The sequence below is a fragment of the Pinus tabuliformis genome, chromosome 2_2 (assembly GCF_031772625.1).
Source record: "Pinus tabuliformis cultivar Carrire ecotype Pingquan chromosome 2_2, CPIR1, whole genome shotgun sequence".
Lineage (NCBI taxonomy): Eukaryota > Viridiplantae > Streptophyta > Pinopsida > Pinales > Pinaceae > Pinus > Pinus tabuliformis.
In genome coordinates this window covers 229,092,874-229,164,962 of record NC_142300.1, presented here as the reverse complement: position 1 = coordinate 229,164,962, position 72,089 = coordinate 229,092,874, and the positions used below count along the sequence as shown (strand labels likewise).

Genomic DNA, 72,089 nt, shown 5'->3' with positions numbered 1-72,089 from the left:
CTTGAGAACCTATTCCAAGATTGATAAGAGTCAAGTGAGTGCCCATATAAGCATTTGCAAGAGCTTGAGATAAAATTTGAAGGAAAGGATCTCTTTGTCATAAAAGTCTTTTTTTGAGAGCAACTTGGCATCTACATTTGTATGGGTCTTGACCTAGTTTTCCATTTATAATGTAGATGCAGGAGATGGAGGATGGTAATTATTTTGCATGGTATTGGTCACACAAAATTAGTATTGCAAGGCCCCAAAGAAAAATAAAATCTTGTATTCCCAATTGAACCATGATGCAACTAGACATGTTGGTATCTAGTGAATTCACTTCTTTGGTATTTTGGGGGTAAGGGTTTCCATTCCAAAACTAAGTTGGGGCTGCATCCAAAGTGCTAGATTGAAGAATAATTGGTTTGAGTTCATGTAGATATGTTAGAATAACTGATCCAATGGGTATTAATTGAGTGCCATCAAGAAGTATCTTGTACTCCTTTGAGAGAACACACATATGTAGAAGTGTATGATTTTGGTGAAGCCCAATACAACATTGTTCAAGGAGGGTTGGGTGATTTGACAAAAAGGGTACAAATACCTGATATTCTATAATGTCAAGCCTACTATCCACGCAAAAATATGCATATGCCTTGAAAACTATGTGAGATACAAGAAGTGTGATTTTCACCTTACATCCAATCCATTGTACAAATGGAGGGTAATAGTGGCCTCTAGATGTTAACATTGGTGATGTAACCAATGTTTCGGTTTGCCCTCTTTAACACACATAGGAAACCATTCTAGGATGGATTAGATTCCTTAGTCTCCATTTTTTTATGTTTTGACCTATTGATCATAGGGGGAATAGTGCCATCAAAATTTTGTATACTCAGGCTGTCAATGCTTGCAGAGGTTTTTGAGAGGAAGAAGGCATTATTCCCTACAGAAAATGAGTGCTTACCTTTCCTTTTTTTTACATCTCAAGTACATCCTCTGAAGTGAGCATTGGCCTTACATACATGTACATTGTACTCATGTGAAACTAATGCCAACAAGAGCATGTAGTCCAACTCCCCAAAGAACTTTGATGTCATATGAAACTGCATTGAAAAAGGCTAAAGCTGCAATTCCAAATCTCTTATTATGGGTTTTTCCATATCTAGCATTTTATGATAGATCTCTCCTAGAAGAAGATCCAACTCTTTTTTCCTTGAAGTACGATAAAAGTATGCTTCCTAAAGTTCCTTTTCACCTGCACAAGAAAACTATGTGTCTCTAAGATTTTTCAATTCAGTATCGTCGAGTTTTAGTCCACAAATGCATAATTGATAACCAATTTGAGGTATATACATAATGGACCCATGTCCGGTATTATTAGATTGGCATGGGAGGCATTTTAGCTCAAGTGCTGAAATCTCCTCAAGCAAGCCCTCATATATTTTCTTCAATTCATCCAACTCTAGAAAAATGCCAGATGCAATCATAATTACATATTTCTTTCGATTGCTTTTATTAAAGTGAAAGACTCCATTTATAAGTTCAAACTTCATAGATATGGACAAGATCAATTGTAATCCATGTAAAAGTCTATCTTATAATGTTCAAATTGAACATTGCTGCTTGCTCATGTTGTGTTTCTGAAACCTCAATTTAAATTTTTTTCCTTCTATGTAAAATGGAACTCATACTCTTTCACAATGTTGCACAATCATCCAATGTTGACAGATAACGTGGACACTGAAATCTGGAGTAGATGTGGAATATATTTCGTAGATTCCAAATTGTTGTGCAAGACTGACATCATTTCGTCACAATGATGGAGCAGTGGTATAGTGTTGAAATGACCATTCAAAATGTTGAGATCTAATATAGGCCTTAAGAATCAATTCCTTAAAAGACATTAACCCATGACAATGAAACACTAATTAAACATGACAAATATAAAAAATCCTTCCTCAGCTTTGCCAACGCCTATGCTTCTTGGATGCTTATCATCATGAAAAATTTGTAAGGCATCATAACCTATAACATCAGCTTTCAGAATTTTTTTTAATGAGATCTTTGAAACCCTGTCGTGCAGTGTCATATTCCTTCATTTAAATAGTGTTGACAAGCATCTCTTGTTGTAGCATATCAAGAAGGTCCCCAAAAACACATACTTGCACATCAGTTTCAGTGTTCATCGCTATTCATGAGCACATGTACAAACTACAAAATGCTCTTGTTCATTTAAAAATTCCAAACACTTGTTCAAAAGCTTAGCATGATTCAACCTGTTGTTTGGGACCTTTGAAAGTAACAACTTGTGAGCTAGCCAATTCTCAAGGCTTCGAACAATTCTTTAAAAGGTAGCTATTAGATCACCATGATTAGGAATATTAGACTTATCACTTCCAAAAATGTTGTAGTACATACAAAGTTCACATGAAATAACTAAAAGGATTTCATTGTTTATGTGATCATCTAGATAAAACTTGAGAACCTGTTGCAAGATTGATAATTCTAAAGTGACTCCCCATATAGAGATTTGCAAGAGCTCTAGTCAAAATTTGCAGGAGAACATCTCTTTGTCATAAAAGTCTTGTTTTTAGAGAAACCTGGAGTCTACATTTGTATGGATTTCTTGAGCTGGTTTTCCATTTATAATGTTGATCCGGATTTAAACAAGAACACAAAAAATTACAAATATAACCATAAATATAGAGATTCAGTAGAAATAACACTTCATTTCATTAATATAAAATACTGAAATATGCTTACAGACAGAAATGGAAATAAACTAGCCATGATGATGGTAGCTTATCTCTGAGGAGAGATGTGGTGGCTACATACATCTGAACTATGTTACAATTAGGCTAAAAGGCCTATTTATTGTTGAGAAACAATTGAAAACCCTAAACATTGAAAAACCTAACCCTAGGAGATGAAGCGCCAAACTCTGGGCCTCATTTGGGTAAATTGGTACATCAACTTCTTTGCGACGTAACTCTAGCATATCATCTTCGTTTGATGCACACAATACCTTATTAGAAATATCTATCTGAATACTACAACTTTTGAATGAGAAACATTAGTTTATGGCCCATGTTGCTCCCAATTTTTCCAAAAAATGTTGTTTTGTGCCTCAAAACGGTTCTGGAAGTTAACGACCCAAAAAACTACCAAAAATATAAAATTGTGCTACAATTAAGGAAACTAAAAGACTGAAAGAGATAGTTGTGGGGCTCCAAGTGGGATAGGTGGGTGGCCACCAACATTCACCTAGATCATTCCTCCCCCCTTATGAAGTAATGGTCCACATTGCGTTGAGTGCCTCCATGAGATGGGGAAAATTCTACTAAACTTGGTCCTTGGTGAGCTGTTCTACAGTCTCTGATGTGTCTAGTAATGGTGGGAAGAATGGTCGAGGGAGGTCGAAATTGAACACTTTGTGCAAGCCAAGGAATGGGGAAATGCTATGCTCCAAAGCATTGTTTCCATTAACATTGGTAATGGTGTAAGGACCATATCGGAGTGGTGTGAGATTCCGATGGGTTGTGGTAAGGCGTTATTTCTAGAGATGCAACCAAACTTTGTCGCCCACTTGAAATTGGTGTGGAACCCGATTTTGATCATGTCGCTGCTTGTTGTTGGAATTTTCCAAAATGGAGCAGCGATATATCAGCCCATTGGGTAGAGGTGCTCTAGGAGTCAGATCGAACGAATGTCTAACCTGACAGTGCAACGTAACCACTGTGGGTAAGGAGAAGATGTTCCTATATTCTTTCATGATTGTATCCACATGCTTCTTCTACATGCAACAACCATTCCTTGGGACCATGGATGTGGCTACGATCTTCCCCTTACATTGAAAGTAAACCAGAAAGAATATGAATTTCTTAGTTTGCAAGACGATCTTACTGCATTTCTTAGCAGAGATCAAAGAGGTAGAAGTAGGTGGAACTACCTCCGATATCTTATATAATGAATTACCAAAATAAATAATAACAACGTGAGTCATTGACTCATACATAGCATAATGCTTCCACAAGAATCGTTGGCCTAATAATACATCGCAAACATTAATAGGTGCAACATCACATAATACCTCATTTGTAAAAGGTTTGAAGATGTAGGGAAGGCGACACTGTTGGCAGACTCAAAGATCTAGTCCTTGGTGAAGCCACCCGATATTGTACCATTGTAGGTGTGGTATGGTCAGTAAGCCCAACTTCTTCATGACCTATATTGAAATGAGGTTCTTTTGGCTACCACTATCGACAATTAATTATACCAGTGAACCCTTCACCGACAATTGCGAGTGGAAAATACACTCTCCCTCCTCTCAATCTCCGAGTTCATTCTTCTGGATATTGGTAGTGGCAATAGTGGCATTGGGCTATACATTAATGATTTGCTTCTCTTTTCCATTCCTCTTATCGAAATCTGACTTAGGGTCGGAACATTCATCTGATTCTGAAGCCTTCAACTTGGCCACGAGCGACTGCTTGGCCCGACACTCACTTGTGTTATGAGTGAGGCTCTTATGGAACTCACACCACTTTCCTGTGTCCTTTTACTTCATGGTTTTTTTCTTTTCTTTTGGCTTCAATGGGTTGTATTGGGTCACACCATCTTCACTTTTTCCTCGGTCCTGCGGTTTGGGTAAGCCTTTCCCTTGCTTCGAATTTGTGGATCCAAAGTCTCACTTCTTTTATTTAATCTTTTGTGATCTTGATAATGTATTGGTATGTTCTTCCAATCAAGGAGATGTCCAGGGACTCTATTTCATCCTTGATGTACCTATGTAGGTAGCTACGGTACTTGAGTACCAAATGTTTCTCAGAATCCTTGATACCCAACATTGTGCAAACTGTATGAAAAATATTAGTAAACTCAGACACATCTTGGTCCCTTCCCTACCGCAACATGGTCTATTTTTCTCCTAATAGCTTCTGATAGGGTAGTACTACTGCTTGATGGCATCCTGGAATGAATTCTATGTGGGTGAAATTGAAAATAGTGAGGCCGTACTTTCATCCTTCTACTCACAGTAGGTTTCCCACTAGTCCTTGATGCGAAGGGCAGCTTTGAGAAGCGTTAAAGTAATCATTTCTCGATCGGAAAAATCATGAACAGAAAAATACCCTTCTAGTACATTTAAAAATTTACCTATGGAATATCGATCTATTTGACCCTGGAATTTGGGGATTTCAAAGTTAACTTGTACCTTAAAGTGTGTGGCATTTCCAAAGTAGTTGTTGGAAGTAGTTGTGTCACCCGTAGGTAGCCGCTGAAGGGTGTGGGAAAGGTTGTCCATCATTGCATTCCTTTGTCGCTCAACAACTTCTTCGAGCAAGATTTTGATAGTATCTCCTACCCCCTCGTCTTTCTTTTCTTTCCCCATGGGAAGACGTCGGGATTTGTGAGGATGGTCTTGCAAGGTTTCGACTAGTTCAATCCCTAACTCCTTATATCCTGACATCATTGGGGACATGCAAAGAAAAGCATAGAAAGAGCAGACCACTCTAAAACCACATATACAGATTTAAATAGGAACACAACAAATTATAGATATAACCATAAATATAGAGATGCAGTAGAAATACCACTTCATTTCATTAATGTAAAATACTGAAATATGCTTACAAATAGAAATTGAAATAAACTAGCTCGGGCGATGGTAGCTTATCTCTGAGGAGAGATGTGGTGGCTACATGCCTTTGAATAGCGTTACAATGAGGCTCAAAGGCCCATTTATCATTGAGAAATAATGGAAAACCCTAAACATCGAAAAACCTAACTTGAGGAGATGAAGCTCCAAACTATTGGCCACATTTCGGTAAATTGGTACATCAACTTCCCGAGGTCGTAAATTTGGCATACGATCTTCGTTTGACGGGAACAATACCTCGTTAGAAATATCTATTTGAGGACTAGAAATTTTGGATGAGAAAGTTTAGACGGTGACCCATTTTGCTCCCGGTTTTACAAAAAAACATCGTTTAGGGCCTAAGAACAGCTCCAAAAGTTAACAACCCGAAAAACTGCAAAATTACTAAATTGTTCTACAATTAAGGAAATTGAAGAACTAAAAGAGATAGTTGTGGAGGTCCAAGTGGGATAGGTGGGTGGACACCAACATCCTACTGGATCAAATGTAAATGTAGGAGATGGATGATGGTAATGATTTTGCATGGTATCGCTCACACAAAATTAGTATTGCAAGGCCCAAAAGAAAACTAAAATCTTGTATTCCCAATTGAACCATGATCCAACCAGACATGCTAGTATCTAGCGAATTCATTTATTTTTTATTTTGGGTGTAAGAGATTCCATTCCCAAATATCATTGGGGCTGCATCCAAAACACTTGATTGAATAATAATTAGTCTGACTTCATGTAGATATGGTAGCACAACTAATCCAATGGCTATTGATTGAGTGTTGTTCAAAAATACCTTGTATTCCCTTGGGAACACACAAATATGTAGAAGTGTATGATTTTGGACAAGCCCAATCCAACATTTTTCATGGAAGGCTCGGTCATTTGAAAAAAATGGTACAAATACCTGATATTCTGTAATGTCAAACTTGCTCTTCGTGCAACATTATGCATATACCTTGACACTGCGTGAGCTGCAAGAAGTCTTATTTTCACCTTACATCCAATATGATTTAAAAATGAAGTGTAATAGAGTCCTCCAGATGTTAACAGTGGTGATGCAACAAAAGTTTGGGTCTGCCCTCTTTATCACACAGAGGAAACCAACTGCCCATTCGCATCATATACCTCTTGACCATTCACTAGGTCTACACAGTTAAACTTGTAAGATGCCATTGGTATTAGAAAATATTCATGATAGACAAACACTTTATTTGACTTTGAAACAATAGAATTATACCAATTAGCAATAGAAAGCCCCATGAGTTTCTTTTCATTTTATGCCTATAATATGTCAGAATAGGGTTGCAATGTACACTTTTTGTACTTGTTGCCAGGTTCCAAGGCTTTAGTGTACCATTAATTGAAGCTGGGGCAAGGTTGGTTGAATCAAGAGACTTGATATTATCCACAGTTTTCCTGTGATCTGCCAAAATGCACCATGGTGTTTTTATCTTTCGAATATTGTCACAATATATTTTATGATCTGTAGATCTAGATGGAAGTAGCCAATGCAGAGCCTGGTGGAAACTAAAGGACACTTTATTCCTGATTAATATTCCAAAGTTTCACTTAGCCATCACTCATTTGCATAATGCTCATTTCCAATAAACCGTTGCAATTTGTTAGACTGTCAAACCTTTTTGATTGCTCAGGAATGGGTTCTAGTATGTTGGTTTTTAAATTTATTTGATTATTTTGATATCATATACTACCATATCATTTTACTTCTTGCATTTTTTGAGAAACCATGAGCCACTTAGCTTACATGATTGGAAAAATTTGTAGTGTCTGTGTATAATGATCCAGCTCTTGTGGATTATGGCACTTTAGCTTCTTTTCCTCCAAAACATTTATAGAATGTCCCACCTTTGTAGTTGAGAAATCCTCAGAGAGATGATAACCTCACATTTTAAGCATATATATTCCCTTGCCTCGATCATAAACTATAATTGTGTTGTCAAATAATTGAGTAGAGGGATTTTGGTCAACAAATAATGAAACTAATTCACGTGTCCTATACTTTTCTTCAACAAGCAAAATTCCTCCAAATTTGTCCTTGATATCTCGATCTTGGACTTCACCTTCAAATGTAGGTGTTTGTTATAGACATTTTTGTGCCTTACAGCATTGAGCATGAAATATCCATAATCTAAGGGATCCAAAGTCCCTAAACATGTTGTTCCTACCCCTAGAGGAACAAGGCTAACAAACCACAGCAATTCACATAAGTTCTCCACCAAAAACTGCTCAAAAACAAGTCAATTCAGGATCATGTCAATGGCTCCACTGGCTGTCTGCGCTGAATGTCAATGGCTCCACTAGCTACTTGCGCTGATTGTCAAAGCCAACATTGGATACCTGCGCTGTGCGAGAGTGGACATGTGGCAAGCTCATTTCTCAAGGTGTCAAAACCTAGGAAGCTTCCAAAATGACACTTGCCTCAGGGAATTCGACTGGTGATGAGTAAGAGGTTCCAAATCTCCAAGTGGAAGCAAGAACCTCTAAGTGGAATCAAGAACTGACAGAGGGAGAGGACACTAGTCAGATCTCAAGCTGACTCATCCTCTCTCCAAACATCTATATATGGCTCTCTCCTCCATGAGATCTAGAGGCTGGAATTTTGTTATTGCAAAGAATTGTTGTTGGTTTGAGACTGGAATCATTGGGTGGTTAATGCTTTTAAGGGAGGTGAAGATAGGAATTCCATTTCACTGGGAAGGAGATGCTGGATTGGAGCCCTCTAGGTTGTATCTCTTCCCGAACCTTGTTATTCATCAATAAAGCTATCTTGGTTTTCTCCTATATACTGATGTATCTCTGATGTATGATCGCATTAGTATGTTTAGTTTACTTCTAATCCTGAAGTAGTTATGTATATGAATCTATGTCTTTGTGTAGTGTTCTTCTCTTGTAATCTTGCAGAGACCTGTTGAAGCTGGGCGAGCGAGAAGGCAAGTAGCTGTGAACACCAAAAGAGAAGAGAAACTGGATCGAGGGACAAACGGAAGACACCGGTTAGTCCATCTATCTCTCTTCATTCTTAATTCATAAAGGAAGAATACTAGAATAGTTGTCTCTGTTTGTTGCTAAGGCACTGTCACACCTTAGGTGGATAGGGTCGTCCAGCATAGGCATTTTTCCCCACAACAAATTGGTAACTCCACTGGGGAGATTTGTTTTAGTCATTTTATTTGTGTCTCTATCATTGTTTGTTTCATAGACTCAACAACAACAATCGAACTGCTTCTGCTATTCTCAGTTGCAAAGTAGAAAGTTGTTGCCTTGATTCAATCACTGGATTTGTCTATCATCTGAGCAATGGACTCACAAATGATTTGATGATCCTTTGTGATAGATCTTAGTACCCCCTCAAAGCATCCCTTTGATTGTACCTTGCTTGTTGCTTTTATTTGGCCTGAAACCGTTGATTAATTAGCAATCTGTGACCCAGAACCCAGTGAGAAACGAGAGTTTCTCCTTCAGCGCGACCACTGTGAAGGCATTCTGCATTTCAACGCAGGTACCGTGAAGGCTACCTGCGCTGAATGTCAAAACCATAGTGTTGAGGTTGCGCTGAACCAGTTTTGCCTTGTGCAGCTGGGGTTCTCTGCTCTCTGTTGCCCTGTTTTGATCTCTGTTTTTTACAGCCTGTAACCAGCATAGGTACCAGTCTAATAACTCCTTTTCTCTTCTTAAATTCCGCCTCCTTTTGTACAAAAAGACTATGAGTGTTTTTATGTGTTTGTGGTGTCATTTACAGTTTTCCTTTGCATAAGTGAAATAATCATCCTGTAGCCCTTGATTCAGATCTGTTGATTGTGATCTTAGGAGAGAGTTCATTGGCTGTTTACAGTTGATTATACATTTGCTTTTGCTTATTGGTTTGAGTTTGTCTCTTTTTAGTGTCGAAACAAGTATTCATTTCCAAAGTCGTAAAGTGTTGTAATCTCTTCTACCCTTTCTGATTTCGAAAAAGTAAACTTGTTTGTATTTTTCATTTAAAAGCAAATTCAAAGTTATACAAAAAGCTTTCTTTGTAGGCATCAATACTAAGAAAGCGGAAAACAAACACCTGCATTGTGCATTTGCATTTTGATAATTTGCATGCTTGATTTAGGAAAAGTGCATTAGAGTGTGCTGATTGCTCTTTGAGAAAAGATCGTGTCTTTCTTTTCCCTTAGTAGCTAGGATTTTCAAAATTGAAAAGATATAAAGCTTGCTTATCATCTTAGACTGCATTTAGGAATTGTCCCATACATCTCGTGGTGATCCAGAAAGGCAAACTTCTAAAAAGATCAACTTAAAATAAACTGAATGAACTTAACAACGCTTTGCAACATAACGCACAACATAGAGGTCTAGGCTAGAGACGTGTTCCGGCGTCGTTAAGCCTGGTGACTGTCGATCTTGTGGAAGGTGGGTGATTCCTCCTGAGGGACGATAGCGCCAGTATGGATTGTGCTCCCACGTACCGTCGCGTATATATTGGGAGACCCCTATAGGAATATAACCTTTATCCTTAGGAAGTCATGTCGGCCGCCCTACTGATCGCAATGCACTGAACACAGCATTCAGGAAGATCGACCGCCCATACCTTAAAAAGTATTCTGCAGTTTTGTGAAAAGTCTGGCACACCCTCTGCCTAGAACTCCAAAGCAGTTCCTTTTGCCCTTTTTCAGACTCTATAACAGAAAAAGTCCATCCGAGCATTTGTCACTTCGGGCTCGTTAAAACATCGAAGGAGACTAGAGTCATCTTTAGCTTTTTCTCGACTCTTTAAAAGTGAAAAATCAAGTTGTGTCTAAAGCGTCGTTAACAATTTATTTTAAACGGAACAATCACCCTTTATTCCCGCGTTGATCTTTAGGTTGAAAAGATGAAGCAAACCAACCAAGGAATTCCCCTTGGTGGAAATCCTAGTCCCTTCTCCTCTTGGGGAGATGTTGGTGCGCCCCACATGGCCACATTGTCGCTTCTAGGACTGACAATTGGCCTACTAGTATGGCTCTTTTCAACCAATGTCGTTCAGAACACCACGATTCCTGAACAGTCGAGTCAACAGTTAGACCAGACAAGAGTTGCCCACCAGCCTTCGACTTCATAGAATTCTTCCTCTCCTCCTTCCTCTTCGCTTGATGGAACTGGTAGAACAAAAAACCTAGTTCCTAAGGAGAAGAAGGAGAAGAAGAAGAAAGAGAAGAAGAAGAAGGAGCCAAAGGCGACTGGGGGCAAACAAGCATTGTGTTATCACCTAGAACTACAGTCACATGTATATAATTTTTGTCCAAAGTTCACAGTCAAAATTGGTGTCAAATGGGTTTTGTCCTATGTTTCTTACTTAGGGGTTATGTTTCTAAAGGGTCTTGATGTGAATCATTATTTAATACTATTGGTCATCCTCCATCATGATTGCATAAGCCATGTATTATCTTGTACATGTCACTGGTCCTTTCCGTATTTTCGCAGCGCAGTCTTATTGGTTGATTTTTCAGTGCAATGATGTTTTAGCCTTTTCGCAGCGCGTCAGCATCCAGCCATTTTGCAACGCATTTTGCTAATTTATAACTATCTACGCTACGAAATCGCAGTTTCGGGCATTTTGCAGCGCAGATTCCTAAAGGGTCACATCTGGGGATGAGTCATTGTCTCCGTCCGGTTATTGTCAGTTTGCGTACCTCCCAAACACTTATGAGCCATCACTCCACCAATAGATCCATACGCATGCACATAAAAATCATTCTAACGGTTTTGTCATGCATGAATGTTTTATGATGTTTGTAAATGATGCATAAAGTGGCCAGCTTGTGTAATAAGATATTCGAATTGCAAATGAGCCCGAGTTCAAATGAGCCTGAGTTTCTTTTTCAAGCGAGCCTGCGTTCTAAAAATTTGAATTTGCCATTTGAGCTGAGGCTGGGTGTCATTCTCTGTGCAAAAATTTCGAAAGCGGAATGGAGAGGAAGGAGCATAGGTCTGGAAGATGTTAGAGAACAGAGCCTGAGGGATTGGATCTTGCATTGAGAGACGAAGGTGTCAGGAAAGCTTTCAAGGATGCTGGCTGTTGGAATCTCTGTGAGAAGATGCAGGGTGGCCATGCTCAGGTAACAAAGGAGTTTGCCTTGAACTTTACAGGTTTAAGTTCTAAAGTATCTATGTTAGAATTTCAAGTATCTCCAGAGGCAATTGCTAATGTAACTGAGATTCCAAGAGGGGGGCAGGAGTGGTTTAAGAACTTTAAATTTGATTTGAACCCCTGCAAAGAATTTCTTAAAGAGGCATATGTGAATGAGCATTTAACAAAGGTTGTGCCTAGAAGTTATGTTAAGGAGCACTATGCTCTGCTTCTTACATGTATTCAAAAGTATTTAACCTGTGAGGGTAGATATAACAAGGTTTACTCCTATCACTTTAAGTTGTTGTTGCACTTTACTGGTAAAGCATTCATAGATATTCCATTTTACCTATTTCGTAGTCTCAGCAAAATGTGTGATAAAGTGAAATTAAGAAAGGATGACTGTGAGACATCATTATTTCACCATGGTTTAGTGAAACTGTTAGTGCTGGATGGTCTTCAGAAAATTGGTAGGGATTGGAACTCTTTCATCTTTATGGCTGGTTTTTAGAGTAAAACAGGCCTTACTCCACAGCCGGTTAAAGAAATAGAAGAATCAGTTGAGGAACCCACAATAGCTGAGCTTAGAAGGGAGGTAAAGGATAAAAAGAAGACCAAGACTAAATTAAAAAAATCAGTGAAGCCCTTGGTTATTAAAGAGCCACCTCAGCCATCATCAAAAGAAGAGGTCAAGCACAAGAAAGATGTACCTGGATCAAGTGGGTCAGAAAAAGTATCAAGAGTTAAGACAAGGAGTCAATTAATCAAAGAGAAGGGAAAATTAGTAGCTGTTGAGGAAAGTCCAATATCTAAGGCCAGTTTGAGTGATTTGCTTGAGGCAATTGAGTTTAAGCAGGTTGAACCAATGCACATTGAACCAATGCACATTGATTTAACTCAATCATCACTGGAGAACACTAAAAAGTCCAAAGCTTCAAAGAGACTAAAATTTGATGAACCTGGTGAGGATTTTATTTTCAAACCACGAAGGCCGGTTACAAGGAAACAAGTCAGGGAAGCTGAGAAGCTGCATAAAGGAGAGAAAGTTTTAAAGATGCCCAGAACGGAGGTAGTTGAAGAGCTGTCTAGAACAGAGGAGGCAAAACAAATCAAGCAAAAGGGCAAGAACAGAATAGTCATTATTTCCCAAGGGGGAAATATCATAGCCATAAAGAACCAGATGGAGGCAGCAAAAGATGAAATTGCCAAAGCAAAGAATGTCACTAGGGAGCGTGCAGTCAGGTATGCCAACTATCGAAGAGCTGTGTTAAAAGGTAGTAAAAACCTAGTGGGTCAAGTAGATTCAGTGGCTGATGTATATACATGGACAGTTCCAGCTCTTAAACAAGCTAAACTCATCAGAAAAATGAACATGCGTTTAAGAGCTGAAAACAAAGCTTTAAGGAGAGAGGTTGCAGATTTAAAAGCACAGCTAGGTTAACTGGCTGCTCATTGATGGTGAGAAAGGTCATATTCTAAGTTTTGTAAAATTTTGCTTAGTTATTTATTTTGAAGGCATGTAGACCCTGCTATACATATCCAAGGTAAAAAGGAGTTTTACAATCAGGTGGAAGAGCAGTAAAAATCTCAAGGGAAATGGAAATTGTTTAAAACAGTTTCGCAGTTTTGTAGCGCGCTACGAAATTGCGAAACTGCTGTAGGTGTTGTTTTTTTAAAACGCAGGAAAACAGTTTGAAAGAAGAATCAGAAATTTGCAAAGGGAACACCTCAGTGACATGAAAGGGATCAAAGGAAGCTACTACAGCCATTCAACATATGCCAGGTGTACCTTTAACAAAAGGTGAAATCTTTTAACCTAAGTTTAAGATTTTTGGTTATAAAGCCACTTTATCCTCGGTGATTAGGGTTTTGAGGGAGCTGCATACGAGAATTTGTTTGGCACACCTATCCATCAGAGAAGCTTCCAGCACATTTGGGAATATGGTGATGCTTGTTATTTTTGGGGTATTAAAGAGCTGGGAACATGCTGCTTAAATTTTGAAGAATGATGGGAGACAAGGACCGGAAAAACAAGGGTTTTATCCTTATGATTAATGAACCATCAGCGCATTCAGCATCCAAAGCTAGCTTTTTCATTGCATCCTTCTCTTAGCTATCTCGGCCAAACTTTAAGGAGACAGGTGTCAAGGATCAAGAAAGAATCATGCTACGAGGAGAATAAAATCAGAGTTTTAGTTTAGTTAGGACTATTTGTAATTACAGCTCAGCACATAATGTATTTAATGAGTTAGTTAAATGGTAGATAGGGGTAATTAGTAGCAGTCATCGAGCTCCCCTCATGCTAGAGGAGGAAGCTCAAATTAGTTAAGGGTGTACCTCTATATATAGATCAAACTTTGATGTAATGAGGGTTGGATGTTTTTGGAGAAACAGAGGTTGTTTTGGCTTATGTAAGAACTTGTTTTCAGTAATACAAATGATTGCTTTTTCTTCTCAGGATTCATACATTGTTTCAGATGCTCAAGATATATGTGGTTTTGTTTTATCCTTTATGTTTTACAGCTTTATAGATACACAATCACTCAGAATTCACTCTGCTGCTCTGATTTCCTGTGTGTATTTGTAAGTTGAGGTTTATTTGAGAGGTGTCTTGAGTGTTTAAACATTACACGCCCTGACTTCTATGAATGAGTGGTTTTATAGTTTGCTGAAATGATGATTAACTCCATGAGCCCAATGGAAATCTGTGTAAGCTCTGTCCAGCCAATTTATATGTTAAATTTACTTTGCAAGAGTTAGCCATATCATCAATATTTAAAATCAATAACCCTTTGAGAGAGCCCTCTCAGGCTAAGGAGGCTAAGCCTTCGTCAAAAGTCTGGTTTGAAATAGTTACACAGAGTCTGATTGATTAGCAGCCTTCAGTGCTTGATTTTGTGATAACACGTTGTCTGACAAAAATCCACAGAAAACACTCACTAGGCCTAAATCGCCATGTGTCATATGCAAGGGAGACCACTTCCACAGAGATTGTCCCTGCATCCCTCGGATACTAAGAGACTGGTCTCCCCATTTGCACAATTTGGTAGCGTCGACCTCTGATAGCCATGTTGACTTCTCACCGTCAACTAGTGGGAGTGAAGCCCCAGGACAGAGAGGGAAAGCTAAATTTCCCTGCAGACTGTGTGAAGGCGATCATGCCATCCACCGTTGTCCCTTCTTAGATGAGGAAAAACGCGTTTTGGAAGATTGCCCGATTTTACGAGTGCAACTTCCTCCTAGATATCAAAGAGTCCTGCCAAGTCCTTCCCTAGTTGAGAACCCGGCTGGCCCGCTCAGGTGGTCAGCCGAAGCACCTATCATTGAAGATGAACCGTCTGAATCCATACCTGACGAAGGTCAAAAGGTTGAGGCGGCAGTTGACCCGGTTTTGCCTTCAGAGGCTCTATCTTCGAATGATACCATCACAGAGGAGAATAAAGACGACACCGTCCAAATTCTCTTCATCAGCACTGACTCCGATGAACAAGGGGGCAATGCCCCCATTCCTTTATCGCAGGAAGGAAGTTCGTCAGAGCAATATCCGGCCGTCTATTCGGTCCCACCACCAAGCAACCTAGTTGTCTCGTTCGACTGGAACCAACTAGGCAGACCCCGGTTGCCAGCCAGTATACCATTCAGAATTATCGTCCAAATATACAGAATGGTAATGGCTGGCACAATCATTGATGAGGGGGCATCTATGAGTATCCTTTCCTCTATTGCTTGGAAAGCACTTGGTTCGCCAGCGCTTTTTCTTGAAATGAGAAATCTATCAGACTTTGATAAAGGAACCAGTCGACCTTTAGGGATCCTCCCCAATGTGCCTATCACATTGAAAGGGAAGACCGTTCAAATGAACGTGATGGTCGTTCAAGGACCCTTGGATTATAACCTACTCCTTGGACAAGACTATATATATTGCATGGGAGCCCTCGTCTCCTCACTCTTTAGAGTAATGTGTTTTCCGCATGAAGGAAGAATGGTCAAGCTCGTGGACCAACTTTCGTTTCCTGGATCCCAACTTTCGTTTCCCGGATCACACATCACAAATAGTCATATACCATCCCTAAATGGTCTATTCACGCAAGAAGTGTCTCAACCCACGGTTCTTCCTCCTGATGAGTGCGAGTAATCTGGGAGGATATGACTGGAACCCAGGGGGCATGCGTCCTGGTCTGCTTCGGCAGGAAAACTTTGGGTATAAGGTAGGTTTTCGCGGGAGAATATGACTAGTCCGTACCCCGTCCGGCAGGGAAGAGGGGTTGTTCTAGAATAAGATTATTTTGTCAAAGTTATGTGAGTTGACAGACGGAGTCTCTCACCTTTGTCTATTTCGGTAGACATCGCTGAAGAAGTGTCTTGTTTGCTGTGGAAATAAAACAATATTTGGGTAACCTGAAAGAGGTAGGCTTTTCCTGGTAGAACAAATGTTTTACCTGCAAATTGAGGGGTAACCTTGAAATCGTACTTTATGCCTGGGGTCATGCAAACCTTTTTGAGTGCAAGCAAGGGGCAGCTATTTATTTTTTTAAATTTTTAGGTCCTCCCTTTAAACCTGTAGGTCTAACCCCTTAAACTCGTAGGATTAGTCGTTTTTGAACTTGCATAACGAAAGGATCCGGAGCAAAGCTTGTGTAAGATCTAAGCTCCCTAAAAAATAACATCTTCAATGAGACACTCTTATCATATGACTAGATTAATCGAGCAGTTTTAGCACATAGTTCATGCTCGTTAAAAAATAAACGCAAGATTCGAGCAGTTTTAGCGCATAGTTCATGCTCGTTAAAAAATAAACATAAGTTTGAGTAGTGTTTTTCCGCGTTCAAGCTCATTAAAAAACGAACTTATTCCGGTAAATAACCATTGCGAATGTAACTTTATCAGCCATTAAAGCCTTGGTCCTGTTTGCACCGTCACCTGCACTTTTCATTTGGCTGATCGTTCACCTCCATATGATTGTTTACCCATTTTGAGGAACAGCTGCGAAGAGTGATTTCACCTAGCCATCCTTGTGACACTGTCGTGATTGGAAAATTCCAACCTGTACCTGGAATCAGCTGCTAACCCTGTTTATCACTCGTTCCTCAAAAAACGAGTCTTCTTTAAGATCTTTTCAACTGACTCGTAAAATATGAAAAGATTGCCGAGTTTTGGCCTTCCAGCTCGTTAAAGCGACTGGAAGTGTTATCCCTCCTCTAGATTTTAATCTTTTTGGACCTGAGGGATTATTGCATAAAAAGATCGAGCGCTTGTTTTTTCGGCTCGTTAAAACTATCGAAAACTCATCCCTTCTATATTGTTTTATACTTTTTCGGACTTAAGGGATTAGATGACGAAAAAGGAATTTTGGAGTTAGCTTTATGTACCTTTTTAGACTCTTTAAAAATGAAAAGGACCGAGTTATCTTTGTCGTTAGACTCGTTAAAATCACTAAATGGCGACAAACTTGTCTTTAGACGAGAACGAGTTTCACTATCTCTAAGCTCGTTAAAACATAGCAATGGGCTTGCCCGAAGGGCAGGTTATAGAACAAACATATGTTATCCTCCTGAAGCTTGACAAAAATAAAGAGGTACTGGTCAGCAATGACTGGGGAAAAATTGGGAGAAACTCAAGAAAACTTTGATGGTAGCAAGTCGCTCTTGAACATGACACTTTTCCTCTGTACCACAATCGGGTTGGGTTGTTTCATTCACCAGTCACATCACCATGGTCTCACCATACCATCCATAATTGGGGTAATGCTACCGATCCATCACATCAGTGTCACCATATGTTCAAGAGAAGTCGTTTAGAAAGAGTCAACCATGTCCCATCCACTGCCATACATTATCCTTCATCCTTTCATGACCGCCACCCTGAATCATATGTCACAGATCGTTTTCACCTCCATCAAAATCATTAGCTCCGTTCCGTGTCACTGATGTGGGATTCATTAAGGCCCTCCTTTGATGGATCGCTTCTTGTCGACATCAGCTCATTATCCAAGAAGTTGATCTAGGAACAACCCCTTCAGTACTTTGAAGCTTGCATGCCTCAATGGCAAGTTTCTCACTTCCGGAGACAGGTATACATCAATGACCTTCGACCAGAAGATTTTGCGTGGTGTTCGACGCCAAGTCATTTATTCACACCACGTGAATTGTACTGCAGTACCTTGAGGGTCATTATCATTATCGGTGATTCCTCTCGAGCTTGTTAATGGTTTACCTCATTGACCGGTAATCAAGCGATGTCTTTCCATGTTCGACTTCAGAAAAATTCTCACATGGATCGACTTGCACTTAGAGTAAAGATCGAACGAGTTTGAAGACCCGGGGTGTAGTTTCATCCAACCAGGCTGCGATATATATTCAGGAAAGATAAAGACATTTGACATGTACACCATTGCAGAAGATGATCATCCTACTCAAAGGATGATAATTTCATCAAAATTATAAGTCTACCATCAGACGATTGTCTGTTCTATGTACAGAAAATGAATTTATAAAGCTGAGCATGGGAATGCTCGCCTCAGCTAGATCATGAAAACAGTATGAAAAATAATGTATTGTATTGTATCTTATTACAGGTCTCCTCCCAACATTGGATGAACTTCGGACCCTCCTGGATAAAGCATTTCACCCGATAAACAGCCTCATACTCTAGGGGGCAACTGTTATAGAAATTTTTGTGCCTTATAGTATTGAGCATGAAATATCCATAATCTAAGGGATCCAAAGTCCCTAAACATGTTGTTCCTACCCCTAGAGGAACACGGCTAACAAACCACAGCAATTCACAGAAGTTCTCCACCAGAAACTGCTCAAAAACAAGTCAATTCATGTTCATGTCAATGGCTCCACTGGCTGTCTGCGCTGAATGTCAATGGCTCCACTGGCTACCTGCGCTGAATGTCAAAGCCAACACTAGCTACCTGCGCTGAGCGAGAGTGGACATGTGGCAAGCTCATTTGTCAAGGTTTCAAAACCCAGGAAGCTTCCAAAATGACACTTGCCTCAGGGAATTCGACTGGTGATGTGTTAGAGGTTCCAAATCTCCAAGTGGAAGCAAGAACCTCCAAGTGGAATCAAGAACTGACAGAGGGAGAGGACACTAGTCATATCTCAAGCTAACTCATCCTCTCTCCAAACATCTATATATGGATCTCTCCTCCATGAGATCTAGAGGCTGGAATTTTGTTATTGCAAAGAATTGTTGTTGGTTTGAGACTGGAATCATTGGGTGCTTAATGCTTTGAAGGGAGGTGAAGATAGGAATTCCATTTCGCTGGGAAGGAGATGCTGGATTGGAGCCCTCTGGGTTGTATCTCTTCCTGAACCTTGTTATTCATCAATAAAGCTATCTTGGTTTTCTCCTATATACTGATCTATCTCGGATGTATGATCGCATTAGTATGTTTAGTTTACTTCTAATCCTGAACTAGTTATGTTTATGAATCTATGTCTTTGTGTAGTGTTCTTCTCTTGTAATCTTGCAGAGACCTGTTGAAGCTAGGCGAGCGAGAAGGCAAGTAGCTGTGAACACCCAAAGAGAAGAGAAAGTAGATCGAGGGACAAACGGAAGACACCGGTTAGTCCATCTATCTCTCTTAATTCTTAATTCATAAAGGAAGAATACTAGAATAGCTGTCTCTGTTTGTTGCTAAGGCACTGTCACACCTTAGGTGGATAGGATCGTCCTGCATAGGCATTTTTCCCCACAACAGTGTTGTCCCTTTTGTAGGATTTAACATCTTTCTATTACCTTTATTTACCTCTTGGCTCCCTCCGAATGGATTTTTCAATGCTTCAACTGCATTTGGATCCTCTACGGAATCAATTGATTCCATGTCTTCATCCTTATCTGTCTTCTCAACTAAATGTACTAATCCTTCAGTCCTGCTTCTACCAACTTCAGGTTTTTCATTACTTCTTCCTTTCTTGGCAACCCTTGATGACATCTAGGCTTCCAAGAGTTATGTTACCTTTATGAAGGCTTAGCTATAGTCTTCAAATTTTTTATTTGGAAACAATTTTTTTCTTCCCAGTTACCTTAGACCTTTTTATTCTAGTTCCAAAATTCCTTTTCGATATGTTCTAGTTCCACAGTTTTCTAGGAGCATGCTCTAATACCATTGTGAGGTACCAATTCTAAATTATGCAATTTTTTCCTCCATAAACAAACTTTCTTTGACAAATTTTTACAAACAGTTAAAGTGCAATAATTTCATCAAACACTTGGCATGCACAGTACGGGAGATACTACAACAAGAGGAAATAAGAGACAATCATTAATTTTATTGCTTAATTTAGAAATCTATTACAATATAGGAAGATCAAGGAAGCTGGAGCTTCACTTGGTGACAACTTTGACCAATCTCGACCCATTGGTATAAATTGGTATAAACTCAAAAAGAAGGTACAAAATGTTAGCCTCCTTTAGAAATTTCGAGCCCTTTAATGATGTTTCTCAACAAAAAGTATTTTGCTTCAAATTTATGTAGGAAACATACATATTATCTCAGCTCCAAAATGTGATGATTGATCTCCAATTTGTCCTCCTGAAAACACTGATATATGGTGTAAAATCTGAGAGCAATCACCCTTGAAATCTTAGCCCTCCCTCAAGAATATATTATTATCATATTAGTCTTCTTCCAAAAGTATTCTATTGAACCCCATTACCAATACATATTTCCAATAAAAAGCCCTATTTTTATTAAATACCTTTTTAGAACCCCCAATTCATATGAATGCCCCCATATAAATGCAATATATTGACTCTATTTTTTAGAATTGTAAAACGGATTTATGAATGAATGTTCTAAGATTGTGGTCAACAAGGTGAAGTACTTGTACACAAATATTGGATATGTCTTTTCTAAAAACCAATTTCTGAACTTCAAGGAATCCATAGGAAATAAAAAAGATAACGTTGGAGCCTTAGGTATAGGCTTTGATGATTCCTATACCTCATGTCTCCTTGGATGCAATAGGTGTTCTTGTTGATGCGATGGAATCCTTTGCCTCCTCCCTTATTAGCCTAGATATTTTTGGAGAGATTTCTCATGATGTTGTTATGAATTAGATGATGAACCCCAACATGATGAATGTAGATGAGGTAGCAGCTAGAACCTTATTTCATATTTGAAATCTAGTAATGTTAGCCATTACCTTGGTCAACAAATTTTGAATTAATTTTCCACTCCATGAATGACCATGTCCAAAATATTCTTGTGTCAGGCTTGGAATTTGAAGGGGATACCAATGAATTTACATCTTTGACCCTATTGAGTTCAAGATGAGAGTTGATCAACTAACAAACCAGTGTGGTCTCAAAAACATTGTTTGGAACACTTAGTTGTGTTTTGACACATTCAATTCATGATCCTGAAGATGGGTAGGTTTGAAGGAAGTCCATCATATTTTCCACTCATTCATATTCTTCTAGGATGTGAGGAATCATTTGCAAAATGCCCATTAATTGGTTACCCAGTTCCTTGTTTAGGGAGGGGAGTGCCTTTGATTAAACCTTGTTCATTCTATGTGATATATATCAAGTAGTCCAAGGATTCAACTACAATTAATTATAGAGTTCGGGTTAATAAGATCTCTTGTTAGATAGATGTAACATGCCCTACTTCTATTTTTCTTTTGGTGATACATAGAAAACAGAAAAAGGATTAATAATTGCTTCATTAACTCAAAAAACTAAACAATTTATCTTTTAACCCAGTTACCATGCAAGATTGTGAAAAATTATACTAGGTTCTGAGGTTTATTTTTTAGGAAAGATTTTCCATGTTTGTTATAAAAGATATATTCTAAACAAAGAGAAATATAGAAGACATAAAACAAGATATAACTTATAAGGCTCTAAATTAGATTGAATGAAAAATTTATAAAGACCATCGAATTAAGGTGTAGGGATGTTGTGCTATTCAACAACCCCCCATTTGTTAACAGTAGCAGTCAATATTAAATTAATAAATGGGGAACCTTTAAAATATATTTTGAAAAATAAGTTTACCATTTAGGCATTTTCTTTATTAATTTTTGGAATAAAACAAGACATCAATCAAACACCTTTTCAAAAAAACTATTAAATGTCTCCCTTTCCCGCATATCACATGATCAACCATGATTGAAAGCCTTGCTAATCCACCAAATCTAGTGAAAAGTGATGAAAAGTGGACTCTGCGCTTTAATACTTTGAAACTAATTTATTTCTTATATAAACTAAGTCATACGGAATTTTGTTAAAACTAAAGCCCACATCACATATCACTATTCTAAGAAGGCACACCTTAATCAATTACTTTAAAAATGTGCAAGATGCGAAATTTTGATAACAACATTTCCCTTATCGCATCGCATTTCATACATTTAAAGAAAAACAGTAAACTTACCATTCATAGAGATTCCAAAGTGCGATTCAAACTTAGACCCACTCCCAGATATGTCACAGATAAGTATTTAGGTTCACTGCTTAATAAAAAGTGATTTTCACAAGAAAACATGACAAATGGGTTATGTCCTCAAAATAATAGTAAGTGGTCCACATCTCACATATCAGATAAGCAATACAGAAATCATACAAACATAACGTGATAATGGGATCTGTGAGATTGCTTTGCAAATCACAAAATCACCATTTTCACAATTTAAAGGCTCGTCACCCTAGAAGCTTTCTTCCTGACTTACAATGCAGACATTAATGAGCATTAAAGCTAGGAGATAATGAACCATTAGTGGGAATTTAGTAAGTGTTAATGGCATTTATGTGTCAAAAGCCATCCAAGGGGATATGATATATTCTCACTTTCGTTGAAATAAAACTCCTTTCTTATCACCTTTTCAAGTTATCTGTATTATCCCAGATTACATTCATTTTTATCTCTACATATCTGATAACTACTATTTTTCTCCATAGTATTCAAGAGCAATGGAAAGGAAGGGCAAGGCAGTTACATCTCAAAAATAAAAAATGAGTCATTTATTTACAGATACTACATGCAACAGAGGAGGGACCTCTATGTCAGAAAAAATGTATGATTTACTAGAAGAAGAGCAACCAAGACCTCTGGAAGCAAATGTCATAGTTAATGGTCGTACCTCCTCAGATGCCACCAATTTTTAGATGGTATGCCCATTTCGGCATTGCATAGCTGCACGCCCAAAGATAATCCCTTACATAGATATGGTCAAGTGAATTATTGATCAGGTCGATATCTCAGATAGAAAATTTAAGAATAGAAGCCAAGAGGTTATGGGATCTTTTTTCCTAGACAACCTACGAGTGTACCACCTACCAGAGCCACAAGCCATCTACAACAAATAGTTTCCTGACAAGTTTGCCAGAAATAATGAGGACCCAATAGATGTCACTCGGACTTGGTCGAATAATGAGGGCAAGGTCAAAAAAGAAAAAGTGGGCATGTACTCTACTGCATCTATTTCTCCTCCCCATAGTTTTGCAGCAACCATTCTATGTAATATGTTTGGCAACCCTGATAGCACTAAATTTTCCCCAGAGTAGCTACAATTAATAGATGCAATAGTAAATGCAACCATAATTAATTTGGCCCAAATCTTTTCTGATAATTTAGCAAAGGAAATGATTGATTGTAGGAGGAAAAGGAGTGTCTCAATGAGGGTTTACCCTCAATTTTTTATGAGCACATATGTGATGAATGCCATTTGTTTTGGTTCAAAATTTCCTATCATGGGATGGAATTAGATTGTGAAAGATCCATTTCCCATTCATATATATCATAAGGACATGTGGGAGTCTCAATTTCACCCACGTTTTTACAAAAAATTTCATGGGGTCATGCTACCTATCAACAAATAGTTTTACAAATGAGATGCCCCTAGATTTTCTAAAGAAGCTGAGCTAGATATCTTCCCAGTGTCCAAATGGTTTAGGGAGGCAAAATTCACATATATTAGGGTTTTTGGGAGCATCACCTCACGTGATGTTCTCCCATACTATGTTCCAGACAAATTGATGGTTAAAGAGATAGCCTATTAAACAAATAGTGAGGGTGGGCTAATCAAAGGATTAAAGGCGACAGAAAAGGCCATTTAGCCTACATTTCCGTTACAGTGTGGAGCATTTTCACTCCATGATCTGGGCCATTCATTCAAAGAAGCAAATATCATGCAACCTTCAAAATTACCTAAATTCCGAGGTCACCATATGACCCAAATGACACTGCCAAAGACTTCACTACCATGGTATAAGTGAAGATATTTAGTCACAAGGAAGATCCATTTGATGACATATTCCTATAGAAAGAGACACTCAATGAAGTAAAGCACATTTCAGCACTACTTTTGACCAAGAATAGCTTGAAGCCTTTCATCAATATAGAGAAAGGAGATTGTGAAAGATCCCATTGGGCCAATTACTGATTGAACCAATAAGGGAGTCAACACCCAGCGTAAGCCTAGAAGGAAGTTCCAAAGAAAATTATATAGATGATTCCCAAGCAGAGACCCAAGAGAAGTGTACTAGGGGGTTAGAGAAATAAGAGAAACAACCACATAATGGGGGAAGCAGAAGAAAGGAGTCAGAAAATGATACATCCCGATCTACAGAAAAGACAACCAAGCAATCCTCAACTAGAAAACAGACTGAAATTCATTCCACCTCCACGTAGTCAACAAAAACCCTGGTGATTAGTTTAGAGAAAGAATGGGATCATTTTAATACAAAGCTCCATACAGAGAAATAAGCACCTGAGCCACTGACTCCACAACACAAAACAACTCATGAAATTACACTAGAGAAAATTGTAAGTACTCAAGAGGTAGAGCACATTCTTGCTACTCCTACCTCTGATATTGTTTTGAGAATTGAGGAGATTCCTCCTTTAGATGTGGTCTATAGTCCAACCCACAAAGTTTCTATCAAAAGGTAGAGAAAAAAGAGGAAGTTGGATGCTACATCTAGTAATATTGTTGATAATGAACCAATGGATATTGTCTGGAAATACTCACCCGTCAACCCATCTGACAACCTTACTAGACTGTCTCAATTTGCATGACCCTATGCTACAAAAACTATTGACAAAGTAACATAAGTACAAATGTTGCTTAGAGAAAAGGAAAATAAAATTCTGCTGTTGGAACAACAATTAGAGCAAGAAAAATCTAACCAACAAGCGGAATTGCAAATAGCCAAGATCCAACAAGAATTTGAATAGATGCAAAGAAAACATCAAGCTAGTGTAGCAAAAAAGGAAGCACAGATACAAGCATTAACATATAAGTATAAGGACAACCCAAATATTGATCAGTTTATAATTGAAGCACTCAACCTAAACTCCTAGCTAGTGCATCAAAAATAAATTTTATCCCAAAAGATCTCGCAGTTTAGTCCTTATTGTGAGACTAGTGACAACTTAACAAGTCAAGTCGTTGACATGAGACTCGAATATGGTGAAGTCTTGAAAATAGTTTCTGACTTCATCACTTGGAAAAATTCAGAGGATGGAAGGAAGCCCAATTTTCCTATACTAGATTAGTCATAGAAAGCAATTTTATTTGTAGATTGATATTCTTGAATTAGGCAAGCAGAAAAGGCAACGACAGGCATAGAAGTAACAACGAACTGTGTTATTGAAAACATCAACAAAAATCTACACAGCATAAACCTAGTGGTAGAGTCTGTACTAGGTTTTCTTCTGAATGTCAAATAGCTCAAACAACAGTGGAGGCAGGCAATAGGAGAGAAAGAGCAAGCAATTAAGGAAATGACCAGGTTAAACTAGGAAGCATACTAGCAATATTTAGTTAAGCCTCAAAGCCAGTGGATGACCCTATGATGCCTAACCTCTTCCATGCAGAAAATGCTGCTAGAGCTAACCAATGTTGTGTTCATTGGTTAGTTGAAATCCTTGATTAGCTGACCGACATAACTCAAACTCATGATAGACATCTGCAATCTTAAAGATCAAACACAAAGGAGTTAGTCACCATATCTTAATTTCTATTTTTGTTTTCTTTTGCACAATTTGAGGAAGGTCGTTTAAACCTCGTCAACTATTTTTGTAATAATCTATTGTTAGGATTTACAGTTTAGAATTTAAACCCCTTTGATACATTTAGAGAGGGGTCCAGAAATTTTACTAGAAACAATCTTCAAAACATGCACGTCTGTCCCTTTCAGGAAGTTCTGGTGAAATGAATGGAACAAGATTTATTTTCATCTTATCTAGCATCTTCTACTGAAATTGTACTTTTGTACTCTTAGATGGTGTTAGATTGATTGGAAGTAGGTCTATATTGTCGAAACACATAAGCATAACGTATTACAAATGGTACTTTTATCTCATGAATTTGTTTTGTTTATGCATTAAGCAATATTTTTTCTTCAAATTATTTATGTATGAAAGTTTAAAGCTTAGTTAGCATTATTTTACTTTTGTATGATGATGACCTAAAATTTATGTTGAATATATGAATAATTTCTTTATGATATCTTTCACAATCATTTTAGCTAACTATTTATCTGAAACGATTATTATTAAAATGATTTCACTTCCTATTGCAGTTGAGTGACCTTTATTACCAATTTCTTTAGGACGTTATTGTAGATCGCATGTTTCAATTTTATTCTTGAGTATAGTCATAGCTAGATAATATTTAAATTACGATAGATGCATGTGATTTTTCTTTTAGATTAGATTACTTTTAGCTTAAAAATTCCACCGAACTATCATATATCACCCCATCAAAACTATCATAATTTATATTGGGAAACTGGTCCCATTAGCCCCAGTGAGAGCCACTACACCAAACGGGAAAGGAGCTACAAACCAAGGTCCGAACTGGGTGGATTTCCCCTATGTTGTGAGGACCTAATTTTGAATGGCAAGTAAATCCAAATTAACATGCCATTCTAAGAGTAAATCTCCCTCACCGTCACCTCCAATTTCTCGACCATATTCCAAATCTCCTAATCCTAAGCGAGAAGTTGCGTTGAAATCCCAAAGAACCTAGATCATTCTTCTTCTACCGAAGCCCTTGAAGTCCAATCTTTGATTCATAAATTACATGATATTTTGATATCTCGAGAGGATTTGAGTTATCCCAAGATAGTGTTACCTCTCAGTTTACCCCATCTCAACAATTAACTAAAGCACATAGAGAAAAGCTTGGAATCCCACCATTCAAATTCCGTCTACCAAGCCGTAAGAAAGCTAAGAAGACACCATATGAATCTCACATCGAGGTTCTTTCATCAAAACAATCATCATCTTCATTCATTCCATCGATATCATCACAAGACCAATCATCCACCTAACCACTCGAGATCGCGATTCACACAGGTATTGGAACTCCATCTTCCTCTACCCAATCACCTTCAACCACGACTACATCTTCCTCTCATCCAATACCAACAATGGATCAACCTCCTCAAAGGCCATGGACAAATCCAGGATTTTTTAGGATGGCTACACCTTTAAATCCGTTGCAAGCCCATCCAGAGAAATGGTTACCAAATTTCAATCCTAATAGTGGCCTATTCACTGAGGAACACATAAACAATTTTATGTTGTCTATTAACTTGAATGAAGTAGTAGAAGAAGTTGTAGTTGTAATATTATTTCCATATGCTTTTTCAGCAGTAGCAAGATCATGGTACTTTTCATTACCATCCAGTTCTATTAAGAGTTGGGATGATTTTCAAGAGAAATTCTTAACTAAATTTGGAGATGATAGATCCACAACTACCCTAATCAATGATCTCTCCAATTTGAAAGTTGAACATAAAGAACCAATAAAAGACTTCAACTCTTGCTTCAATCAATTACTGAATAAGAAACCGATGACATATAAGCCTAGCAATGAGGTCCAAAATGAGTGGTATATTTCTGCTCTCCCTTCAAACACAACTATTTAATTTTTTTCGTCGATAGAGCTGCTAAACCAACTTTGGAGGAAAATATGAAAGAGAAAATAGATGTAGAAAAATGTATTGTAGCTATAGATAAGAAAAATGCATTAGAATAACGAAAATCCAAGAAAGTGACTTTTAGGGATGAATCCAAGAAGAAACCACCAAAAGAACCATTTGATCTTGAAGGCTTGCAGAAAGTCCTCAAAACCATGTCTAACAAAATGGTTGATATTAAAAAACATGTAGGAGAGACTTCCTCTAAGAAATATTTTAGACCATTTAAAAGGAATCCCCCTACTAACATTAAACCTCCAAATGATATATCAAATGTTGAATTAGATGGAGAGGAGGATGAATTTGGGACAAATGAAGAGCAAACCGATGACGAAGAAGTGACAAAGTTATAAGGAATGTGGGATTTTATATTTCCCAATGAAGGAACACAAGAAGTACTGCCTATTGCCACGAGAAGTAAAAACCAGATTAATTTGCCAAAAACAAATCCATATTATAAGGCTTCAATGCTACCTCCCAAGGAGAAAACAATAGGTAATAAATATTCGCCAAAATCCACTCAAACTACTCCTCCTTAGTTTAACTCCTCATCTTAAACTAAAACCCTGATAGTATCTGATGAAATGGAATATAATATTGTTGATGATGAAAAATATTGGGGAAAAAATCACCTTTCATGAGCTTATGAAATTAAAACATCAGAAAAAGCTACTCCTTAAAGAGCTCAAAGAAGTACCTACTTCACCTCTTCCTGCTGTTGTGATCTCACAAGCTACCAAAGAAATGGGAAAACCCCTATCTCCTCTTTAAACAAAATTGATCTAACCGACATTGCTCTGATTGGACGAAGATATAAATATCATACTCCTCCATTCCTCCTTACTTTAAAATTTTTTAATAATAATTTACACAAATGTTTAGTTGATTAAGGACCTTCATCTAACATTTTACCTAGAACAGTTTGTGCAAAGTTGAATGTTGAGCCTCAAAAATCTGCTATAAGCATTGTGAAACTAGATCTATCTCAAGTCAAAGTTGTTGGGGAACTTAATCAACTAACCATCATACTTTCGTCAAATCCTAAAGAGTATCAAGTCATTTACATTCTTGTAGCTGATATTACTGAGTTCTACAGCTTAATCCTTAGTAGAGACTGTTTACAAAAGCATCAGGGATATTTTGCAACTAACTAGTCACACATGTGGCTTCCCTATAATAGCAAGCCAAACCATATAAGGGATTATCAGGAAAAACATTGAAATTACAAAGTCAAAAAGCTAGAAGGAGAAAATGAACCAGTTGCGTATAACAACGATATCATCGGAAGGTACTCACTAGAATCATTTGTAGTCACTAGTATCTCAAGTTGAAAATTTTTCTCAAACAGATACTTCTCCGTGTGTAAATTTTGTAGATAAACCTATAGTTAGCTTTTTATTTTGGAAATTATTTTTTGATGGATCTAAATCCAATGATGGAGCAGGAGCATGATGCATATTACTTAGCCCAGAAGGGGAAAAGACTATGTTAGCACGCTGACTTGAATTTGATTGCACAAATAACACTGTGGAATATGAAGCATTAATTCAAGGTTTCTATAAGGCCATTGGCCTTAATATCAAACACCTCCAAGTGTTTGGATATTCAGAAATTTTGATAAAGCAGGTAAGAAATACTATACACTATTTGTCAGGACATTTGATATACTATCAGTCGATAGTCCAAGACCTGACTTCGCTCTTTACAACGTTTAATATTTCCCCTATTCTGAGACTCTGAAATGCAAGTGTCGATATCTTAGCTAATGTGGCTTCCAATCTTATTCCACCAAGAGACTATAGTCCTGACAACTTTTCTATTGAATTAATTTTTAGGCCTTCTATTCCTAAAAATATCACCAACTGGAGAGTCTTTAATTACAATCCTGATGCCATAATATTTTTGACATCAAAAGGCTCTTATGATGACCGGATAATTGACGAAGACTAGCATGACAACCAACTCAAGCAAGAAGTAGCCAATAATGGTATAACAAAGTCTGGGGTTAAGTTGGAAGATTTATATGACCTTAAGGATAGATTCAAATGACCCATCAATTAGAAACATCAAAGTTCAACTTTGATGTTTGAATTCATTAATCTTTGAACTGACCTGGAACCACAAAATATTAATCTACGGCTCGAACTTACTTTAGATGAGAAATCAATCTTTATATGTTTGTTGAAAAATATAAGAATGACTTCGCATGGAACTGTGAAGATCTAAAAATATATGACACTTCTATTATTAAACATACTATCCCCATGAGGTCTAATGAGAAATATGTTCAACAGAAATTGAGAAAAATCCATTCTAATTTAGAAAATCAAATTAAATATGAAATAAAAAAATTGCTAAAAGCCATGATTATTTTTCCTATCAGACATTCCAGGTGGGTCTCCAATCTTGTCCCAGTCAGAAAGAAGAGTGGCGATATTTAGATATGCATAGACTTCCGTAATCTAACCAAAGAATGTCAAAAGGATAAATTTCCATTGCCTCCTATGGAACAAATATTGCAATCAGTTGCAGGCTCAGAACTAATGTCTCTCCTCGATGGATTCTCAGGTTATAATTATATCCTAGTACATCTAGATCACCAACTGAAAACTACATTCAGGACAAAATGGGACACTTATGCTTATCAAAAGATTCCATTTGAACTAATCAATTATGTTGCTACTTTCCAAAGAGCCATGTACATATCCTTCAAAGGTTTAGTAAAAAAATCAGTAGTAATCTACTTGGATGATATAATTGTATATTCAAAAAAGCATAGTAATCATCTGAGAGAATTAAAACAAATCTTTGAGCATTGTCAAAGGTATGGAATTTCTCTTAATCCTAAGAATTCTTTCTTCGTTTTAAGTGAAGGAAAACTCTTAGGATTCATTGTATCAAAATTAGGGATTCACATTGACCCTGATAGGATAAGAGGAATTTCTGAAATTCCTTTACCTCAGAACAAAAGATTAATGCAATCATTCCTAGGTCAGATTAATTTTGTTAAAAGATTTGTCCCTGACTTTAAAAGATTGTTTTACCTCTTCAATCTATGACAAAGAAAAATTATCTTTTTAAATGGGGACACAAAATACATGAAGCTTTTAATTTGATTAAACAAGAAATTATTAATGCTCCCCCTTTAGTGATTCTAAATTTTTCAGATCATTTCATTCTATATACTTTCACTTCCAAGAAATCGTATGCAACCATATTGACACAAAACATAGTTACCGATCAAACGAGAACTATTACCTCAAAACGGGTACTCTAGCCTAAAAACCCCCAAAAAAGATGAAAAAACAACCCAAAAATGAAAATTGTGTATTCTAGAATGATGTTTTTCTTTTAGGGTGAATTTTCAACATTTTTTTTAGATGGAAGTAAAAACCATTTTGTTTTTGCTAAATGGATGAAAAGAACACCCTTAAAAATATAAGTGTTGATTCTCAAATAACAGAAAAAAAAAGATGAGTTACAATTTTGACATTTTTAGCAATGGAATTAAGGATAAGATATCTAGACTTTGAAAAACTATAAAATTCCAACAATTCTTGGACATGATGTTAAAGATAAAATTTCATACCTCAAATCCCGATAATTCCAACAATTTTCATCCTTGTTGTTAAAGATACAATATCTTGACTCTAAAAAACACCGAAATTGTAATTGTTTTCAACCATAACATTAAGGATAAAATATCATGACTTAGAAAAACATTAAAATATTGACAATTTTTCAACCATGCAATTAAAACCAAAGATTATGATTACAAAAAAATCTCAATTTTTCTAAATATTTCAAGCATGACATTATGGAAAATTTTTATGAGAAAAAACATTAAAAATGAACACCAAAGAATAATGTATTCTTTAAATTATACATATATAGCGATTTTAAAATCTTAGCCTAAGACAACTCGATACATTGCAACAAAAATTTAAAAATCAACCATCAAATTAACACACAATGTATGTGAACTCGACCCGTTGTAATGGAAACTTAAAGACCAACCATTAAATTGATAGATTGTGGGGTCAGACTCAATTCATTATAACAAAAATTTTAAAATCAACTATCAAGTTGCCCGTAATGGGATCAGGTTGCTAGAGGAGCATCAACACAAACCTTCCAGAAAAAAAAAATAAATAAATAAATAAAAAATAAAAAAAATAAAAATGAAAAATGAAAAATACAAAAAAAAACAAAAATTCAAATATTGCAAAAAAATAACAAAAAGAAAATCACAAAATAAATAATACAAAAGAAAACAAAAATTTTAATATTGAGAAAAAGAAAAACAATGAAAAAAACACAAAAAATAATAAAAAGAAAACAAAATTTCAGTATTCAAAAGAAAATAAAAACAATAAAGAAACACAAAAAGGAATACAAAAATAAAAAATAAAAATCCAAATAAAAAAAAAAAACAATATAATAACACAAAATCTAATATAAAAGAAAAAAGAAATCAAATATTATAAAAAATTAAAAACAGTTAAAAAAACAGATTGAATAATGCAAAAGACACACTACAACAAAACCAGCGATTAGCGTCCCTTTTTACTTCTTTTTTTGCATCTAGAGCCCATTTTTGGTGCTATTTGCATCCATTTATCAAATATGGTGCAAAACTTGACACAAAATTTGCATCAAGTTTTGCACCAAATCTTACACCAAGTTTAGCACTAGGTATTGCAATAGCTTTTGCACCACGTTTTGCACCAAATTTTATGCCAAGTTTTGTGTCATCCTTTACACCAGGTTTTGTTCCAGGTTTTGCATCAAGTTTGGCACCTAATTTTTTTTGACATACTTTTGCATCCTCATTTGCATCCACTTTTTGCACCTATACTTGCATCAACTTTTGCATCGACTTTTGCATCCTTTTTTAAATCATTTTTTGCATCCATTTTTTCATCCATTTGTGCATCCCTTTTGCGCCAAGTTTTACATCGTGTTTTGTGTCTATTTTTGCATAAAATTTTGTATCTAATTTTGTTGCATCCACTTTTCCCTCTTGTTTGGCATCCATATTTACATCCTCTTTTGCATCTATTATTGTACCCACTATTGTATCTAATATTTTTGTGCCACAATTAGCGCCTAGTTTGGCACCTCCTTTTGCACCCACTTTTGATTATAATTTTGCATCCACGTTTGCATCCTCATTTGCGTCTAGGTTTTCATCAACTACTACATCTATTTTTGCATCCCTTTTTGTATCCAATTTTGGACCAGGATTTGCATCGGGTTTTGTGTCTCGTTTTGCATCTACTTTTGCATCGACTTCTATTGCATCCACTTTTGCACAGAATTTTGCATCCACTGTTGCACCCATTTTAAATTTCACTTTTTGCATCCCTTTTTACATCTTCATTTGCATCATACTTTGATTTTTTTTTTTGCATCTATCATTACATCCACTTTTGTTATGCCACAATTTGCACCATGTTTTGCACTCACTGTTGTATCCACGTTTGCTTCCAATTTTGCATCCATGTTCACATCCTCTTTTGCATCAAATATTGCATCTATTTTTGCATCCACTTTTATGTCAGGTTTATGCATTGGGTTTTGCATCTCGTTTTGTATCTACTTTTGCATGATCTACTTACATTATATCCATTTTTTGCATCCAATTTTGTTTTGCCTGTTGCATCAATGTTTGCTTCCACTTTTACATCCATTTTTGCATCCTATTTTGCATATTTTTTGTCTATTGTTACATCCACTTTTGTTGCACCATATCTTGCGCCTACCATTGCAACCACATTTGCTTCCACGTTTGCATCCACTTTTGTTTCATCCATTTTTGCATATACTTTTGTTTTCGTTGTTGCATCCACATTTGTTTCACCACAATTTGTGCCAAGTTTTACACCTACCATTGGACCCATGTTTGCTTCCACTTTTGCCTTCATGTTTGCATTGACAACTGCATCTACTTTTGCATCCACTTTTGTGTCAGGTTTTTCATGTTGTTGTGCATCTACTTATGTTGTATCCACTTTTCATCCACTTTTACTTCTATTGTTGCCCCCATTTTTATGTTTGCTTTTGCATCCCTTTTCCAACACTCATCATATTTTCTGCATTGATGATATTCCTTATGGCATTGACAATTATGAACAATTGATGACAATGTCAATAATATTGACAATGATGAAAACGAAGATGATGGCGATGACATGAATTGTGATTATGATGATAAAGACGATAGTGGTTACAATGACAATGATGATTATGGCAATGATTATGATGATGACGATGCTAATGACGTTGGCGAATCTTCCCAATTTTAGATGTTGTCATTGTCATAATCATAAGCATTATCTTTGGTGTCATCATCATCATTTTCATCTAGGTCATCATCAAAAACTATAATGGCATGAATGATGATGATGATTACAACAATGTCGATAGAAATTACATTAATGATGATGATGGGGATGATAAAAATGACAATGACGATGATAATGGTGGTGATGATGATCATCATCGATCATCTCTCAAAAATAGAGTTGTTATTTCTCTTACGTATATCAATGTGTCCTAAACAACCCTTTTCTAGCACTGATCACATTTTTTGGGTTGATGATATTTCTTACAACATCTACAATTATGAACAATTGCAAACAATGTCCATAATGATGATGATGATGGCATGAATGGTGATTATGATGATAATGTAATGATGGCAATAACAATGACAAGGATGTGATGATGATGACAATGATTATGATAATGAGAATGACCTTACAATCTTATGGATTCGTGAACAATTACTAGTTTCAATACCATCTTCTGGATACGTATTACTATCATACTTTTTAGATTTTCTGTCTCTCTTGAGGTATCTTACTATAATGGTGTTGTCAACACTATAAAGATATCGTGTTGTAATGGTGGTTCTAATGTTAGCACTAGCAAAGTTTTTGTTAAATTTTGGTTAAAAAAAACCGATTTATGCAATTATTTTGACAATCTATGTAAAAAAGTAAATAACATCCAATTATTTTGACTGTAGTCCCATTGATTATCATGAATTCACCAGTCTGAAGACCATCTTCTACATACATATTATTATTAAACTTTTTGCATTATATCCCTCTTATATCTTGTTGTAATGGCAGTATTAGCACTAGAAAAATATCTTGTTGTAATGGTGATGTTAGTATTAGCACCAAAAAAATCACTAAATTTTGGTAAAAATAAGTTTATCATTTATTTATTTTTAATTTGGGAAATTTTTGTTTTTATATTTTTTGTTTTTAATTCTATTTTTATGCAGCAATATTTTTTTTGGTTGAATTTTGGTAGTAACTAGTTTTTGGTCTAATCATATGTATTAACCATGTTCTTTATGCTACAAGTCTAATTGTTGGGACAAAATTGCTCTTTCAAATAAGTTGCAAAAAGCATATAAATGGAAGAATAGCGATGACAACTATTTTCATTGTCCAATTGTTCAGTATATCATGTATGAAAATATTCAACATTTTTATAAACAATGGATTAGAGGTGAGTCTGTAATTGTACATAATGTTTGGATGATACATAAAAACAAAGTTTGTTTCATTGATGTGGTTAGGATCTACTTTGGATACAAAACCCTAGGTTTGGAAGTATGCAAATAATGAATTTGGTTTACCTTTGATAACAAATGAAATTTTATTTCTTTTTCCTCGTAAAACCAAGGAAGATATGGCAATAATTCTCGTTAGAAAACTACTTCTTGTTGAAGGTTTATAATTGGTTGCAAAAGTTCAAAAACTGGGTATAGAAGTTTTTAGTTGCTATTAGGGAAACAATGTGATTATAGGTTTTAGCAGACATAGATCATTCTTGGTATTTGATTCACTTTGAGAATATAAGTACACCAAAGTGGATTAGGTTATGAGTGGATTGGCAAAGCAACCCTTATTTGTTCCTTTTAGTTTTTGAGATATCTCAAGTTCAACTAGTGCTAGTAAATGGTTTCAAAGATGTTTGCTAGGGTTTTTTAACAAGGTCACTAGGTCCCAATGTAACATAGATACTTCATATTTGTTGAAAAGTAAAACCCCCACATAGCACTGAATAGATCATTAATGACTACCTAGAGAACTTAGACTAAATTAATCTTGGAAGTAAAAATTACAACCAAATTAATCATGAAAGTAAGAACTACAATTGAAAAAAACACACTTGGTAATATACTAGAATTCATCCTCGCCAAATCCAAAGTTGATGAATAATATGTTAAATCTTTAATGAAACTCATGAAAAATAATAAGCATGTTATCGATATAAGAGTGCATGAACTTGCTTAATGTATATTTGTTAATTGGAGATGATGAATATCTAAATAAAGTTGATGAATAATATGTTAAATATTTGATGAAACTCATGAAAGATAATAAGCATGTTTATCCATATAGGAGTGCACAAACTTTCTTAATGTGTAGTTTACGAGAAATTTTTCCAGCGTAAATCACAAGATATATCATTTGTTTAGGCGTTTCGAACCAACCAGTGTGGTTCATCATCAAGACAAGTTGAAGAATCAGATCCAACTTTGCATGTTAAGTAGTTTGAGCAGAGGGGATATTTTCACCTTAGCCTTAACAACCCTTGCCCAAGATGAATCTATTTAATGGACTAGCTTGGATATGTTAGGTCTTGGATTTCCAGAGTACCCAATCAATGCTTAACTCCCTAGTCCTAGCCAAAATTCACTCCTATTGAAGAGACAACTTGAACAATCTTGCTAATAAGATTAACAAGTTATTTCCTTTTGATTGATTTACAACAAACCTTAATGCCTCTCTTTTCTTATCCTCCTCTTCCATTCTCCAACAAAAACTTATTAATCTTATATCATAAACACTTTATATAGGTAGGCATTGTAATCATTTTCTTCAACTCACACGGTACCTTTACACCTCAACCCATATAAGTGGACCTAAGTCCATGGCACAACCCATCACACTCTAAGATGGTTCTAATTGTCTCCTCAAAACTAGGACATAACACACCTTAAATGCCAAATGGTTAAGTCATCCCAAATTTGTGGGATGTTTTCCTTCATGGAACACATTCTAGCTAGTGTTGATCAAACACAATGCACTAACACCACTAACACACAATAAAAGTCCTAGATACCCTTACGCTGTGGCACGCACCCAAGCACTTCGACTGCACCTCCATAAAATGCACCTTCAACTTTGGATGTCCCAAAATAGTAATATCCTAACCCAATATGGCCTACTTGTTAGATTTGTGTAGTTCCCTCCTTATCAGATCCTTGCACCTCCTTGCACTCCATGGTAAATCTACTCTAATGGTCACCTTCCAAGTTCCAACGCTTCCTTTCACATCATGACATAACTACCAATATACATTACACCAACCTTCAACTTCTTTAGTGGGTTGCACATCTATTTCACATTTCTTCTCCATCTTACAAAGTGGTAGTGCCAAGGAGAGAGTATCAAGTTGAATCAAGGATTGCTCACTTAGTACCACTACTAAGTTGCCTTCGTGCAACTTGTCAAATCCCTTAATTTTGTTTCACAACTTCTCATAGGGCTTAACTTGCTTGTATACACTTCTAAGTGAGACTACAATCCCCCAACCTCTCCTCTGCAACCCTTGTTAGAGTCTTCTTAGACGTGCAATCATGCCTCAAGCTGAATATAACACTAGCATCCCAAATGTGCATGCTCATTCCATCTTTTAATGCTTCGCTGAAACCACATTATGACACTTCTTAAAATGAAATGTTTACATCTTAAGAAAATGTACCTACTTTGCTTATGACAATCTAAACTATGCAAGTGGCTAAGAGAGGACTATATTTTCCCAGGATGAAAATATAGGGTCTTACAACCCCATTCACACAATAATTTTAATATATTTCACCCGAAAAAAGATACATACCCTACTCCTTTCAAATTTATCATATAATTTTAAGAAATTAACACTTGTTATTAACTATTAAATAGACTTACTATATATTCTCCTTTGTTTGCACCCACCTTATATGTAAAAACATATAAATATTTTCAATACAACCAAATTAAAATCATATTTTTCCATTTAAAAATTATTAAATTGAAACTAAAAAAAATTACACCTAATAAACTTAAACAACAACCATAAAATTATATTATTATTATTATAAATATTTTCTAACCTAACCAATAACCAAAAACATTATATAGTTACTTCTTTAGTGATGTGAAAATAAAAAAAATGTATTTATTGTTTTAATAACACCTAATAAACTTAAACCACAACCATAAAATTATATTATTATAAACATTTTCCAACCTAACCAAGAACCAAAAACATTATATAGGCACTTAACTAGTGATGTGAAAATAAAAAAATGTATTTACTATTTTTCACTATGAAATTAGCATTTTTGAAAAAAGGTAAAGCTGGAAACAAGAAGCCTGGCGTTGAGCTGGTAAAAGAGTGTGAGAAAACCAGCCATTTTATTACTTTTCACAACCTCAGATATACTTCTCGAATTCAGCAGCTGGAGAAGGAGATTTGTGGCTTCGTTCAGTGCCAAATGCCTCCCCATATATTGCTTGATTTGAAGAATCTCATAACATAGCTCAAGAGTTTTCACCATTTGTACGAGGTGGGGTCAGTGGATGAGAGCGAGATGACTGAAAGAATGTGCAAATATGTGGCCAAGGTCAGCAATGATCCCCATGAGAATATCATGATGCTTCAACAAATGGGAGTAGAAGACCTGTTTGATGGAGCTGTTGATGAGGCTCCCTGTAGTTATAAATTATCAATAAAGTCTGATTTTGTACTGGGGTTGGAGAAAAGCATTTCGAATTTGAAGAGAATACTGCTCCAGCAAGAGGTGTCAGTTGTTGGGGTGCAAGGTATGGGAGGGCTTGGCAAAACAACTCTGGCGTTAGCTCTCTTCAATGATCAAGAAATTAAAGGTAACTAGGGTTTCCATCTTTTGAAACCATTTTTCTCTCCTAAAAGGTACTTCGTTTTTCCTTTGGTTCCAGGGTAGCTGCTGCAAAAGCCAATATCTTGTTTATATTTTCTTTTACTCTCGTTTTTGCTAAAATCTGATACTTATATTACTAACAGAAGCAGATCCAACCAGGTCTGAGATGCACCTAGAGGTTGTGAAGTCGGAAGTTGCATGTCTCTACGTTGAGAAATGCATCCTTCACAACCTCAGACCTATGTTTAGATAGGTTTGTGTTAGTGTCCATGTTCAATACAACCAATGCTCTGTCTAAATTCATTATACTATCACACAGACACATGCAAAAGTTGATGGATCACCCTTACCCCTACCCAAACTGTAGAATGCACCTCTCTTTTGTCCCTGCAACTAAAAGGGATATGATTGCTATCCCTGTAAGAGTACATAATTAGTTATCTTCACATCAAATAAGCCTTCCTCCTACCCATCAATGCAAGTAGAGCAAGTCCATGAGATCTTGCTCCTTAATGTGGCTTTTCACAGTAATTTCTTATGGCAATCAGATGCGTTGAACATTGAATCACTTTTGAGTTCAAAATGAAGAATTTACGAATTTTAGTTATTCTATCTTTGACGAATCTTCAAACGTTTTGACACACATTTTACGCCATAGGTAGTAGAGAGTGAACATCCTTACCTGTGAAGCACTCCAGACAGGGTTGTGGTAACATCCAGGATCTCCGGAAGAACGCTCTACCAGTAAAATTGTGGCATAATATACATGTAAAAACTCTTTCTAACCAAGACCAGACCTTCTTAACAAATTGGCACGTACAAGAAACATAGCCAACATCTTCTGAATCCCCATAATAGATGCAACTTCTGTAAAGCCTCTTTTATGAAGCCTTTCTTCAGTTGAGACTACGGAAACCTGGGTATCCCAAATGGCTTGCAGTTTGTTGTGGTATTTATATTTGTTGTTACCAAGAGTCCATATAGATACAAAACTCCACTGAGTCTTCCAAACTCTCCTAAGTTTGACTTCTCTTGACCAAAAAAGAGCCAAGTCAAACTAGCCACTGAAAGAATCAGTCAGATTGGTCAAAATTGGTATAACTCGACAAGTTTATATGCAACTTGGTCGAGTCATGTAAGACAATGTCGTACTTGGTAAGGTCCATCTATAGAATTTCCACTTATAGTTGTTAATGTATGAACCACATGTGCAAGCAGAATGTAAAGGCCTTCCACTTGCTTTGAAGGTAATCCGGAAGCTCTTTGCATGGTCAGCCTCTCCCAGCATGGGAGAGAGCCAAGAACAAGCTCTTAAATGGGGAACCAATCTCAGATTATCACAAACAAGGGCTTCTTAGAGTCTTGGAAACTAGTATTGATGTCCTCGATGAGGAAACAAGGGTTTGCTTCTTAGACTTGGGATCATTTCCAGAGGATAGAAAAATTTGTGCTGAATCATTATTGGAAATTTGGGTTTATGTGCGAAAAATGGACTGGCAAGATGCTTTCGTCATCTTGTTAGAACTTGCAAGTAGAAATCTGTTGAATTTGACAAGCAATCTCAGGTAAGTACCTTTGCAAGTAGAAATCTGTTGAATTTGATAAGCAATCTCGGGTAAGTTCCTTCTCGACTATTTGTTGTGGTAGGCTCTTTGATCATGGCTTCCTTTATCTTATACATTGTATTTTCTTCTTAATTGGATGTAATAGCAGACCAACCATCAATTATGGAAGTGCCTCTGAGCTGTACTTTTCTCAGCACAATGTAATGCGACATTTGGCCATATATTTGGCTTCCCGAGATAGTATAGTTCATAGGAAGAGGTTGCTTATGCCTAGTCAGGGGCACAGTTTGCCAAGAAAATGTAAGCTGCCTGAGGATCAAGCATTTGATGCTCAAATAGTTTCTATTTCCACAGGTGGGTGATTCTAGCAGCCTGCTTAAAGTGTATGTATTTATTTGTTTGAAGCATTTGGAGCCAAAAGCACTACATTCGGAATTTCTGTTTCTTTTCCCTAGCACTTGTGTTTCCTGCTAAGCAAGAAGTTGAACCAACAAAGGATGCAGGCAGGCTGTCATGGGCCAGGCCTAGAAACCAGAGAACCTTGTGAATAAAATATTTTGGGGTTGTTTATAATGAAGTTTTTATTTTCTAAGCATTTCCTACCAAACTGCACTATCCAATCACCAAATTCTCTAAAAGCTTCTGCTAATATTTTTACGTTTAATAACAGTTTTTTATGTTTTCGAAAAAATATATATGAACCAATTAATAATGTACCTTGGATACTTGTATTATCTGCTTTCCTTTTACGCAAAACACTACCTAGCAGTGTCAAGCAATTAAATTCAGGGTAAAACATTTATTGCTGTTGATCTACCAGCATATAAACGACCTGCATTCACATACAATATTTAGTTTGTGCTCAAGATTACATGTCCATGTCACTTGCGAATCTTACCTTATAATCAATAGCTGATCACTGCGTGATCTACATCTAGTGATCACAAACAAATTTCTAGGTGTTGGCCATTATGTCAAAAATCTTAGAAAGTGATTTCATAGTATGTTCAATAACCCATATGTTCTAATTGAACTTTGCATGTGTGGTTTATCTATGTAGGTGCCATGGAAGAGACTCAGTGGTGCAATATGAATTTCTCTGAGGCAGAGGCTTAAATTTTACACTTTTCTGCAAGCGAATACTTTCTTCCACTGTTTTTCAGTTCTATGAGAAAACTGAAGGTTCTCATAGTATTAAATTATGGGTCCAAGAGAGCCATAGTGAATGGTCTACCAGCATTATCTTCTCTCACTCAGCTTAAGACTATCCACTTAGAGAGGTTAATTGTTGCACCACTTCAAGAGCACAGTCAAGCCTTACTGAACTTAGAGAAGCTATCTTTGAGCTTATGTGAAGGGCTTGGAAATATGTCCAGGTTCAACAGTGCCCAGTCAAGCCTAGAGCTTCCCCTGATACTAGATTTTAACTTGGACCATTGTTGTGATTTGGAGGAGTTTCCTGCTGGAATTTGTGACATGACTTCACTTCAAAAAATTTCTATCACTAACTGTCACCTCCTTGAAAAGTTACCTGATGACTTGGGAAAGCTCATATATTTAAGAATGTTAAGGTTATTGGCTTGTCTAGGTCTGAAAGAGCTTCCAGCATCTATTGGAAAACTTGGGAAGCTGGAATATCTCGACATTTCGCTATGTGAGTGCTTAGAAGAACTTCCAGAGGAAATAGGGCAACTAAAGAAACTCAAGGAGCTTGACATGAGAGAATGTTCTCACTTGAGGAAGCTGCCTGAGTCAGTTGGAGGACTGAAATCTCTAAAGCATGTTCTCTGTGACGAGCAGATTGGGCAGCAATGGATGCAGGTCAAGAGCTCTGCTCTCATGGAGCTGAGAGTTGAAGTTGTAGAAGCACACTTCAGCTTGGATTGGCTGGATGGTTGACATCCTACCTAGACAGAATGCAGATGTAAGGAGTTTCAGCTTATACTGATAAGAGATCAAGACAAGCTTGTATTTTCCTATTATGAAAACTTCGTTCTCAGATGATGTTCAAACTGTAGGTAGTTTCATTCTAATTATCCTTTGATGTGCTGTGTATGCCAAATATAAGATAACCGATAGCAACCCTCTTCAATAACTATTGATAGTGACAAATTCAATTGCCTGGGGAAGTAAATAACAGAAACCTTGATTCTCGTACTGTCAGAATGTTGTAATTTTGCTAGTTATTAGCGCCAAGCCATCCAGCCAGACATACTTACACGGTCAACCCAATGGGTTTGAGGCAGAATTCACCGTGAAGTCTCTGGTTATAGTCTATTTAAGATTAGAGTCTGGTTATTAGGGAGGTCACAGATTCCAATCGGAGCAAGTTCTATGAAGTGATCAGCTACTGTTGCGGTTGTCACCATCCTCCATGCAGATATTCTCGGGAGGACGTAGAAGTCCTATGAAAATTTCCAGTATGTGTGTGCACAACAACCCTAATTATCAACAGCTCTGGTAAATTCTTCATCTCTATTTTGGTAATATAGATTTATTTTTATAAATAATTAAAATAGTTATTTTTGTTATGGCCTTGTCTATGTGTGAATGAACTCAAGAAATAAAAATTATATGGATATTTACGCCGTAAGGCGTTTCCCTCTGAAATCAACTCCCCTAATTGCCTTTCTGTCTTAATGCTAACCGTCAGATGCATTGTTAGACGATTCAACAATCGGATGTCATCCAATTTAATTAAAAAACATTAAAAAAACTTTTAAAATAAAATTGGTTAATTAAAAATTATATTAAATATGTTACCTACCAGCCTCGTCCGTCGTGTTTTTCTTTGCCGCAGGAGGATGAAGAGGGCCGCTCGTGTTTTTCTTTGCCGCAGGAGAATGAGGAGGGCCGCGGATGGGAGTGAGGGAATCCATTCTTTGCTGCAAGATGACGACTCAGGATTGTTGAGGCATGGTTAGGGTAACGACCCACAGGAAGCAGCGAAAACACCGCCATTTGCGCACCTTTTTAGAATGAAATCCAGATCTTGTAAAAATCTCTGCACTCATTCTATCTCCATGGTACATTTGTAGAGGTAATAACCATCGTCAGGGTTTCCGCTCATTCTTAATGATAAATTGGTTTTGAAAGAGATCCCCTTTTCAGGTAAGGGTTTTTCATTGCTTCTCCAGGGCCTTCCATTTGTAGGTTTACGGGTGAGTTTCCTTTTTTTTCTTTTTAAACTTCAAAAAATGTTTCTTCTCTATTGGGGTTTCTGCCTGATCTTCACATTTGAAATTTCCTTCTATTGGGGTTTCCGTCTAATCTTCACATTTGAAATTTCTTTCGAGTTCATTATTGTGCTGGTTAACTAGATCATGGAGGCCATTGCCATGGCAAGGCATTGCTAGTGTTACAATGGCTATTTCCAATCATGGTAAGAAACCCCTCCCACCTATGCTTGTCCTCATGGGGATGGAAGGATTGCTGGCTTCAGCCCAAGGCTGAAGAAAATCCTGTGCAACTGCAGGCTATTAGTAATTTTGTCATGATGATGTGCTTCTCTCTCAGTAGTTGGGGTTGTGGATGATCTCTGTGCAGGTGGATAGTAGGAACAAGCATGGCATACTTCTTGAAGTGGTCCAACTTTTGACTGATCTAGATCTAACCATTTTGAAAGCATATATTTCTTCAGATGGTGGATGGTTTATGGATGGTAAGCTTACTCCTTTAGATCTATCATTGAACATTTCCCTTTTCATCTCTGCAAATGCTGCTGTGTGGACATTGCAGGGGACTCAGCCAATTGTTTGATTGAATGATTCAAGTTTTACTTTTGTGTTAGTGTTTCATGTGACAGACCAGCTAGGGGATAAACTTACAGATGAAAGCATAATTGAATACATACAGCAGGTAGCTTTAGCTTGACGTTGGAAATTAAATTATTTTAACAAGAGGATGCTGTGCAGATTGTTGGTATATTGGATTTGTTGGAATTGTTTATGAGAATTTACTCATTAATATTTGTTGACTTTCTTGCTGCAGTCCTTGGGACCAAAGCGTGTCACTTCGAGTAGAGAGGTGAAGACTTGTTTAGGCACGATTGTAGGTGTACAATCCATTGGAGAATACACAACAATAGACTTGACTGGGACAGATCGCCCTGGTCTTCTTTCATAAATTTCTGTAGTGCTTACAAGCTTTGGTTGCAATGTAGTAGCAGCAGAATCTTGGACCCATAATATGAGAGTAGCATGTGTTGTATATGTAACCGATGAATTATCAAACCAACCTATAGAGGATGAAGTTCGTCTGTCTACCATTAAGGAACGACTTTCAAACGTGCTTAAAGGGAATGACAATGGCACCAAAGGAGTCAAGACAGAGTGCAGTCCGCAGGTCTTGCAGATTCAGGGCAATATTCGACAACCAATTTTCAGCTACAAGTTTAGCCGCGACAGGAATTCTAGATCACGGTTGGTGCTCTGATTCTTAGCTACGCATTATTTACTCTCAACTACATTGTGCAGAATCTCTAGAGCTTGGTATACAGGATTTTCTTTTGAATTGAATGAAAAAGGACGCTACCGTGAAATTTAAATCCCTTATTTTTTTTCACAATATGCTTTCTATTATCAACCATTAATGTGTGGCAACCGTGCCTTTACCAGTTTGGCAATATTACAAATGACTTTCTATTGTTATCATTGTGTCTATTGTTATCATTGTGTCATTGTGTGGCAAGTGTGCATTTTCCCAATTCTGGCAATATTTCAATTGAATATAGATGGCTTAGAAATTCTTCACCTAGGTGGGTATCTTATTCTGCCAAAGTCACCCAAACATGCAACTGGTCTTAACCACTTGAAGCAGCCTGCTTACTTGAGCAAGACAGCCCATGAGGGATGACATTGAGTCGGATGACAGGGATATGAAGCATTCCCACTTCAACATCTCTAACCAAGCCCTTATATTAGACACACAAATGTCCCCATTTCCAGTGAATTTTCTGATCTATAAATTCGGTGGTCCTCTCCCAGTCAACCCATAACTTTAAAATTTGAATAAACTACTGGATCAGGTTGAATGTTGGCTATCTTCTGGCATAGATTGCGGGTAATGGGGTGTTTAGAGTGCCCATTATCAAACTTCATGCAAAATTGGTATATATGATATCATATTTAATGTCAGACTGTCCTGCAGTTTGAATTATATTTTAAGAGCTAAGCACCATAACAAACCCGGTGGTGTCTTTTTTCTATTTGTTATTTTGCTATATTTTTTTTTAATGTAAAATTTGTGTATGCTATTGTAGGTTGTTTGTTTGAACTTAGAAATTTGAATTTCTTTAGCAGATTTTAAAGAAATGGGGTGTTTAGAGTGCCCATTATCAAACCCCATGCGAAATTGCTATATATGCTATCATATTTAATGTCAACCTGTCCTGCAGTTAAGATTAAATTCTAAAAGCTAACCACCATAGCAAACCCTGGTGATGTCTTATATATTATTTATGTAAAATCTGTGAAGGCTATTGTAGGTGGTTTGTTTGAAATTTGAACTGCTTTACATAAAAATTTGTGGAGGCTATTGTGCGTGGTTTGTTTGAAATTTGAGTTTGTTTGAAATTTGAAGTTTGAACTGCTTTAGCAGATTTTAAGGATTTGTATCATTAGAGTGTGTTTCTGTTGTCGAAATAGTTTGTCATGTTTTGGATCGTATGAAGGGATTGTTGTTTGTTTTTTGTTTTTCCTTTGTATGTAGCTAGAGATTGGTATACAGGATTTCCTTTTGAATTGAATGAAAAAGAACACTAGTGTGAAATTTAAATCCCTTATTTGTTATCACAATATGCTTTCTATTATTGTTGCCATCAATATGTGGCAAGAGCACCTTTCCCAGTTTGGCAATATTACAATTGACTTTCTATTATTATTGGTATCAATGTGTGGCAAGTGTGCATTTTCCCAATCTGACAATATTCCAATTGAATGTAGATGGCTTAGAAATTCTTCACCTAGGTGGGTATCTTATTCTGCCAAAGTCATCCATACATGCAACTGGTCTTAACCACTCGAAGCAGCCTGCTTTCTTGAGCAAGACAGCGCATGAGGGATGACATTGACTCGGATGTGAACCTTGACAGGATATGAAGCACTCCCACTTCACCATCTAACCGAGCCCTTATACTAGACACTCAAATGCCCCCATTTCCAGTGACTTTTCTGATCTATAAATCCAGTGGTCCACTCCCAATCAAACCATAAATTTAAAATTTGAATAAATGAGTGGATCAGGTGGAATGTTGGCTGTCTTCTGGCGTAGATTGTGAGTTATGGGGTGTTTAGAGTACCCATTATCAAAACCCATGCAAAATTTGTATATATGCTATCAAAATTAATGTCAGACTGTCCTGCAGTTTAGATTGAATTCTAAGAGCTAACCACCATAGCAAAGCCCGGTGATGTCGTCCTTTTTTTTTTAAATTTGTGTAGGCTATTGTAGGTGGTTTGTTTGAAATTTGAAATTTTAGTTGCTTTAGCAGATTTTAAGGAAATGGGTTGTTGAGAGTGCCCATTATGATATTTAATGTCAGACTGTCCTGCAGTTTAGATTAAATTCTAAGAGCTAACCACCGTAGCAAACCTGGTGATGTCTTATATGTTTTTTTTATGTAAAATTTGTGGAGGATATTGGAGGTGGTTTGTTTGAAATTTGAAATTTGAAAGTTGAACTGCTTTAGCAGATTTGAAGGTTTTGTACCATGAGAGTGCGTTTCTGTTGTGGAAAGAGATTGTCATGTTTTGGATTGTATGAAGGGATTGTTGTCTGTTTTTTGTTTTTCCTTTGTATGTAGATGTTTCTGTGGATGGTTGCATGTTCTTGTTCTGTTTTATTAGCAGGGGTTTAGAGACTGTTTTTGTATTTGTTGATTTCTTTTGATTCTGATTACAACTTTTTATCTGTCATAGATCGATCCAATTTGACTCAAGTAATAGGGGCTGGTTAAGCTCCTGCAGTGGTAGTCGGGAGAGAGATATAAGGGTACGGAAAGGATGGTTGGTTATGATACATGATATTTCTGTGTCTCCAGTTGCAGCTGCATCAATGGTAACTCCTTTTGTTCCTTCAGTTGGTACAGATAGGGTTAGCCGCTCTAACCCTGGAGCTTGGCTTATTCTTAGACATATGGGAGAAGGCAGTTGGACGCCATGGGGTCGACTGGAAGCTTGGAAAGAACGCGGCGGTAGTGACGGTTTGGGCTGCAGATTTGAGCTTGTGGCAGAGGGCTGTGGATTGGTTGGCATGAATAATGGGATATTGCTTGCAGAATCAGTGATCAGTTCCCAGAAGGGAGGGAAGCTTCTGATTGACATGGGTAATGGACGGTCAGGATGTCCATCCCTCAATTCTCCTGTTGCAAGTCCTCACAGCAGTGGAGATTTTTCTTTCAGCCAGTTCCCCTATCCTGTTTATAAAGGCTTTGTGATGAGTTCTACTGTTCAGGGAGAACGTCAATGCAGCAAGCCCGTTGTACAAATAGCCATGAGACATGTTAATTGTATGGAAGATGCTGCAGTCTTTGTGGCCTTGGCTGCAGCAATAGATCTGAGTATGGATGCTTGCCAGCTAGTCTCACGGACACTGAGAAAGGAACTGTGTCAGGAAGATGGGATTTTTTAGTTGTGTCAGACGTTGTATAAACAAGTTTTGATCCTTATTTTGATTTTGTCATGGGATAGCACCATGTTTTCTGCATTTGGGCTTTGAGATTTTTCCACAAACACAAAAGCATTTTGTTTGTTTGTTTGCTGCTGTTCAGTTTACCACATGTTATTGTGAATTGTACGTGGTGCTGCTGCCAGTTATAAGCATTTATCTGTGATCATTACTCGAGATCATTGATATACTTTTCTTTGCGGGCTCGTTCTTGGAGCTCTATGGAAGATTCTAAGAAGGGCAGCAAATCCCACTCTGCATATAGTTAATCTGATAATTGTGACAGGGAGAGATGGGGCTTTTATGTATTTAATATAATGTTAGGCTCTTCTCCTCCTATTTCACAGATGATGAAGTTGGTTTAGTTAACAACCAAAATTAAATGGAGGCTAAAATGAAAAAAATCATCATACAATCTTCACCGGTGTTGCAACGAGTGTTCTTTGGTTTGTGGTGACCATTTTTTTTTAAATCACCAACAATCACGTTTAACCAGCGTAACAATTTAGAATATTTTATTTTTAGTTAAAGTGAGGCTCACAGAAAGCTAACCTATCTAACCCATAAGTTATGAGAGGTTAAACATGACCCAAATTTGGTTTTGTGGTTACTTCCGTTTGATGCACAAAATGTGCATTTCTTCCAGGGAATTTAAAGTTTTTTTTACTTCTAAAAGGATCTGTACAAAGTTTTAAACGAAATTTCGAAAACTTTTATATTAAAAAGCTTTGCTGGGTAACGATTTTTAATGAAAATTTCCAAAAAAATTTTGATGGGTAAAAAATACCCAGCTTTTTGTATTTAAAGTGTGTTTTATCGTTTTTTTTTACCAGCAAGAAAAGGTTCATGTGTTTTTATTTATTTTAATATCATAAATAACAGTGCTTGTTTAATTTAAAAATTTATTTTTTCCATAAATTTAAAATTATTCACCATACTAAACAATGATATAATTGATCATTTGACTTAGTATATATGAAAGTTCACTATGCTAAATAATGATATAATTAGTCATTGAATCTAGTAATGATATAATTGATCAATGGAGTAGTCTACCTAGGCGGTAGAATGGCCCGGTTTCCGTCACCGGCCGGAAAATTGTCCGGCTCCGGCCACCAGGAATGTCTCCGTCCTCTGCCACCCTCCCCTAGCTCTGCCACCCTCCTTCTCCGCTTCTCCGCCACCCTCCCCTGGGAAAACGGGCCATTCTACCGCCTAGGCAGACTACTCCTACAAATAATGGTGTAAATTTGGGATGCAAACTTGGGTGCAAAAAAAGAAAAAAAAAGATGTAAGAAAAGACAAAAAACAAGATGCAAAATGGGGCTGAAAAAAGGTGAAACCAAGGATGCCATATTGGATGTAAAAAATGATTCCTAATCACATGCAAATTTAGGCTCGAACTCAGACACAAAATTATATGCAAATGTGGACACAAAATGAGGCAAAAAAAGATGCAAATTTGGATGGTGAAAACGATGTAAAACTAGACACCAAAAAAATGCAAAATTGGATGAAAAAGTCAGTGTAAATAATGGTGCAACATTGGACACAAGTAGACATAAAAAAATGGTGCAAAAAGGGGCATAAAATAGCTTAAAATTGGATGCAAAACTTGGTGCAAAAACAAATACAAAAGTAGACGTAAAAAATGGCTCTAAATTGAATGTACCGTTAGACACAAAATAAGATGCAAAGGTGGACACAACACATGACTCAACATAAGATGCAAATATAAATGCAAATTTGGATGCTCAAAATGATGTAACATTAGATGCAAGAGATGGTGTTAAAAATGATGCAAAATTGGATGAAACAAATGACGCAAAATATGGTGCAAAATGAGATGGGAAAAATGGAGACAAATCAAACATAAATGTGGATGTAAAAAATGGTCCAAAAAAAGATGCAAAAATGGGCACAAAAATGGATGCAAAATTTGGTGCTAAATCAAATTCAACACATGGTGCAAAGATAGGCACCAAAGCTGGTGCAAAAATAGAAGCAAAAACTAGTGTAAGACTAGATACAAAACCTGGCGTAAGACTAGATGCAAAAACTGACACAAAATGGATGCATAAAAAGACGTTAAATTGGATTCAAAATATAGTGTAAACTTGATGCAAATGATGGTGCAAAAATGGAAGCAAAGAATGACACAAAATAGGAAGCAAAAGAGAATGAAAAATAGATGCAAAAAATGACAAAAAACTAGAAGTAAAACCTGTCATAAACTAAGATGCAAATTTTGGTTCAAAATTTGACGCAAAAAATGATGCATAGTTTGGTGTAAAAAATGATGCAAAATCTAGCGTGAAAAAGGATGCAAAATCAGGTGCAAAAAAGGACGCTTTAAAAATTGTACAATACAGCCAGATTTAGCGCCAGGTTGCTCATCACAATTACAAAAAAAATGCACTAAAATCTGGCGCTAAATCTGGCGCAAATCGCTGGTTTTGTTGTAGTGACACGGAACATTAAAGTATTGAAAAATAAAAAGTAATAATAAAATAAAACATATTTTTTTTTTAAATAATAACAAGGAATAAAGAATTAAAAAAAAATAAAAACATGACACAAAAATCAACTGTATAAGAAAAGACAAAACAAAGTAAGAAATAAAATAAAATTAATTTAGAAATATAAAAAAATCAGAGAAAAAAATATAAATCAAAAAATAAAAAATATCATAAAATAATTAAAATAAAATGGACATAATTTTAAAAATAAAATAAATTAGCAAAATAAAAATATTATTTTTTTTAGATAAAAAAAATACATAGCTAAAAAATTAAATTAAATTAAAAAAATAAAATTAAAAAGAAAAAATAATTAAAATAAAAGTCACAAGAAAATAATTAAAAATTAAAATTAAAAAACAATTAAAAAAAAAAAAACAATAAAAAAAACAAATTTAAAATTTAACAAAAAAAAGCTATCTATAAATAAATAAATAAAAAAGAAATATTAATAAAAAATTAAAACTAATAAAATAATAGAAAAAAGGAGTGAAATAAAATAAAAACCAAAGAAAAAACAAAAAGTAAAATTTACAAAAACAAAATACGACATCAAAAAAATTGAAAATCTAAAGAAAAAATAAGTTCCCTGGCCACCCCGAGGCCGAACATGCCAGAGGTGGCATGGGGGACAATTCATGGCAAAAAATGAATTAAATTACATAAAATATATAAGAAAAAAGTAAAATACAAAAAAAATCGTAAAAGGCCCCAAGCTAAGTAATCAACGATCCTTTCTTGGAACTGTTGGGGCTTCCCATGGAACAAAGGCCCCAAGCTAAGTTGTATTTCAAATGATGTTAATATTATTTTGCTTGTTGAAACTTGGGAGCACGAAGAATCTAAGGTCCCTAACATAGATGGATTTACGCTATGGTCTACCTGGAACAAGCGATCCTCTTGTAGAGGCATTGGGGGAATAGCTTGTTACATTAAGAAGAACATTTCCCCCCATGCTAGGATTTATAAAAATGACCCTCACAACCAATATAGTTGGATAGAGATTAGTGACATCAATAATAAAAAGTCCTACATAGCAATATGTTATTTGCCCACATCAATTCCAACTTCTATAAGAAGAAGGATCTAGATAAAACTAACCCTTACAATGATTTAGAAAGTGATATTTCTAGCCTAAGGAATGACATCAATATCCTTTTAATAGGTGAATTTAATGCTTGAACTTCAAACAACCAAGCTATTATTCTAAGCAATCATTCCAGCCCTAATCCTCTTTGGTTAGACAAATACCCTACTCTGGCTAGTAGGTACAAAAGGAGCTCTGAAGACCTCGAGGAAAATTTGTTTGGGCCGGAGTTAGTCAAGCTCTGTAGTGCTCAAGATCTCATAATTTGCAATGGTCTAAAGAAGTGGCCCAATTCCAGCAAGATGACCTGCATCCATGGACTTGGTAGCAGCGTGGTAGACTATGTTATTTCTGATCTCCCATTATACAACGAAATAATAAATTTTGACATCTTAAATGACCACAAACCAGAATCTGATCATAGGCCTTTACTTATAACTCTCAATTTTGTCATGCATAGAGTTCCCACAGAAAATAATACTTATAGCCAAAAGAACTTAATATTTGATAGAAATAAAAACGATCTCTTTCTAAATGAATTAAAAACTAATTTTCTTCCTTTATCTAGTATAAACAACATAGAAGACCTTTATCATAATTTTACTACAACCCTCTCATATTCTATTAACATGTTCTCAATTGAAGTTTCAAATAATAAAAAATTAGCAAAACCAACCCATGGTATGACAAATATTGTAATAGTGCGAGGAGAGCAATTAAGGAAGCTATTGATGAATCTCTTAAAATGGAAGTGATAAAAATATACAAAGCCCTAACTAAAAGGAAAAAGAGCTAGTACATTTGTCAAAGACAAGAGAATATCTTACACCTCTATAAGGTATCACCTAAGAAATTTTGGAGGCAGATTTTGACTAGGAAGACTAAAGATATTAATAAAATTGCTCTTCATGATTGGAATTTCTATCTTAAAAAGCTTTATGAATCTCCAAATGTCATGGATAATTTGGAAAGCCTCCTCACAACAAAAGAAATTTTCTCTTTAGAAGACATTAAGTTTGGGGTTAATCGCTTGGCTAATGGAAAGCTAAGGACATTGAAGGTTACGAGGAAGAAATCTTAAAAATTGGAGGTCCTTTCCCCATCTCGCACATCCACATGCTTTTCAATCAAGCAATCAAGCAAGGGTTCCCTAAACCTTGGATTGCGAGCCTCATTATCCCTATTTTTAAAAGTGGGGATACAAATAGCCCCTATAATTATCGGACAATTATGATCAACCCTTTCTTAGCCAAGTTATATGGTAGTGTTACACTAAAAAATGTCACCATGACTATTTGCAGTTAGTATGGATCCATCAACTGTCATACTGTCCTCCTTGGCAAGTCTCATGCCTCTGCTTTCCATGTCAAACTCCAAGAAAGAGAGAAAAGTCATTTAAAGTCAAATTATCTCTGGTACGCAGTTTCTCTTAGCCTTACCTGCGTGTACGCAACCCAAGTTCACATTACCTGCGTACTTGTACGCTCTGTCAGTAAAGCAATGGGTGCGTACTCTTGTAAAGGTCAAAAGGCGCAAGTTTCACTCCAAAAAAGTTACTTGTGGTCATTTCTAAAGCATTCTAGAAGCTTGTTTGACGTGTATGGAGCGCCTCCAGATGGTTCATGTATCCCTATGGAAGAGGAACTTATCCCATCTAGAGGGGAGCTAACCCACTGTTGTAGGGAAAAGTATCCGACTCGGATGACCCTAACCCACTCTAAGGGTGACAGTTCCTTAGCAACAACTGTAAAGCAAACTACTGAAAGTTTTCTTCTTTATGAAAGCAAAAGAGAATGGAGGAAGCACTAACCGTTGCCTTGCGCTTAATGTCGAATCCAAACTCTCCTCTTTGGCCACTTGCTCCTAGCTCTTTGTCCTTCTGCTCGCCCAGCTACAATGAGATCCTGCAAAACAACAAAGAAGGAAACTACAAGAGGCATGCAATCATAACTGGTTCATGGATTAGTGTAAACCAAATATGCAATCATCACAATATACAATTGAAACAAGAGCACATAGAAGAACCTCAATAGCTTTTATTAATGAAGAAATAAAGGTTCTGAGAGGATTACAACCATTGCAGGCTCCAACCCAGCAACACCTCCCAGCAGAAAGAATTGCTCTTCTTCACCTCTCTCAAACAATCACCCAATAACTCAAGAATGAAACCAACAGCATAGCATTACTTTGCACAAAATTCCAGCCTCCTGAGCTCATAGGGGAGAGCTCAATATATAGATGAATTGAGAAAGGATGAGTCGGCTTGCAACTGATGTGTAGCTGCCTTGTGTCTTCTCTCTCTTCAGTTAATCTTTAGTTGATCTTCAGTTCTTGAGTCCACTTGGTGAACCTTGCTTCCACTTGGAGAAACAAAGCCTCTGACTCATCACAAGGCGAAATACCTGATCCAAGTGTCATTTTTGGAAGATTCCAAAGCTATGACTCACTCTACCACATGTCCAAACTCGCCCAACGCAGGTGGGCTTTGTTCTGCCTGCTTTGCAATGCAGGTACACCATGGAGCAGTTGTGTTTCAGCGCAGAAACCCAGTGGAGCACCTGCTTTGATTTCAGGATTGCTTGTTTTTGAGTGTTTTCAGGTGGAGAACTGATCTGAGAGCTGTTGGTTTGCTGACCTTGTTCCTCTAGGGGTAGGAACATCATGTTTAGGGAACTTTGGATCCCTTGGATTATTGACAATTCATGCTTGTTGTTGTAAGGCACAAAATTGTCTATAACAGATGCCCCCTAAAGTATGAGGTCGTTTATCGGGTGAAATGCTTTATTGAGAGGATCCGAAGTTCATTCGATCTGTTGAGAACTGTCCTGTAATAAGATACAATACAATACATTATTTTTCATACATTTTTCATGATCTAGCTGAGGCGGGCATTCCCATGCTCAGCTTTATAAATACATTTTGGTACATAGTACAGACGATCATCTGATGCTAGACTGATAATTCTCTGCCGAATTTATCATCCTTTGAAAACGGACGATCATCTGCTGCAATGATGTACATATCAAATGTCTTTATGTCCTGAATATATATCGCAGCCCGGATGGATGCAACTAGATCCGGGGTCTTCAATCTCTTCCGATCTTCACTCGATGTACAAGTCGATCCATGTGAGAATTTCTTGAAGTCGAACATGGAAAGACATCGCTTGATTACCGGTCAATGATGTAAACCGTTAAAAAGTGCGAGAGGAATCACCGATAAGGATGATGACCCTCAAGGTATGGTAGTACAATCTACATGGTGGGAATAAAGGACTTGGCGTCGACCACCATGCAAAATCTTCTGGTCGAAGGTCATTGATGTATACCTGTCGTCGGAAGTGAGAAACTTGCCATTGAGGCATGCAAGCTTCAAAGTACTGAGGGGGGTGTTCCTAGATAGCTGATGTCGACAAGGAGCGATCCGTCAACGGAGGGCCTTAATGAATCCCACATCAGTGACACGGAACGGAGCTAGTGATTATGATGAGGTGAAAACAAACTGTGATGTGTGATTCAGGGTGGCGGTCATGAAGTGGATGAAGGATAATGTATGGCAGTGGGTGGAACAGGGTTGACTCTTTACAGAACCACATCTCTTGAACATATAACGACACTGATGTGATGGATTGGTAGCATTACCCCAATTGTGGATGGTGTGGCGAGGACCATGATTCTGCGATCGGTGAATGAAACAACCCAACCCGATGCGGACGGAGGACAAAGTGTCATGTTCAAGAGCGACTTGCTACCATTAATGCTGTGAGGTTCTCCCAATTTTTCCCCAGTCATTGCTGACCAGTACCTCTTTATTTTTGTCAAGCTTGAGGAGGATAACATATGCTTGTTCTATAACCTGCCCTTCGGGCAAGCCCATCGCTATGTTTTAACGAGCCTAGCGATAGGGAAACTCGTTCTCGTCTAAAGACAAGTTTGTCGCTATTTAATCATTTTAACGAGTCTAACGACAAGGAAAACTCGGTCCTTTTCATTTTTAGAGAGTCTGAAAAGGTACGAAAAGTTAACTCCAAAATTCCTTTTTCGTCATCTAATCCCTTAAGTCCGAAAAAGTTTAAAACAATACAGAAGGGATGAATTTTCGGTTGCTTTAACGAGCCGAACAAAACAAGCGCTCGATCTTTTTGTGCAATAATCCCTCAGGTCCAAAAAGATTAAAATCTAGAAGAGGGATAGTTTTCCGGTCGCTTTAACGAGCTGGAAGGCCAAAACTCGGCAAACTTTTCATATTTTACGAGTTAGTGAAAAGAGCTCAAAGAAGACTCGTCTTTTTAGGAATGAGTGATGAACAGGGATAGCAACAGATTTCAGGTACAGGTTGGAATTCTCCAATCACGGCAGTGTCACAAGGATGGCTAAGTGAAATCACTCTTCGCAGCTGTTCCTCAAAATGGGTAAACAAACATATGGAGGTGAACGATTGGCCAAATGAATAGATGGAGGTGATGGCATATAAAACACGACCAAGGGCTTTTAATATGGCTTACAAAGGTTACATTTCTCGAGGTTGTTTACCGGTTCATTTTTTCTGGATGAGCTTGAACTGCTAGGGAAAGATTGCTCACAAACTACGTTTATTTTTTAACGAGCATGAACTTCTGCACAAAAACTGCTCGATTCTTGCGTTTATTTTTTAACGAGCATGAACATTGCTAAAACTGCTCGATTCTTGTGTTTATTTTTTAACGAGCATGAACATTGCTAAAACTGCTCGATAATACCAGTCTTAATACAAGGAATGCTTTAGGTGAGGTAATCTTATTTAAGGAGCAATGCCTCACTAATTACTCCAAAATGGCAGGTTTTAACTTTTTCCCTTCAGCCTTTCTTTATGCAAGCTGGAAACGGCTAATCCTACGAGTTTAATGGGTTAGAAGGACCTAAAAATTTAAAAAATAAATAGTCGTCCCATGCTTGCACTCCAAAAGGTTTGCATGCCCCCGGGTATAAATTATAATTTCGAGATTCTGCCATCTCTTACTTATTATCCGAAAAATGGTTTTGTTTGCTGCCGCAAACTAAACTCTCTTTTCGGCGATGTCTATCATTAGGTTACTAAGGATGGTGACTACTTGTTGCAGCAATTTCATCTCTTTCTTTGAAGACTGCCCCTACTTATCCTTCAAAACAGCTTGTTTTAATGGGTGAGGCTTGACATTCAAAGATGGTGGCTTCTTGTTGCCACAAATAGACCCCCTCCTTAGGAGAGCCCACCTCTTTAGACAAAGGGAGCGACCGCTTCGCTCACATAACTTTGACAAAAGAATTTTATCCTAGAACAGCCCTCCCTTCCACTGCCGGACGGGGTAAGGACTAGTCCATTCTTCTGCGGAAATTAAGTTTATACCCAAGGTTTTCTCTGCCCAAGGCAGGCCAGGGTGCATGCCCCCTGGGTCCCAGTTCTTTCTTTCCGAATTACTCGCATTCATCGGGAAGTAGAACCGAAGGCGGTGGCATTCCTTGAATGAATAAACCATTAAGGGATGGTATTTGACTATTTGCAATGCGTGATCCTGGAAATGAAAGTTGGTCTACGAGCTGGACCATTCTTCCTTCGTGCGGAAAACACATGACTCTAAAGAGTGAGGATACTATTGCCTTCATGCAATATATATAGTCTCGTCCAAGGAGTAAGTTATATGCCAAGGGTCCCTGGACGACCATGATGTTCATGCGAACTGACTTCCCTTTCAATGTAAGCGGAACATTGGGGAGAATCCCTAATGGGTGACTGGTTCCTTTATCAAAACCTGATAGATTTCTCATCTCAGGTAAAAGCGCCGGGCAACCCAGTGCTTTCCAAGCAACAGAGGAAAGGATACTCACAGATGCCCCTTCATCAATGATAGTTCCAGCCATCACCATTCTGTAGATTTGGACTATGATTCTGAATGGGATGCTGGCTGGTAACCGGGGTCTGCCTAGTTGATTCCAATCAAAGGATACAACTAGGTTGCTTGGTGGTGGGACCGAATATACGACCGGATACGACCCTGACGATGTTCCTTCTTGCGATAAAGGAATGGGCGCATTGCCCTGATGCTCATCAGAATCTGTGTTGATGAAAAGAATATGGACGGTGTCATCCTTATCCTCTTTAGTGAGGGTGTCATTTGAAGATGGGTCTTCAATGACGGAGTCATTGGACGATGAAACCTCTGAAGGAAGAACCGGGTCAACTGCCGTTTCGACCTTTAGACTTTCGTCTGGTCTGGATTTAGTAGGTTCATTCTCAATGACCGACACTTCAGCTGACCACTTGGGCGGGTCAGCTGGATTTTCAACTATCGAGGGATTAGGCGCGAGTTTTTGGTATCCAGGAGGAAGTCGTAATGGTGAAACCGGACGATCTTCCAAAACTCTCTTTGCCTCATCTAAGAATGGACATTTGTGGATGGCATGCTCGCCTTCACACAATACACAGGGTGATCTTGGTCTCCCTCTTCGTCCTTCACTCTCGTTAGTTGACGGACTGCAATCAACATGACTATCAGAGGTTGATGCTACCGGATTGTGCAACCTTGGGGACCAGTCCCTTAGTATCCGGGGAATACAAGGACAATCACGATGGAAGTGGGTCCCTTCGCAAATGACACATGGCGATTTAGGCCCGGTCGGTGCAGTGTGTGGGTTTTTGTCAACTGTCTTTTGCTTGCCCCCAGTCGCCTTCGCCATAGGCTCCTTCTGCTTCTTTTCTTCCTTCTTCTTTTCCTTCTTCTCCATGGGAGGCTGACCTCTGCCGGCTCTACCTCGTGAAGATGAAGGATTAGAGGAAGAATTGTAAGAAGTGGAAGGCTGGTGGGTAGCTCTAGACTGGTCTGACTGTTGATTCGACTGCTCAGGATTAGTGGTGATCTTGACTACATTAGTTGAAAAGAGCCATACAGGTAGGCCAATTGTCAATCCTGGAAGTGAAAATGTTGCCATATGAGGCGCACCAACATCTCCCCAAGAGGAGAAGGGATTTGGACTTCCGCCAAGGTTGCCCCCTTGGTTGGTGGGCTCCATACTTTTCAACTGAAAGATCAACGTGGGAATAACAGGTGATTTTGTTCCGCTTAAAATAAATTTTATCAACGACACTTTTAGACACAAACTTGCTTTTTCATGTTTTAAGAGTCGAGAAAAAGCTAAAGATGACTCTAGTCGCCTTCGATGTTTTAACGAGCCCGAAGTGACAAATGCTCGGTTGGACTTTTTCAGTTATAGAGTTTGAAAAAGGCCAAAAGAAACTGCTCTGGAGTTCTAGGCAGAGGGTGTGCCAAACTTTTCGCGAAACCACAGAATACGTTTTACGGTACGGGTGGTCGATCTTCGTGAATGCTGTGTTCACTGCATCGCGATCAGTAGGGCGGTCGACACAGCTTCCTATGGATAAAGGATAATTGCCTATAGGGGTCTCCCAATATATACGCGACGGTACGTGGGAGCACAAGTCCGTATTAGTGCCACCGACTCTCAGGAGGAATCACCCACCTTCGTAGAGATCGACAGTCACTATGTTTAACGACGCCGGAACACGTCTCTACCTAGACCTCTAGATGTTTGCGTTATGTTACAAAGCGTTGTTATGTAAATTGGATTTATTTTAATGTTGATCTTGCTTATCAGTTTGCCTTTAAGGATCACCACGAGATGTATGCAACAAATTCCTGAATGCAGTCTAAGATGAGAAGCAAACTTTTCAATCTTTCAACTTTGAAAACCTTAACTACTGAGGGAAAAGAAAGGCAAATCTTTTCACACAGATCATAGAGCACACACTAAAATGCAATTTTTTCCCAAATCGTCAAGCACACAGTCAAATGCAAAATGCACAATGCATGTATTTTCTTTTTCCCTTTCTTAATGTGGATGGATACAAAAAGAAAGTGGTTATATAACTTTGATTTCGATTTAAAGCGAAAGTAAACAAGCTTGTCCAAAATCAAAAGACACCTTAAGATTCACTTGCTTAATCACTGGAAATACATGCAATCAAACCATATGAACGAAAGTAAAATGACTAACCAGCTATGGACAGCAAACAAGCTAACTCTTTAGACCAGCAAAACGCCTAACACAGGTTCAGATCTAAGAGGCCAAAAGCATGACTAGTTTACTTTTCGTTATGGGAAATTGTAAATGAGCAAGAAATACAAAGAACAAATACAATTTCGTTATATAACAGAGGCTGAATGATGGCAAGTAATATTGGTTTCAAAACAGGCACAAGACTGACACCTAGCAGCAAAACTAAGTGAAAACAGGCAAGAGAAAGGAGGAAACCCCAAATGCACTAAGCAAATTTGGGTCAACGCAGGCTCTGCACAGTCAAACTGGCTCTCAACGCAGGTAGCCAGTTCGGGACCTGCGTTGCAAAGCAGGTAGCCTGTGTACTACCTGCTCTGGAAAACGAGAGTTGCGTTTTCACAGTTTCCGGGTCATAATTTTCTCAAAAATGCACGGTTTTTGCTCAAATCAGAAGCATTCAGTCAAGCATACTCAAAGGGATGATTTAGAAGATGCAAAGCTATCACTAAGAGCTTACAAGGATCTTTGTAGATCAGCTCTTCAAATCATGAATCTGCTCAGAAAATGAGCAAGAGTAGCAGCCCCTCTACTTCGCTTTTGATATAGTCAAAAGCTTTTCGATTCGATACTCTTTGGTTCAGGATCTGAACAGCAAAGATACTACAAACACAATCAAACGGATACGATCCCCAGCGGAGTCGCCAGTTTGTTGTAGGGAAAAGTATCCGACTCGGATGACCCTAACCCACTCTAAGGGTGACAGTTCCTTAGAAACAACTGTAAAGCAAACTACTGAAAGTTTTCTTCTTTATGAAAGCAAAAGAGAATGGAGGAAGCACTAACCGTTGCCTTGCGCTTAATGTCGAATCCAAACTCTCCTCTTTGGCCGCTTGCTCCTAGCTCTTTGTCCTTCTGCTCGCCCAGCTACAATGAGATCCTGCAAAACAACAAAGAAGGAAACTACAAGAGGCATGCAATCATAACTGGTTCATGGATTAGTGTAAACCAAATATGCAATCATCACAATATACAATTGAAACAAGAGCACATAGAAGAACCTCAATAGCTTTTATTAATGAAGAAATAAAGGTTCTGAGAGGATTACAACCATTGCAGGCTCCAACCCAGCAACACCTCCCAGCAGAAAGAATTGCTCTTCTTCACCTCTCTCAAACAACCACCCAATAACTCAAGAATGAAACCAACAGCATAGCATTACTTTGCACAAAATTCCAGCCTCCTGAGCTCATAGGGGAGAGCTCAATATATACATGAATTGAGAAAGGATGAGTCAGCTTGCAACTGATGTGTAGCTGCCTTGTGTCTTCTCTCTCTTCAGTTAATCTTTAGTTGATCTTCAGTTCTTGAGTCCACTTGGTGAACCTTGCTTCCACTTGGAGAAACAAAGCCTCTGACTCATCACAAGGCGAAATACCTGATCCAAGTGTCATTTTTGGAAGATTCCAAAGCTATGACTCACTCTGCCACATGTCCAAACTCGCCCAACGCAGGTGGGCTTTGTTCTGCCTGCTTTGCAACGCAGGTACACCATGGAGCAGTTGTGTTTCAGCGCAGAAACCCAGTGGAGCACCTGCTTTGATTTCAGGATTGCTTGTTTTTGAGTGTTTTCAGGTGGAGAACTGATCTGAGAGCTGTTGGTTTGCTGACCTTGTTCCTCTAGGGGTAGGAACATCATGTTTAGGGAACTTTGGATCCCTTGGATTATTGACAATTCATGCTTGTTGCTGTAAGGCACAAAATTGTCTATAACACCCACCCAAAGAGGGACTTATCCCATTGATGGTGGATCTAATTAACTTCCTCTACAGCACTATAAATACATGCATTGGGCTAGAAGGAGGGGAGGTTAAAAGCTGATTCCTAAGGGTAGATGCTGCTGAGATTAGGACTTCCTTGTAGAAGCTTGTGAGGAGAGATTGTCATCCTTTCTTGTTTCATTTGGAAGTGGGTGAGCTGGTCAAAGTAAAGGAAAAATCTTGTTGGACCCTGGGAGGAACTTGCACAACACCAAGGCTCAGGTTGTAATGGTTTCTTTTGTTTCCTATTAATACAAATAAGTCCATTCTTCTCAACAATTTGTTATTTATGAGTTGTTTCATAGACTCCTTGGTCTGTATGTTAAATATGTTTTATTTTATGAGATATTCAGGTGCTATTTAATCGTTTGATTGTTAGTGAATGCAGGTTTCGAAGAGAAGGAGGAGCTCATCCGGATCGACGAGGCTGGACTACTACAACAGCGTTGGGTTACAGGTAGGATCTAAACACTTGATTTCTTGTATGATAAATGCATATTTAGAGAAGGATTGCTCTTAATTGTCTTGTTTGTCACTAGAAAGCCTTAAGCTTCTAGGGAGGTTGGTTGTGTCTGCACCATCGACTCTTTCCGCATGACAGGTAGTATTTTGGAAAAGAAGTTAAGCATATGGCTTGAAAGTGAAGGTAAACGGGCTAAACGCCAAGCAGGCTTCAGAAGGCATCACTCAACAACAGACCACCTCATTATGCTTAGGATCATTGCGGAGCAATGTTGCAATGATAAATCCAATTTATTTTGTTGCTTTGTGGACTTTAGAAAGGCTTTCAACACAGTTCCTAGATACAACCTTTGGAATAGCTTAGAAGAGCTAAAGGTTCTTCTTGAGATGAGATCTGCCGCTATAAGGTTATACGAGAATGTAATTGCCATGCTAAAGAGCAATGAGGGGTGGTCGAAAGATATTAAGTGTAGCATCGGAGTTAAACAAGGTTTCCCCCTCTCCCCTACCCTATTTGGAATTTACATCGATAAGCTCAAAGGCTATTTAGAGGAAGAAGGATGTGATGGCACCTTTTTAGCTACGATAGTCATCATCCTTCTTCTCTATGTTAACGATATTGTTCTTTTCGCAAGGTGCCCATCCAATTTGGATAAGCGACTCAGGCTTCTTAAGGATTCCTGCTCTTCCATGGGTATGACTGTTAACACTGACACAACAAAAGTTATGATTATCAAATCCAAGAAGGATACTTACGCTAATTAGGTGTATGACAATAATAAATTGGAGGAAGTGTATTCTTACAAGTACCCAGGAATTGATATTCATCGCAAGCTCTACTGGAACCATAGCATTGAGAAAAGGATTAATGGGGGGTGGAAAGCTTATTTTGGTCTTGAAAATAATTGTAAAACAACAAACCTTGTAATTGTTGAGATTGCAACAAGATGATGGAGCTTAGTGAAAAGAGTCGCCTTCACTAAGTGGGCCCGCAGGCTATTTTTGGCACAAGTCTATTTTTAGACTATGTCTATTTTTAGACATATGGATCATGTCTATGGATTGCAGGTTGTTGTTTATGGATGATTGGCCAAGTTGGGAAAAATAGATGGACTTCTATTTTTGATCACAGTGTGAGTGACCACAGTGTGAGTGATCACAGTGTGAGTGATCAAAGTCTATTTTTAGACTGGCTGTCAAAAATAGAAAAGTCAAATATTATTATCTCATAATAATATTTGGACTATAAAATTGATCTTATTCTCTTGGAGAACTTCAGTTTGAGCTACAGAGGTGGCACATGCAGCTTTCAGAAGGAAATGCGCTTTTCTTATGAGTCATTTGAGTTTTTGTATGCATGACTTTAGTTAGAACTCAATCAGTTGAGTTTGGTGGAGTTGATTATGGAGTTGATGGAGTTGTGTTCAGTTTGACTTGGTTAAACTAGTTGTAATCAGTCTAACTGCAAATAGACTAATGATGAGTTGTTAAACTAATTATTCACTCATGATGCAACTAATGAATACATCAGTTAACTCAGTTGCATGTCAATGCATGTTCAGTTCAGCAGGGACAGGTGTTAGAGAATCAGATTGCTGTCAGTTGTGACTATAGTTGTGCACCAGATCTTGCACAATCAAGGGATTGAGTATGCCAATGCGTTTGCTCACGTATTTGACCAGTATTGTAGCCTCTACTCACGTCTAACAAAGTGTGAGTTATTATTTTGAGGTCAAATACGAGTTTGGTAAGCCATTCTCATCAATTCTTGAGCAGGTATTGAGCAGTGGAGGCAGGCAAGCAGTGGAATAGATTTGGAGATCAGATCTGAGTTGTATTGTGTGTAATAGGTGGAGCTGGTACTGGATTGCTTGTGATAAGCATTGTACTTTGTAATGTTACATGTTCTCAATCATTAATATACAAATAGTTGGGGTTTTTAGCGAGATGCTTTCCCAGGGTTACATATTGTGTTAATGTGTGAATGCTCTTGATATTTTATTGTAATTGATGTTGCTATATTGATGATCAACGTAGAGGAGCTTATGTATTGTGTATGTATTCCACAATAGTACATGGTCAGGATAATCTCCATTGAATATGTGTTAAATTATTCAAAATTTCTACATGGTATCAGAGCGAGCTAGATAATTGTAGAAAAATTTCTTCATGGTATCAGAGTTGTTGATCATCAGATCTACTATTCAGGAAGTGTTTACATTCTATTTCTTCAGGCAGAGTACGTAATTGGGCCAGGTAGCCTTTGGATTCATCCTTCCTTTGGAAGGTGAGATATCCGGTGAATGCCCATACAGTCAATCTCTGTACGAGAAATATTGTGTTCTCAAGAATCTTAGATCTGAGGCGGTTTAGTTGGGTGCTGGTGGACTTCGAATTTACAACAGTGTTTTCTTGGTGACAACGCAGCAATGTCTTTCAACGGATTGCGATTGGAGTATGCTCTTGAGGGCAGCTCAAACTATATTGCATGGAAGGATAGGATGGAGGCAGTATTGGATGATAACGGGCTGAAGGAGTTCATAGATACGGATATCCCAAAGCCTACTGATGCTGCTGAGGAGGAAGTTTGGAAAAAGAAGGCCGCAAAATGTCGAAGGATTCTATTGGAGGGCGTGAAGGATCACATTGTGTCCTGTCTCGATGGAAAGGCTACTCCATATTTGATGTGGAAATCATTAACAGAACTATTCCAAAGCAAGAGTGATCAGAGGAAGTTGGCGCTCAAAGATAAACTCAGGAACATCAAATGCGAGAAGGGTGATAGTATTCCCAAGTATCTCACGAAGTTCACTTAGTGTCGAGATGAGCTGGGAAGTGTGGGGGTTACTGTCAATGATGAGGACTTGGTGAGCTTGGCTCTCCTTGGTCTTCTGAAGAGTTGGCATTCCTATCAGGACTCTGTCAATGGTCAGGAGAAATTGCCAGGATGGGAAAGACTATGGTCAGATCTTGTGCAGGAGGAGATCAGGCGGAGTACCAGGGACGGATCTTCGTCAAAGGGAGCTGATGAAGAGAATTGTGCTTTGGCTGTCAAAGAAAAGAAAGGGAAGAGAAAGAAAGCTTCTCAGTCTGGTGCGAAAGGCAAGAAGTAGGATATGTCCAAGGTGAAGTGTTTTCACTGTCACCAGCACAGACACTATGCCACAAATTGTCCGCAGAAGAAGAAGAACAAGCAAGCTGCTAGATCTGCAGGGGGAGCGGCCTTAGATTCTCAGTTTGAGCTTGATTTTTCATTGATCGCATGCTTGGTTTCAAGTGTGATGGGATCCCTGTGGTTTTTGGATAGTGGTGCGTCTTTTCACATGACGGGAGATAAAGATTTGTTCTCTGATTTGGAGGACAAAGATCTTGGAGTGCACATTGAGATGGGCGATGATTGTAGATACAGTGCGACCGATATCGGCACCATTTCCTTTGAGAGGGAGTTTGGTAAACCCTTCGTATTGAAGGAAGTCATGCATGTTCCAGGATTGAAGAAGAATCTTATCTCACTGGAGATGTTAGATGGCAAGGGGTATGATGTTGTTTTCAGCGAGGGAAAGGCTTTCCTGCACAACAAGACAACTGGTGAGACCCGGAAGATAGGGGTTCGAGTGAGGAACCTTTATCAGTTGCATGTAGATGGATGCATAGCAATGGCAAGCAAGGCAGAAGGATTGGTGAGCCGGGATGATGGTGAGTTGTGGCACAGGAGATTGGGTCACCTTCACCATGGAGCCTTGAAGATACTGCAGCAGATCACTACAGGGCTTCCTAAAGGCACACTTGCACAGTCAGATCAGTGCAAGGGGTGTACTTTGCGGAAGTTTGTGAAAGCCACCTTTCACGAGAAGGATAGTCACGCCACGACGATCCTTGAGAGAATTAACACAGACGTGTTTGGACCTTTCTCAGTTGCTTCAACAACAAAACACAGGTATTATGTGATTTTTGTTTATGATTTCTGTCGTAAGTGTTGGATCTTCTTCATGCAGAAGAAGAGCGAGACATATTCAAAGTTTTGTGAATTCAAAGCACTGGTCGAGAAGGAGTCGGGGAAGAAGGCGAAGGCTCTTAGGAGCGATAATGGTGGTGAATACATCTCGGACGAGTTCAAGGATTTCTGCAAGGCAGAAGGGATTCGTAGAGAGCTGATAGCTCCCCATAACCCACAGCAGAACGGGGTAGCTGAGCAAAAGAACAGAACGATTGTGGGTGCTACACGGGAAATGTTGCATGATCAGGGCCTACTCCTTCACTTGTGGGTGAAAGCATGCAATACAACAGTTTATGTGTAGAACCGTTGTCCTCATAGGATACTTGGCATGAGTACACCTGAGGAGGCTTATTCTGGTAAGAAGCCTGATCTTTCTCATTTGAGGATTTCTGGTGCTAATGTTTACATGCATGTGACGAAGGATGCTAGGAAGAATTTTGAGCCGACCGCAGAGGTTGGGATATTTGTGGGGTACACTGATGATGAGCCCCAATTTTTGGTACAATTTGGGCTCATTTGGCCTACTTGCTTTGCTCAAACCATTCATCTTTTATTGCTTATTCATTCATTTCATGGTTTATTCGTGTTGTTTGTAGGAAGAAGGGTAGGCATTCTATCTATGTGACTAATACATGATGCTTTTAGGTTTTTGGCATTAAAAGGGAGCAAAGACCACGAGAAAGGAGACAAGGAGACAGTAAGGTGGCACTGCTGGTTTTTAGGAGAGGATGTCCACAGTCTTGGGGACCTTCCTCGTGATTCCCACCATAGCTCTGAGCTCCAACCAATCTCCCCACCGAGCTTAGAGGCAGCCAACCGTTCTACAGGAACAACAGTTACAACTTTTCTACAGGAAAATCAGTTACAACTGTTCTACAGGATCAGCAGTTTAACCTTCAGTTGGACACCCGAGCTCCACAAATCAAGGAAACCTGTTGGATTATCATTTTGCATAAATACCGAGGCCGTAGCCTTTGATAGGAGCTTTTTGAGCTTTTTCATTACTCTTGTAATTTTGAAGTACGAGCTACAACTCGGTGTTAGTTCTTTTTGTAAGCCAGTTTTGGCATGACATCAGATTTTTGGTTATGAATAAAGGAGGCAGATTTTGATCTCATTCTGAGTTTCTAAGGGAGCTATAGCTCTTAGGTTAAGGGCCCAACCTGAGAGCAATAGACCTCCTCTGTGTTGTAAAGTTATTTGCCTTTCGTTCCAGCACTTCTTTCTTTACTTTGACATGCAATTCGAATTTACAGTTTGTTGATTTAGTTTTTATGAGATTGAATAGGATTAGTTTCTGGTGAATTTGCTTCCAGTTGCTTAGGTTAGAAGAGGATAGTTATAAGTCATTGGAGCTCCAGAAAAAGGTTGTTAGAGATCACTGCCATCTTTGCTTAGGGATTGGGGTGAAGTCTATATCAACCACAAAAAAGAAACGTAGTTCTTTCCACTTCCATGCAAGCTGCAACATAGTCATTTTCGTTGAAGATCCATCCATGCACTGTTGATATTGAACCATACTTCTTTATTCCACTTCCATGCACGAGTTTCCTTCACAATTTACATTGCTGTTCACTGAGTTTATATCACAAGTAGCTTAGGTTAATGAACTTTCGTTTTGGTGACATTCATAAGCAATTTGTTTCATTTACACTGCTCCACATCATTCCACTTCCTTCCTCTTCTTGTCAACCACACCTCAAGTCACCTTCTCGACCTCTGTTCAGCTCGTTTACCTTCCAGCTCTTCCATTACTCACGTAACTCCATTTACTTGACCTTTCATTGATCCCATCCTTCCAGCCATCAACCCACTGCATGCACTCTTTCTCCATCTGACTTCTCTGCTCCTGAGCCATCACCAGGTCCATCTCCATCTCACCTATCCTCCCACACCACTCCATCACTTCACCATCTCCCAAAACTCCCACGGTCGACCATCCTGTAGAATCTCACAGACTTCCTGTAGAACCCTTGAGTTTCCTGTAGGATCCCCTGCAGACTTCCTGTAGAAGCCTGCAAACTCAGTTGCTGAGCATTCGAACGTGGTAGACTTCTGTGGACTGATGCTAGAGACCTTCTGGGACCTCCCCTAGTCATCCTAACCTTGCCCATGCTTTCCTTCCATTTGAACCGCTCCTGCACAGTCAAACCCTAATCAAAAGCACCATCACAATAAATCCAACCACTTAATGACAAAATACAAAAACATGTCTTTTCAGATGCAAATAGCTTAGATTCATGTATTTCAACTCACTGCAAGTAATGGCATCATTGGTAGAAGTTTCATTCACACTTTTGCATTGTAAGGGTCAAGCTAGTTAAATTAGGGTTTATTAGGGTTTCCATGCTTTGTTGGCTTTCAATTTCCTTTTTGCAAAGTAGGTTAGCTTCCTTCAAGATAGCTTTCGTCCATCACTCATAAAGCTTCTTCTGAGAGCATATAGAAGTTGGCTTGAGCCCTAGCGGACTTGTGCCAGCTGACCAAGTGACAGCTGTGACAAGAGCTAGTACTTGTGCATACAACACCGTCGCTTCCAAGTTTGTACGAACTACCGGGTCGATAAAATTAGAGATAGGGAGATCCAGGAGTTGTAGCATTATTGCTACAATACTGGAGCCCACCATCTTTTTGGCGCCGTTGCCGGGGAAGCGTTAGAGTATTAGTAATTGTTTCTTTTCTTCTACTTTCTTACTCTTGCCTTCTGCTAAGTAGTTTATTTCATTTCCATTCTGTAAAAGTAGTATAGACATTTCCTGCTTTCATAGATTAGCATTTCCTGCTTTCATAGATTAGCATTTCCTGCTTTCATAGATTAGCATTTCCTGCTTTCATAGCTTAGCATTTCCTGCTTTCATAGATTAGCATTTCCTTTCTGCAAGCGTAGACTAGCATTTCCATTCTTGCAATTTCATTTGAGCAAAGTAGATTAGTTCTTTCCTGCTTTCAGTTTAATTCTGCATCTTTCATAGTTAGTTGTAGATCAGTCTGTTTCAGTTTTGCAGGTACCAAAGAAAAAAACAAAAACAATCAAAAGAAAAAGAAGGTCTTTTCCATTTCATGCCTCGTAGGAACCGAGATAGATCAGGCAAATTCCTACCAAACACCCCTACCACATCACTGAGTCACCCTTCTCTCTTCTTTGGTGAGAGTGACCCAGAAGAACCTATAGGTGAACATCCTGAGATATCCAAAGATCCTATAGTAGAAGAAGAGTTAGAGACCACTCCATCTGAAGCTATGGCTGACAATAGAAGAGAAGATGAGAGAATAGAAGGTGCCTTCCCAATCCGAGAGACCAGTGGAGAAATGAAAATGAAGAACATTAGCCCCTCCGCCTTACCTCACTTCCATGGGCTGACTACTGAAGATCCAGTTACCTTCCTGTTTGAGTTTGTTGTCCTTTGTAGAACCGATGACTATACTGAAGATGAGCAAAAGCTGAAACTTTTCCCTTCCACTCTTAAGGATGCAGCATTACGCTGGTTCATGGGCTTACCTGGGAATAGTATCACCACTTGGGCTCAGACGCAGCAAGCTTTCAATACCAAGTACCGGGATTACTGTAGGTCCAAGGAAACAAAGGGGGAAATCTTTCGGATGACCATGGGAAATGATGAGTCCTTAGAGGATTATGAGGAGAGGTTCCAACTAAGCTATAAGCGGGCCAGGTGCACACTTGACCCTGAATCCCTCAAGTTGGTCCTACTCCGAGGAGTCCCTGAAGACCTCTTAGATACCCTTCACATGTTAGCTGGGGGGGACATTTACCAACTACCTTATGAGGACATCAAGACTGTGTTTAGAAACCACTCCATGGCAGCTCGGAAACGAGGTAGAGGAAACCTCCTCTCAACTAGTGTCCCTTTCTCCAAACATGAGCTTGCAAATCAATTAGAAGATCTTAAGAGTGAGGTGAGACAGACCATTGCCATGCAGCTTGACACATTCAGGATTCAACAAAAGAAGGAAGAAGCTGAGAGAGCCTTGGCTGTCTTCTGCCCTAGGTGCACAAGGAGACACCCTAAGAACGAATGTCCATTGCATTCTGTTGAAGTGTGCTTCTTTTGTGAGGAGGACCATCCCACAAATCAGTTTCCAACCTTACCTGGGTTTAAAGCCATGTACCAAGGGACAGAAGCTCCCACTGAACCTCTCTATTACCTCAACCAAAGGAGGCCACAAGGATCTAGACCTTATCAGCAGGGGCTGCAAGGGGCATCTCAAGCTTATTATAGCCCCAACCAGTCGACTCCTATGGCTTCTTGGGGTCCCCCTACTCATCCTTCATGGTCCATGCCTCCTCCATGGTCTTACCCACCTCAGTACCCCACTCAACCTACTTCTCATTCATATCACTCACATGCCCAGCCACAACCTCAATGGAATGCACCTCAGTCGGGGTGGAGGCCCCAATACAACACTCCTCCTACCATCTTGCCTCCACCACCAGTTCAACCTCAGCCATTACCTCCTGCTCCTCCAAGGCAACCTCAAATGCCTGCTCAACCGAACCCGAACCCCAACAATAGACAGGCCCAGCAGGTATACACTGGGGAAACCTCATGCCCTACCTATGCTGTGGAGATCCAGGAGATCAATCTTCGATCTGGAAAGACTCTACCAGATCGCCAACCTCCTCCCCCAGAGGATGAGGAAGATAAACAGGAAAGTGAACCAAAGGCTATTCCACCCTTTCCTGAGAGACTAACAGCCACAACACAACCCAACCCAGCGGAATATGAGCTTCTGGGTGAGCTCAAGCAGTTGTGTGTAAAAATACCACTTCTCCAAGCCATCAAGGATGTGCCAATATACAAAAAACTGGTTAAGGAGAAGTGTTTCAAACACCCAGGCAGACGGAAGAAAGATGCTTCAACTATCAATGTCATAGGACAACTGTCTGACCTTATGCTAGGACAAGTCATCTGCCCAAAGTACCTAGATCCTGGAAGTCTTGTAGTAGATGTCCACATCAATGGCACCATTATACCTCACACCTTGATTGATCTGGGGGCTGCCATTAATGTGATGACCAGGGATACCATGCTTAAACTCAATCTTCAGGGTTCCTTGAGGAAGACCTCGACAATACTGCAATTAGCAGATCGCTCCACCGTGACTCCCGAAGGGATTGTGGAGGATGTCTTGGTCTCTATTGACTCTTGGGAATACCCTGCAGATTTCTTGGTTCTGCAACCAAAGGCAAAGCTTACTGGATATCCTCTCACTTTGGGAAGGCCTTGGTTAGCTACTGCAGATGCTTACATAAGTTGTCGTGCAGGAAACATGACCATCAAAAATGGTCCCATGTCCAAGCAACTAGTCCTATACCCTCCTGCCCAACCCTCCTTATAGCATGACTTACCACTCTGGTTGGAAGAAGGAGAGGAAGATGTGGTGTACTCAGCACCTCTGTGCACCTTAGATACCACTAGAAGAGACCCCCCAACCGAGGATTACTTGATCGAGACCTTGATCCAGAATCCACCTTCCAGTGCACTACCCTTAGAGAAATTGGTGGAGGACGCCCAAGCTAGCACCTTAGTGGATCTTTGTACAACCAACCCTGTTACTCCCAGAATCAAGAATGTGGAGTTCGGCCCTGAGAAAGTATTGAATATTAGCTCCTCCCTATCTCCTTCCCAGGAAAAGGAGCTGTGTAGTCTGTTGGCCAACCACCTAGATGCTTTTGCTTGGAGCTATAAGGAAATGAAAGGAGTCCGTCCTTCGGTCTGTACCCATCACATATACATCAAAGAGGATTGTAAACCGGTAAGGAAACCTCAGAGGAGAATGAATCAAGCCCTTAAGGACATTGTCAAGGAAGAATTGCAAAAATTGTTGGATGCCGGGTTCATCTACCCCATCTCAGATAGTGAATGGGTGTCCCCTCTAGTGTTGGTTCCCAAGAAAAATGGGAAATGGAGAATCTGTGTGGACTACCGAGAACTGAACAAAGCTACCAAGAAAGACCATTTCCCTCTACCTTTCATAGATCAAGTGTTGGATGGATTGGCAGGAAAGAAGTTCTTCTCTTTCCTGGATGGATTTAGTGGGTACAACCAAATCCAAATCAGCCTGGAAGACCAAGATAAGACCACCTTCACTTGTCCTTGGGGTACCTTTGCCTACCGAGTCCTTCCCTTTGGGCTATGCAATGCTCCTGCTACCTTCCAGAGAGCTGTCTTGAGCATCTTCTCGGAGTTGGTCCATGATGCAGTAGAAATCTATATGGATGACTTTACCCCTTATGGGGCCAACTTCCAGGAAGCATTGTCCAA

At 38.3% G+C, this 72,089-nt stretch overlaps 2 protein-coding genes across 2 annotated transcripts; both read left to right on the top strand.

Annotated features, from left to right (window-relative positions):
* Positions 1-38,304: 38,304 nt before the first annotated feature.
* On the top strand, positions 38,305-42,632 carry LOC149192153 (uncharacterized). The gene is made up of 2 exons (XM_089406326.1): positions 38,305-38,649; positions 41,289-42,632. Exon 2 carries the CDS (start codon positions 41,396-41,398, stop codon positions 42,125-42,127), a length of 732 nt encoding a protein of 243 aa, XP_089262452.1. The 5' UTR covers positions 38,305-38,649; positions 41,289-41,395; the 3' UTR covers positions 42,128-42,632.
* Positions 42,633-44,416: 1,784 nt separating this feature from the next.
* LOC149192152 (uncharacterized) lies at positions 44,417-47,960 on the top strand. The gene is made up of 3 exons (XM_089406854.1): positions 44,417-44,649; positions 47,146-47,597; positions 47,655-47,960. Exons 1-3 carry the CDS (start codon positions 44,417-44,419, stop codon positions 47,855-47,857), a joined length of 888 nt encoding a protein of 295 aa, XP_089262980.1. The 3' UTR covers positions 47,858-47,960.
* The last annotated feature ends 24,129 nt before the right edge of the window (positions 47,961-72,089 follow it).

What these genes read in the sequence shown, in the direction of transcription:
- LOC149192153 (XM_089406326.1), top strand. Translation starts at nt 41,396, where the DNA reads ATGAGAAAACTGAAGGTTCTCATAGTATTAAATTATGGGTCCAAGAGA.
- LOC149192152 (XM_089406854.1), top strand. Translation starts at nt 44,417, where the DNA reads ATGAGAGTAGCATGTGTTGTATATGTAACCGATGAATTATCAAACCAA. An exon ending in GACAGGAATTCTAGATCACG is followed by an intron (nt 44,650 to 47,145) that starts GTTGGTGCTCTG and finishes TATCTGTCATAG; the next exon opens with ATCGATCCAATTTGACTCAA. An exon ending in CCTCAATTCTCCTGTTGCAA is followed by an intron (nt 47,598 to 47,654) that starts GTCCTCACAGCA and finishes CTGTTTATAAAG; the next exon opens with GCTTTGTGATGAGTTCTACT.